Raw genomic sequence first — 72089 nt, 5'->3', positions numbered from 1 at the left:
TTGGTGCTGTTCTATATTGCTACAGTTTCGTTTACAATTTGAGGGGTTGAAATTGAGGTAAAACCCCAAAAACATCATATGGAATGGAGTTTTTGACATATGAAACATATTTGATGAAAAAAAATCACAACTCGTGCGAAAAATTTGATACACAGTTAGGTGTAGTTTTATAGTGCAATAGTTTCGTTTACAAGTTGAGGGGTCGAAATTGAGGTTAAACCCCGAAAACATCATATGGAATGGACTTTTAAGACTTATGCAACATATAGGATGAAAAAAATAACAACTCGTGCGAAAAATTTTGTTACACAGTTTGGTGCAGTTTTATATTGCTACAGTTTCGTTTACAATTTGAGGGGATGAAATTGAGGTAAAACCCCAAAAATATCATATGTAATGGAGTTTTTTTATATATGAAACATATTGGATAAAAAAAAAATCATAACTCGTGCGAAAAATTTGATACACAGTTAGGTGCAGTTTTATATTGCTACAGTTTCGTTTACAAGTTGAGGGGTCGAAATTGAGGTTAAACCCCGAAAACATCATATGGAATGGACTTTTAAGACATATGCAACATATAAGATGAAAAAAATAACAACTCCTGCGAAAAAGTTTGTTACACAGTTTGGTGCAGTTTTATATTGCTACAGTTTCGTTTACAATTTGAGGGGTTGAAATTGAGGTAAAACCCCAAAAACATCATATGGAATGGAGTTTTCTGACATATGAAACATATTGGATGAAAAAAAATCACAACTCGTGCGAAAAATTTGGTACTTAGTTTGATGCAGTTTTATATTGCTACTGTTTCGTTTACAAGTTAAAGGGTCGAAATTGAGGTTATACCCCGAAAACATCATATGGAATGGATTTTAAGACATATGCAACATATTGGCTGAAAAAAATCACAACTAGTGCGAAATTTTTTGGTGTTGTTTCATATTGCTACAGTTTCGTTTACAAGTTGAGGGGTCGAAATTGAGGTTAAACCCCGAAAACATCATATGGAATGGACTTTTAAGACATATGAAACATATAGGATGAAAAAAAATCACAACTCGTGCGAAAAATTTTGTTACACAGTTTGGTGCAGTTTTATATTGCTACAGTTTCGTTTACAATTTGAAGGGTTGATATTGATGTAAAACCCCAAAAACATCATATGGAATGGAGTTTTTGACATATGAAACATATTTGATGAAAAAAAATCACAACTCGTGCGAAAAATTTGATACACAGTTAGGTGCAGTTTTATAGTGCTACAGTTTCGTTTACAAGTTGAGGGGTCGAAATTGAGGTTAAACCCCGAAAACATCATATGGAATGGACTTTTAAGGCATATGCAACATATAGGATGAAAAAAATAACAACTCGTGCGAAAAAGTTTGTTACACAGTTTGGTGCAGTTCTATATTGCTACAGTTTCGTTTACAATTTGAGGGGTTGAAATTGAGGTAAAACCCCAAAAACATCATATGGAATGGAGTTTTTGACATATGAAACATATTTGATGAAAAAAAATCACAACTCGTGCGAAAAATTTGATACACAGTTAAGTGTAGTTTTATAGTGCAATAGTTTCGTTTACAAGTTGAGGGGTCGAAATTGAGGTTAAACCCCGAAAACATCATATGGAATGGACTTTTAAGACTTATGCAACATATAGGATGAAAAAAATAACAACTCGTGCGAAAAATTTTGTTACACAGTTTGGTGCAGTTTTATATTGCTACAGTTTCGTTTACAATTTGAGGGGATGAAATTGAGGTAAAACCCCAAAAATATCATATGTAATCGAGTTTTTTGCATATGAAACATATTGGATAAAAAAAAAAATCATAACTCGTGCGAAAAATTTGATACACAGTTAGGTGCAGTTTTATATTGCTACAGTTTCGTTTACAAGTTGAGGGGTCGAAATTGAGGTTAAACCCCGAAAACATCATATGGAATGGACTTTTAAGACATATGCAACATATAAGATGAAAAAAATAACAACTCCTGCAAAAAAGTTTGTTACACAGTTTGGTGCAGTTTTATATTGCTACAGTTTCGTTTACAATTTGAGGGGTTGAAATTGAGGTAAAACCCCAAAAACATCATATGGAATGGAGTTTTCTGACATATGAAACATATTGGATGAAAAAAAATCACAACTCGTGCGAAAAATTTGGTACTTAGTTTGATGCAGTTTTATATTGCTACTGTTTCGTTTACAAGTTAAAGGGTCGAAATTGAGGTTATACCCCGAAAACATCATATGGAATGGATTTTAAGACATATGCAACATATTGGCTGAAAAAAATCACAACTAGTGCGAAATTTTTTGGTGTTGTTTCATATTGCTACAGTTTCGTTTACAAGTTGAGGGGTCGAAATTGAGGATAAACCCCGAAAACATCATATGGAATGGACTTTTAAGACATATGAAACATATAGGATGAAAAAAAATCACAACTCGTGCGAAAAATTTTGTTACACAGTTTGGTGCAGTTTTATATTGCTACAGTTTCGTTTACAATTTGAAGGGTTGATATTGATGTAAAACCCCAAAAACATCATATGGAATGGAGTTTTTGACATATGAAACATATTTGATGAAAAAAAATCACAACTCGTGCGAAAAATTTGATACACAGTTAGGTGCAGTTTTATAGTGCTACAGTTTCGTTTACAAGTTGAGGGGTCGAAATTGAGGTTAAACCCCGAAAACATCATATGGAATGGACTTTTAAGGCATATGCAACATATAGGATGAAAAAAATAACAACTCGTGCGAAAAAGTTTGTTACACAGTTTGGTGCAGTTCTATATTGCTACAGTTTCGTTTACAATTTGAGGGGTTGAAATTGAGGTAAAACCCCAAAAACATCATATGGAATGGAGTTTTTGACATATGAAACATATTTGATGAAAAAAAATCACAACTCGTGCGAAAAATTTGATACATAGTTAGGTGTAGTTTTATAGTGCTATAGTTTCGTTTACAAGTTGAGGGGTCGAAATTGAGGTTAAACCCCGAAAACATCATATGGAATGGACTTTTAAGACTTATGCAACATATAGGATGAAAAAAATAACAACTCGTGCGAAAAAGTTTGTTACACAGTTTGGTGCAGTTTTATATTGCTACAGTTTCGGTTCCAATTAGAGGGGTTGAAATTGAGGTAAAACCCAAAAACATCATATATGGAATGGAGTTTTTTTGACATATGAAATATATTGGATGAAAAAAAATCACAACTCGTGCGAAAAATTTGTTACTTAGTTCGATTCAGGTTTATATTGCTACTGTTTCGTTTACAAGTTAAAGGGTCGAAATTGAGGTTATACTTAGAAAACATCATATGGAATGGATTTTTAAGACATATGCAACATATTGGCTTAAAAAAATCACAACTAGTGCGAAATTTTTTGGTGTTGTTTCATATTGCTACAGTTTCGTTTACAAGTTGAGGGGTCGAAATTGAGGTTAAATCCCGAAAACATCATATGGAATAGACTTTTAAGACATATGAAACATATAGGATGAAAAAATATCACAACTCGTGCGAAAAATTTTGTTACTCAGTTTGGTGCAGTTTTATATTGCTACAGTTTCGTTTACAATTTGAGGGGTTGAAATTGAGGTAAAACCCCAAAAACATCATATGGAATGGAGTTTTTGACATATGAAACATATTTGATGAAAAAAATCACAACTCGTGCGAAAAATTTGATACACAGTTAGGTGCAGTTTTATATTGCTATAGTTTCGTTTACAAGTTGAGGGGTCGAAATTGAGGTAAAACCCCGAAAACATCATATGGAATGGACTTTTAAGACATGCAACATATAGGATGAAAAAAAATAACAACTCGTTCGAAAAAGTTTGTTACACAGTTTGGTGCAGTTTTATATTGCTAAAGTTTTGTTTACAATTTGAGGGGTTGAAATTGAGGTAAAACCCCAAAAATATCATATGTAATGGAGTTTTTTGACATATGAAACATATTAGATAAAAAAAGTCACAACTCGTGCGAAAAATTTGGTACTTAGTTTGATGCAGTTTTATATTGCTACTGTTTCGTTTACAAGTTAAAGGGTCGAAATTGAGGTTATACCCCGAAAACATCATATGGAATGGATTTTTAAGACATATGCAACATATTGGCTGAAAAAAATCACAACTAGTGCGAAATTTTTTGGTGTTGTTTCATATTGTTACAAGTTGAGGGGTCGAAATTGAGGTTAAACCCCGAAAACATCATATGGAATGGACTTTTAAGACATATGAAACATATAGGATGAAAAAAAATCACAACTCGTGCGAAAAATTTTGTTACACAAGTTGGTTCAGTTTTATATTGCTACAGTTTCGTTTACAATTTGAGGGGTTGATATTGATGTAAAACCCCAAAAACATCATATGGAATGGAGTTTTTGACATATGAAACTTATTTGATGAAAAAAAATCACAACTCGTGCGAAAAATTTGATACACAGTTAGGTGCAGTTTTATAGTGCTACAGTTTCGTTTACAAGTTGAGGGGTCGAAATTGAGGTTAAACCCCGAAAACATCATATGGAATGGACTTTTAAGGCATATGCAACATATAGGATGAAAAAAATAACAACTCGTGCGAAAAAGTTTGTTACACAGTTTGGTGCAGTTCTATATTGCTACAGTTTCGTTTACAATTTGAGGGTTGAAATTGAGGTAAAACCCCAAAAACATCATATGGAATGGAGTTTTTGACATATGAAACATATTTGATGAAAAAAAATCACAACTCGTGCGAAAAATTTGATACACAGTTTGGTGCAGTTTTATAGTGCTATAGTATCGTTTACAAGTTGAGGGGTCGAAATTGAGGTTAAACCCCGAAAACATCATATGGAATGGACTTTTAAGACTTATGCAACATATAGGATGAAAAAAATAACAACTCGTGCGAAAAAGTTTGTTACACAGTTTGGTGCAGTTTTATATTGCTACAGTTTCGTTTATAATTTGAGGGGTTGAAATTGAGGTAAAACCCCAAAAATATCATATGTAATGGAGTTTTTTGACATATGAAAGATATTGGATAAAAAAAAAAATCATAACTCGTGCGAAAAATTTGATACACAGTTAGGTGCAGTTTTATATTGCTACAGTTTCGTTTACAATTTGAGGGGTTGAAATTGAGGTAAAACCCCAAAAACATCATATGGAATGGAGTTTTTGACATATGAAACATATTTGATGAAAAAAAATCACAACTCGTGCGAAAAATTTGATACAAAGTTAGGTGCAGTTTTATATTGCTACAGTTTCGTTTACAAGTTGAGGGGTCGAAATTGAGGTTAAACCCCGAAAACATCATATGGAATGGACTTTTAAGACATATGCAACATATAGGATGAAAAAAATAACAACTCGTGCGAAAAAGTTTGTTACACAGTTTGGTGCAGTTTTATATTGCTACAGTTTCGGTTCCAATTTGAGGGGTTGAAATTGAGGTAAACCCCAAAAACATCATATATGGAATGGAGTTTTTTTGACATATGAAATATATTGGATGAAAAAAAATCACAACTCGTGCGAAAAATTTGGTACTTAGTTCGATTCAGTTTTATATTGCTACTGTTTCGTTTACAAGTTAAAGGGTCGAAATTGAGGTTATACTTAGAAAACATCATATGGAATGGATTTTTAAGACATATGCAACATATTGGCTGAAAAAAATCACAACTAGTGCGAAATTTTTTGGTGTTGTTTCATATTGCTACAGTTTCGTTTACAAGTTGAGGGGTCGAAATTGAGGTTAAATCCCGGAAACATCATATGGAATAGACTTTTAAGACATATGAAACATATAGGATGAAAAAATATCAATACTCGTGCGAAAAATTTTGTTACACAGTTTGATGCAGTTTTATATTTGCTACAGTTTCGTTTACAATTTGAGGGGTTGAAATTGAGGTAAAACCCCAAAAACATCATATGGAATGGAGTTTTTGACATATGAAACATATTTGATGAAAAAAAATCACAACTCGTGCAAAAAATTTGATACACAGTTAGGTGCAGTTTTATATTGCTATAGTTTCGTTTACAAGTTGAGGGGTCGAAATTGAGGTAAAACCCCGAAAACATCATATGGAATGGACTTTTAAGACATATGCAACATATAGGATGAAAAAAAATAACAACTCGTGCGAAAAAGTTTGTTACACAGTTTGGTGCAGTTTTATATTGCTAAAGTTTCGTTTACAATTTGAGGGGTTGAAACTGAGGTAAAACCCCAAAAATATCATATGTAATGGAGTTTTTTGACATATGAAACATATTAGATAAAAAAAGTCACAACTCGTGCGAAAAATTTGGTACTTAGTTTGATGCAGTTTTATATTGCTACTGTTTCGTTTACAAGTTAAACGATCGAAATTGAGGTTATACCCCGAAAACATCATATGGAATGGATTTTTAAGACATATGCAACATATTGGCTGAAAAAAATCACAACTAGTGCGAAATTTTTTGATGTTGTTTCATATTGCTACAGTTTCGTTTACAAGTTGAGGGGTCGAAATTGAGGTTAAACCCCGAAAACATCATATGGAATGGACTTTTAAGACATATGAAACATATAGGATGAAAAAAAATCACAACTCGTGCGAAAAATTTTGTTACAAAAGTTGGTTTAGTTTTATATTGCTACAGTTTCGTTTACAATTTGAGGGGTTGATATTGATGTAAAACCCCAAAAACATCATATGGAATGGACTTTTAAGACATATGAAACATATAGGATGAAAAAAAATCACAACTCGTGCGAAAAATTTTGTTACACAGTTTGGTGCAGTTTTATATTGCTACAGTTTCGTTTACAATTTGAGGGGTTGAAATTGAGGTAAAACCCCAAAAACATCATATGGAATGGAGTTTTTGACATATGAAACATATTTGATGAAAAAAAATCACAACTCGTGCGAAAAATTTGATACATAGTTAGGTGTAGTTTTATAGTGCTATAGTTTCGTTTACAAGTTGAGGGGTCGAAATTGAGGTTAAACCCCGAAAACATCATATGGAATGGACTTTTAAGACTTATGCAACATATAGGATGAAAAAAATAACAACTCGTGCGAAAAATTTTGTTACACAGTTTGGTGCAGTTTTATATTGCTACAGTTTCGTTTACAATTTGAGGGGTTGAAATTGAGGTAAAACCCCAAAAATATCATATGTAATGGAGTTTTTTGCATATGAAACATATTGGATAAAAAAAAAATCATAACTCGTGCGAAAAATTTGATACACAGTTAGGTGCAGTTTTATATTGCTACAGTTTCGTTTACAAGTTGAGGGGTCGAAATTGAGGTTAAACCCCGAAAACATCATATGGAATGGACTTTTAAGACATATGCAACATATAAGATGAAAAATATAACAACTCCTGCGAAAAAGTTTGTTGCACAGTTTGGTGCAGTTTTATATTGCTACAGTTTCGTTTACAATTTGAGGGGTTGAAATTGAGGTAAAACCCCAAAAACATCATATGGAATGGAGTTTTTTTGACATATGAAATATATTGGATGAAAAAAAATCACAACTCGTGCGAAAAATTTGGTACTTAGTTCGATTCAGTTTTATATTGCTACTGTTTCGTTTACAAGTTAAAGGGTCGAAATTGAGGTTATACTTAGAAAACATCATATGGAATGGATTTTTAAGACATATGCAACATATTGGCTGAAAAAAATCACAACTAGTGCGAAAATTTTTGGTGTTGTTTCATATTGCTACAGTTTCGTTTACTAGTTGAGGGGTCGAAATTGAGGTTAAACCCCGAAAACATCATATGGAATGGACTTTTAAGACATATGAAACATATAGGATGAAAAAAAATCACAACTCGTGCGAAAAATTTTGTTACACAGTTTGGTGCAGTTTTATATTGCTACAGTTTCGTTTACAATTTGAGGGGTTGATATTGATGTAAAACCCCAAAAACATCATATGGAATGGAGTTTTTGACATATGAAACATATTTGATGAAAAAAAATCACAACTCGTGCGAAAAATTTGATACACAGTTAGGTGCAGTTTTATAATGCTACAGTTTCGTTTACAAGTTGAGGGGTCGAAATTGAGGTTAAACACCGAAAACATTATATGGAATGGACTTTTAAGGCATATGCAACATATTGGATGAAAAAAATAACAATCGTGCGAAAAAGTTTGTTACACAGTTTGGTGCAGTTCTATATTGCTACAGTTTCGTTTACAATTTGAGGGGTTGAAATTGAGGTAAAACCCCAAAAACATCATATGGAATGGAGTTTTTGACATATGAAACATATTTGATGAAAAAAAATCACAACTCGTGCGAAAAATTTGATACACAGTTAGGTGCAGTTTTATAGTGCTACAGTTTCGTTTACAAGTTGAGGGGTCGAAATTGAGGTTAAACCCCGAAAACATCATATGGAATGTACTTTTAAGACATATGCAACATATAGGATGAAAAAAATAACAACTCGTGCGAAAAAGTTTGTTACACAGTTTGGTGCAATTTTATATTGCTACAGTTTCGTTTACAATTTGAGGGGTTGAAATTGAGGTAAAACCCCAAAAACATCATATGGAATGGAGTTTTTGACATATGAAACACATTTGATGAAAAAAAATCACAACTCGTGCGAAAAATTTGATACACAGTTAGGTGCAGTTTTATATTGCTACAGTTTCGTTTTCATGTTGAGGGGTCGAAATTGAGGTTAAACCCCGAAAACATCATATGGAATGGACTTTTAAGACATATGCAACATATAGGATGAAAAAAATAACAACTCGTGCGAAAAAGTTTGTCACACAGTTTGGTGCAGTTTTATATTGCTACAGTTTTGGTTACAATTTGAGGGGTTGAAATTGAGGTAAACCCCAAAAACATCATATGGAATGGAGTTTTTTGACATATGAAATATATAAATGAAAAAAATCACAACTCGTGCGAAAAATTTGGTACTTAGTTTGATTCAGTTTTATATTGCTACTGTTTCGTTTACAAGTTAAAGGGTCGAAATTTAGGTTATGCTTAGAAAACATCATATGGAATGGATTTTTAAGACATTTGCAACATATTGGATGAAAAAAATCACAACTAGTGCGAAAAAATTTGGTGTTGTTTCATATTGCTACAGTTTCGTTTACAAGTTGAGGGGTTGAAATTGAAGTAAAACCCCTAAAACATCATATGGAATGGAGTTTTTGACATATGTAACATATTTGATGAAAAAAAATCACAACTCGTGCGAAAAATTTGATACACAGTTAGGTGCAGTTTTATATTGCTAAAGTTTCGTTTACAAGTTGAGGGGTCGAAATTGAGGTTAAACCCCGAAAACATCATATGGAATGGACTTTTAAGACATATGCAACATATAGGATGAAAAAAATAACAACTCATCGAAAAAGTATGTTACACAATTTGGTGCAGTTTTATATTGCTACAGTTTCGTTTACAATCTGAGGGGTTGAAATTGAGGTAAAACCCCAAAAATATCATATGTAATGGAGTTTTTTGACATATGAAACATATTGGATGAAAAAAATCACAACTCGTGCGAAAAATTTGGTACTTAGTTTGATGCAGTTTTATATTGCTACTGTTTCGTTTACAAGTTAAAGGGTCGAAATTGAGGTTATACCCCGAAAACATCATATGGAATGGATTTTTAAGATATATGCAACATATTGGCTGAAAAAAATCACAACTAGTGCGAAAAAATTTGGTGTTGTTTCAGATTGCTACAGTTTCGTTTACTAGTTGAGGGGTCGAAATTGAGGTTAAACCCCGAAAACATCATATAGAATGGACTTTTAAGACATATGTAACATATAGGATGAAAAAAATAACAACTCGTGCGAATAATTTTGTTACACCGTTTGGTGCAGTTTTATATTGCTACAGTTTCGTTTACAATTTGAGGGGTTGAAATTGAGGTAAAACCCCAAAACATCATATGGAATTAGGGGTGGCAATGGGTACCCGTTTACCCGAGAACCGAACCGACCCCGAGTCTTAATGGGTAGGTACTGGGTATAGGTTTTAGAACCATTAAGAAAATCGGGTCTTAAATGGGTATACCCGAAAGGACCCGACTAGGAGGCGGGTCCTTATCGGGTATATCCGCCGGGTACCCGACGGGTAATGGGTACCCGAGATAATACGAAAAAATACCCTAGATTATATAGTATTCTTGTATGTCAGGGTTTTTCTCACCAAGTTACCAACTCACCAAGTTATGAAATTTCTCAAATCCTCTTTTTCTTGGTTGAAAACTAATTTATAAAACACAAAAGTGAGCGAGTTAATATAACATAAAGGTTCATTTCTTCTTTCTTGATTCCCCTAATCTCTAATCTCTTATACTCATCAACTATTGTACCCGAGATATTTGCTTATTTAAGGATCTATGTCGTTTATGATATTTCTTTTCACTAGATTCATGCAAATTCTTCTACTTTAAGAAATATTTGATATACTTTTGTGAATACCCAATGGGTACCCGATACCCGATGGGTACCCGAGAATTTTAAAGGTTCCGGTTCTGGATCCTTTGATTGAGGTACCGGTACCGGAACCGTCAAGAACCGAAACCGTTACGATTTATAGGTTCCGGTTCTGGATAGTTAAATACCCGAACCGGAACCGACCCGTTGACACCCCTATATGGAATGGAGTTTTTGACATATGAAACATATTTGATGAAAAAAAATCACAACTCGTGCGAAAAATTTGATACACAGTTAGGTCCAGTTTTATATTACTATAGTTTCGTTTACAAGTTGAGGGGTCGAAATTGAGGTAAAACCCCGAAAACATCATATGGAATGGACTTTTAAGACATATGCAACATATAGGCTGAAAAAAATATCAACTCGTGCGAAAAAGTTTGTTACACAGTGTAACACCCTAAATCCAGATTTCCACGTCGACCGCCATGAAAACCTAAACTTAAAGCATTTCTTCGCAGAACAGTAAACATATACGATATACTCATCAAGGAGACAAATAGTATCGAACATGAAGCTCAAAAAATAACAATAAATCAACTACTGAAACTTTACCAAGTTTCTCAAAACTCATAGGATGTCTCTAAATCATCGACACAAATGTCGGACAAGATAAAACATAAATAAAACCAAGTGTTTAGGAGATACAACTCCAAATAACTACCTAAAGAAAGACCGAAAACCACTAAAGAAACTCCTCCAAGGCTAACTATGACTCAAGCAGGTGGCACTTCCCGATTTCCTTGTCCTGAAAAATAAAAGGTTGGGTCAGACCCCAACAAGTAGATTTCGTAACCTCTAATGCCTCAATAGACAGTTTCAAGAGCTACCAAAACAAATAGACAACCACATATCATGTAAAGATGTCCAAGCATAGTATCCGAGTTGTGCCCATTAGAAATAAAGTGTACCACATATGTAACAAACAACAAAAGCGACATGACGAGTTGGTGTCCACCTTATGTAAGAGTGTGGTCCACAAGGTCATCCATTGTGTTAGCGCCGACCCCATACGCTCCATACCTATATCACATCCGGTAGAGAGGGTCGAACCAACCACATAACTCTTACAACCCTTCACCAACTCCATCACGTCACACATACATAATATCACACCATTTGTAATAACAACCAAAAGCAATGTGACAAGTTGGTATCTACGTTGTATGAGAGTGTGGTCCACAAGGTCATCCATTGTGTTAGCGCCGACCCCATACGCTCCATACCAATATCACATCTGGTAGAGAGGGTCGAACCAACCACAAAACTCTCACAACTCTCCACCAACTCCATCACATCACACACATATAATAGCATCACACCACAACATACATAAATCAAAATCATATTCGATAGCATATTACGACATACGAGTTCCATATTTGTAATTTTGCAAGTAATGAATCCATGATGATAATAGCCTAAAATTCTCATATCATGTTGAGTTCTAGGGCATGTTCATGTATCTATATAAAGAGTATTGTCCAATAGTGAGAGAAATATAATTATAAGAGCTATATACTAAAATCATGGAAAATAAAGAGGTTTAGCCCCAAATATCCTTGTAATACATGAATCTAGCATGGAAATGTAAATGAAGGTTGTATGGTTCATCAAGTATGTCATTTTAGCAAATATCCTCAAAATCTAACACATAGATGAGATTCAAAGTGACCAAAAATGAGTTTGTACAAATATAGATCTACTACTTCTAGCATATTTATTTATGTCAAGAACCCTAATCTATGTTCAAGTAATACTAAAATCTAGAGTTTGTGGTGTTATCTAATTTGTCTAGGTTTTCTATAAAAATGGCTATTCAAGCCCTAGAGGAGTAGAAATCTACCTTAGATCCAAAGCAAGCCAATGAAGAAAACTCCCACACACCAAGAACAATAAACAAAAGATAAAGGAACTCCAAGCTCCAAGCCCCAAACCCTTCTTCTTTCTCCCCTTCCTCCACACTTTCTCTCACTAAAACCTAATACCCCATCCTTTTCTCCACTCACGGCTGTATGGGAAAGAAAGGGAATACCAAAAGTGTTGGCAGTAGGGTTATTATTAGGGAGGGTATAAAGGGTTGATGCTATAGGCACCTTCTAAAATAATAGGGGCACTACAATCTCCCCTCCTAAAAAGAAATTTCGTCCTCGAAATTGAACGCACCTGATGAGAGGAAAAGATGAGGATAACGAAGTCGCATATCATCCTTGCGCTCCCAAGTAACTTTTCTATCGTTGTAACTTTTCTATCGTTGTGATGATTCCACTGAACTTTGACCATGAGAATAGTCTTTCGGCGAAGCACATGCTCTCTACGATCCACGATGCGAGCTAGTTCCTCTTCATATGATGTATTTGGTTGGAGCTCAAAATCATGGTAGTCGACCACCGAATGTTGATCCTCATCTCTCACATGCTTCCGAAGCATCGATACATGAAATACGTTGTGCACTCCTACCAAACTTGCAGTCAAGTCAAGATGATAAGCCACTTTGCCTACCTTCTCCACTATTCTGAAAGGTCCAATGTATCTGGGAGCCAATTTTCCCTTCTTACCAAACCGCAAAACACCCTTCATAGGTCACACCTTCAATAGCACCTCTTCTCCAACGATAAACTCCAAATCCCTACGTCGTTTGTCAGCATAACTCTTCTGACGACTTTGAGCTGCTTTGAGCCTACTCCGAATTAATGCAATCTTTTCAGAAGTATCCCGAATCACCTCTGGTCCTTCTAGTTTAGCATCTCCTGCCTCTGTCCAACATAATGGTGATCGACAAGGCCTCCCATATAATGCCTCGAAAGGAGCCATACCAATGCTAGATTGGTAACTATTATTATATGCGAACTCTACCAAGGGCAAGTGATCTTGCCAACTACCACCAAGATCTAGTATCGAGCACCGTAACATATCCTCGAGTACTTTGTTGACTCTCTCTGTCTGCCCATCGGTCTGAGGGTGAAAGGCTGTACTAAAGTGTAATGATGTTCCAATAGAAGCTTGAAAGCTCTTCCAGAACTGAGAAGTAAAGGATGAATCTCTATCTGACACAATAGACACTGGAACTCCATGCAACCTGACAATCTCCTTAATGTAAAATTGTGTCAGTCGATCTCCACTATCTGTTGTCTTCACTAGTAAGAAGTGAGCCGACTTAGTCAGCCTATCAACTATCACCCAAATGGCATCAAAGCCTCGACTCGAACGCGGTAAACATGTGATGAAATCCATCGATATGTTCTCCCATTTCCACTCTGGAATAGGCAACGGTTCTAAAAGTCCCAATGGATGTCGATTTTCTGCTTTCACCATCTGACACACCTCACACTTCCTCACATGTTCAGCAACATCTTTCTTCATTCCGGACCACCAATATTGTCTCTTCAAGTCTTTGTACATCTTGTTACCACCAGGATGAACAGTGTACTTACTCCGATGTGCCTCGTCTAATATATCCCGTCTCAAGATTGGATCTGCCGGTACAATTAACCTCCCTTGGAATCTCAATCCTCCGTCCTGTCCTGTACTGAACTCAGTTTCAGTTTCTTGCATTAACAAAACCTGTTTCTGGCACCACTCATCGTTAACTTGTGCATCCACAATACGGTTCAGTAAGGATGGTCTAACAACCATACTACCCAGAAATAACGAGTCAACTCCTGACCCAACCATATCAATGTCATATGTTGCCACATCCTCCAACATCTTCCACTGATTCATCATCAATGCGGCTATGATACCCCTTGGTTGTCGACTTAATGCATCAGCTACTACATTAGCCTTACCCGGGTGGTATTGTAGCGAGAAGTCATAGTCTTTCATTAACTCTAACCATCGGCGTTGGCGCATGTTCAACTCCTTTTGCGAGAATAGATACTTGAGGCTCTTATGGTCGGTAAAGAGATCAAACTTTTCTCCGTACAAACAATGTCTCCAAATCTTCAAAGCAAACACTATAGCTGCCAACTCTAAGTCATGAGTTGGATAATTCCGCTCATGCGGTCTCAACTGCCTCGAAGCATAGGCAACCACCTTATCACTCTGCATAAGAACACAACCCAAACCCTGAATTGAAGCATCAGTGTAAATCACTAACCGAACACCACCCTCAGGAATGGTCAAAACTGGTGCAGTAGTCAATCTCGTCTTTAGTTCTTGAAATGCCAAGTCACACTCTGTAGACCATCGAAATGGAACTTCCTTCTTAGTTAGGTTCGTCAAAGGACCTGCAATACTCGAGAACCCCTTGATAAACCGCCTGTAATATCCAGCCAATCCAAGAAAACTACGAACCTCCGTCGCAGATGTGGGTTGCTTCCAATTAAGCACTGCCTCGACCTTAGAAGGGTCGACTGATACTCCGATGCTAGAAATAACATGACCCAAGAACTTTACTTCTTCTTGCCAAAATTCACACTTCTCGAACTTAGCATACAACTGATGTTCCATCAGTCTCTCTAGTACTTGTCGCAAGTGATCCTCATGATCTTCCTTAGTTCTAGAGTAGATAAGGATATCATCAATAAATACGATGACAAACTTATCTAAGAAATCTCGAAATACCCGATTCATCAAATCCATGAAAACTGCTGGAGCATTAGTCAAACCAAAAGGCATAACCAAAAACTCATAAGAACCATAACGTGTCACAAATGCAGTCTTAGGAATGTCTTCTTCTCTAACCCGTAACTGATGATACCCTGATCTCAAGTCAATCTTCGAAAACCACTTAGATCCTCTCAGTTGATCGAATAAGTCATCAATCCTTGGTAAAGGGTACTTATTCCTCACAGTAACCTTATTCAACTCCCTATAATCAATACACAATCTCATCGACCCGTCTTTCTTTTTAACAAAAAGAACAGGCGCACCCCACGGGGAGCTACTCTGGCGTATGAAACCCAAGTCAAGTAACTGTTGAATCTGGTCCTTGAGCTCACGTAGTTCAACTGGAGCCATTCGGTAATGAGTTTTAGCTATCGGTGCAGTACTCGGTTCCAACTCTATGCAGAAGTCAACCTCTCTACGTGGTGGCAACCCTGGTATATCGCTGAACACCCCATGGTACTCACATACCACATCAATCATCTCTAGCGTCTTACCCATCACCGGATGCTCTATCAGTTCCACGTTACCCAAGTGCATCTCCCTCATCTGTCTCGTAAGTCCAGACACAACCAACACCTCTTCACTCGGAAGAGAAAATGTGACCGTCTTGGCAAAACAGTCCACAAGTGCATGATATGAAGCAAGCCAATCCATGCCTAGGATGACATCATAGTAAACTAACTGAAGTACAAAGAGGTCTGAAGTAAACTCTCGTTCACCTAACTTAATAATGCACCCCCGACAAATGCGGTCTATCACTATAGACCCACCCCAAGGTGACGATACAACAAAAGGGCTCACACAACGATCTAACACAATAGGCAAAGTGCGTACAAAAGAAGTAGAAATAAATGTACCCATGGCACCAGGATCAAATAATACTCTTCCCAGATTACTATGAATAAGAAATGTACCTTCAACCACCTCAGCAGGTGCTCTAACATCCTTAGGAACTACGACATTCAGCTGCAGCTGCTGACCCCGTCCCTGCAACCTCCCTTGTTGATTATGATCATGTTGTCGCCCTTGATTACCAATTCGAGTCTCATTCTTCTTAGAACAATCAACTGCTCTATGACCCTGCCCATGACAAGTGTAACAAATTCCCTGGAAAGCTCTCTGTCTTCCCCAGTTGCCATTCAGTGGTTTTGGTTGTCCACCAGTTGCTACCACTGCTCTATCATCCCGATCTGTACGAGGCCTCTTGCCATCACGCTGTCCATGATAGCGGTCACTTCGATTCTTACCACCGTTCTTGTTGTTATTACCACTCCATTTCTGGTTATGTCCCATCTCTCCCTTGACACTTCTCTGCTTCCTCATCTCTTGAATGTAGTCATCTTGTGCCTTAGCACATGTCACCACTTTCTGATAAGTGTCAGAACTAGGTTGCCCAATGATTTGTCTCGCAATGTTAGGTAACAACCCATTCACAAACCTTTCAATCTTATATTGTTCAGTAGGGATCAAGTGAGTTGCAAACAATGACAGTCGATGAAACTCCTGCTCATACTCTAAGACTGTCTGATTCTCTCCCTGCTTCAAATTTTGAAATTCTCTTGATACTTTCTGTTGTGTTGAATATGGAAAGTAATTTGCCTTGAATACATCCTTAAACTGTGTCCATGTCATACCAATAGGATCTACTAACCGAGCATCTGTATCCCACCAAGAAGCGGCATTTCCTTCCAATTGAAACACTGCCATTATCTGCTTATACACATCTGAGCACTCGAGATTCTGCAAAATCTTATCCATCTCTGGTACCATGCATGTGCTCCTAAAGGTCCCGCGGTTCCATCAAATACAGGTGGCCCCATCTTCGTGAAATGGTGATAATGTTGCACCCAAGTCATCTCAGTCGGTGCTCTCTGATTCACCACCGGTACCACAAGACCTCCTGTTTCCCGTGTTGGAACCTGAACCCGATCTCGCTTCTGCATTTTAGCCTCCGCTGCAATGTTGATCAAATCTTGCAATGCAGTTGCGTCAATGGTCACCGTTGCCCCTCCATTCAGATTTTGAACTGGAGTTGCACTGCTCTCAGCCTGCGCCGTCGTACCCACAGTTCTTGTTGATCCTCTTTCCTCGGCAAGGACTCCTCGACCTATCGCCCTGCCTACACCTCGGCCTGTCCCCCTGCCTACACCTCGGCCTGTCCCCCTGCCTACACCTCGGCCTGTACCTCGGCCTCGGATGCGAGCACTACGACGTCCCCTACCAATAACTCCATCTCCGTCCATGAATCTAATCAAGAGAAGAATAAGGAGATAAACTAAATTAATGTCACGCACAAAAACCAAGGAAAGATTAAAGTGCCACTACTGCTTCTAACTGTCTAATAGCCCTAGACACAATCCCTAAGATTTATGAACCTAGAGCTCTGATACCACTTTGTAACACCCTAAATCCAGATTTCCACGTCGGCCGCCATGAAAACCTAAACTTAAAGCATTTCTTCGCAGAACAGTAAACATATACGATATACGCATCAAGGAGACAAATAGTATCGAACATGAAGCTCAAAAAATAACAATAAATCAACTACTGAAACTTTACCAAGTTTCTCAAAACTCATAGGATGTCTCTAAATCATCGACACAAATGTCGGACAAGATAAAACATAAATAACACCAAGTCTTTAGGAGATACAACTCCAAATAACTACCTAAAGAAAGACCGAAAACCACTAAAGAAACTCCTCCAAGGCTAACTATGACTCAAGCAGGTGGCACTTCCCGATTTCCTTGTCCTGAAAAATAAAAGGTTGGGTCAGACCCCAACAAGTAGATTTCGAAACCTCTAATGCCTCAATAGACAGTTTCAAGAGCTACCAAAACAAATAGACAACCACATATCATGTAAAGATGTCCAAGCATAGTATCCGAGTTGTGACCATTAGAAATAAAGTGTACCACATATGTAACAAACAACAAAAGCGACATGACGAGTTGGTGTCCACCTTATGTAAGAGTGTGGTCCACAAGGTCATCCATTGTGATAGCGCCGACCCCATACGCTCCATACCTATATCACATCCGGTAGAGAGGGTCGAACCAACCACATAACTCTTACAACCCTTCACCAACTCCATCACGTCACACATACATAATATCACACCATTTGTAATAACAACCAAAAGCAATGTGACAAGTTGGTATCTACGTTGTATGAGAGTGTGGTCCACGAGGTCATCCATTGTGTTAGCGCCGACCCCATACGCTCCATACCAATATCACTTCCGGTAGAGAGGGTCGAACCAACCACAAAACTCTCACAACTCTCCACCAACTCCATCACATCACACATATATAATATCATCACACCACAACATACATAAATCAAAATCATATTCGATAGCATATTACGACATACGAGTTCCATATTTATAATTTTGCAAGTAATGAATCAATGATGATAATAGCCTAAAATTCTCATATCATGTTGAGTTCTAGGGCATGTTCATGTATCTATATAAAGAGTATTGTCCAATAGTGAGAGACATATAATTATAAGAGCTATATACTAAAATCATGGCAAATAAAGAGGTTTAGCCCTAAATATCCTTGTAATACATGAATCTAGCATGGAAATGTAAATGAAGGTTGTATGGTTCATCAAGTATGTCATTTTATCAAATATCTTAAAATCTAACACATAGATGATATTCAAAGTGACCAAAAATGAGTTTGTACAAATATAGATCTACTAATTCTAGCATATATATTTATGTCAAGAACCCTAATCTATGTTCAAGTAATACTAAAATCTAGAGTTTGTGGTGTTATCTAATTTGTCTAGGTTTTCTATAAAAATGGCTATTCAAGCCCTAGAGGAGTAGAAATCTACCCTAGATCCAAAGCAAGCCAATGAAGAAAACTCCCACACACAAAGAACAATATTGGATAAAAAAAATCACAACTCGTGCGAAAAATTTGGTACTTAGTTTGATGCAATATTGGATACCAGCATTCACGCCGGTCATCACTGCAAAATTCCGAGCTTGAACCAACGGACCACTGCTCAGTGTCTTTTTTATTAAAAAAAAATCAAATCAAACATATCATTAAACCCAGGCATACATAAGAGAATTGAAACTTGAAAGATGTAAGATAAAGATACCTGAGCTTGCTTGAGGGAAGCCATGGATTGGAGGTTAAGGGAAGTAGGAGGAGGAGGAGGGGGGAATGCAGAGGAGGAGGCATCGTTGGTGAGAGTATCCATGAACCCATCTATGGCTGCGCCTTCGAGGGAGCTGGTGGCTGTCACGATGACTGCCTCCACGGGTAAGGATTGCTTTGACAGCCATACACGAAAATTGCTCTCCTACTCTTTGAACTTGGTTTGAAGCTGAGTTATGGGGTTCGAATTCAGAACAACACTAGCTTTCGACATCTCCATGACCGACCGACCAACCTTCCCCTATGCCCTAGCTCACAAGATAGAAACACAAAAGAACAGTAATTACCATCTTATAAGTAATGAAATTATGTGAGGATCAGCTTAAGTGCAATTAGAGACTTTATATTTAAGAACTAATATCATAAACAAATAGAGCCACAGATGGGTCTTAGAAATTGAGAACCAAAATTTTGGAAAACAATAACCCGATACTCTAAACACCCTCCTTAGATTTGACTACATCCATTCACATAAGAAAAAGATACAATTCTCACAAACCTCAATCAAAACCATTACCAATTTGCTTCATTTAGCAAGTTCAAAAAAATCATAACCTACAAGAACCCAACATAAAGAAAACCCTAATAAGATAATAAACTACAACCCTTTCATCTAAAACTCAAAAAAACTTTAATATATATCCCAAATCACTTTAACAACCACAAAATAAGAAACCACACAACACGCACTTCGTAAAAGAGAAATTCAATAGTATAAACTAGTATTCCTAAATTGTAATGTGACATTGATAAAATGGATAAACCCTAGTCTTTTAATAAAAGATCTCAATCCAAACCTTCCTAATAAACTTAATCTTTGATGCATAAATTTATGAACTATTGAAAATGTCAGGAAAAAGCGGTTGAAACACTTGACATTAAAACCCTAGATCTTGTCGGCACGATAACATGAATTGATCTCAAACAAGTCTGAAAATATAACCATTCTCAAACAGTGTGCACCTTAGATTTAAACTAGAGAGGGGGTACAGTTACCTGAATTGCTCTGTGGAAATACCACCAAGCTTAGAGCATCAAACACCTAATAGAGAACCTATATTTCCATGATCAATGAGAAACCAGGAGGAAATCACACCAACAACGAGACTAAACATTAACAGAAAGAAAACTTCTATTGAAATACAATGAGAATGGGAACTATGCATCCTCTCAGTTTCATAGCTTTGAAAGCATTTTCAGCATTAACTAAGACCTTTCATGGTTTTGAAAATTGTGGTATTTGATAAAATTGACAAACCCTAAGTCTTTTAATAAAACCTTAACAGTCATTCACCAGCTCTAAAACCTCAAGAACGAGAGAAAAAGAGATAGTAGAGAGAGGGAGATGTTATTGTAAACAAGAGAATCACAAGAACAAATCATAGGATTTTCCTTGAAGATTAATGAAAACAAATATATAAAAAATTGAGTACTTACATAGAACTGTTTTGGGCAATCGAGATGGAGAAGGAGGGCTGGAGATGGAGAAGAAGAGGGAGAGATGAAGCGATTGAGATGGAGAAGAAGAGGGAGAGATGGAGCGATTGAGATGGAGAAATTGAAGAAGAGAACGAGCGAGGGAGAGACGGCGTTGCAGCAATATGTGAAGAGAGATCGTGAAGGATTGTTTTGGGAATATTTTGTAATTTTGCAAATGGGAATTGATTAGGGCAAATTTGGAGAAACCGCGGGTTTTGTGAAATTTCCGCGGGCAATTGTTTTCCCACCATCGACGGAATTAATTTTCTCGAGCCGTCGGTATTAAGAAATAACGACGGTTTTTTAAACCGTCGCTAAGAGACAGACCAATTTTTTTGTTTTCTCGTGTGATTCCGTCGTTAACAGTCCTTTTCCCAGACGGATTATGGGTGAACAATTACGAAAAAGACTATCACCGACGGTTTAATTAAAAACCGTCAGTAACAGTGAGAAATGCCGACGGTTTTGCAAAAATCGCCGTTATTATGCCGTCGCTAAAAACCTATTTTTTTGTAGTGAATGGAATCACGAATTCCGATTCCAGCATCCTTGTTAACAAAGTTAAAAACAAGTATCGTAAAATTTCTTCATCAGGTATTTTATACCGGATGTACGGCTCGGTAAAGCTCAAGGAAATCACATACTTGACTAAAAGAAGTAAAGATCCAAGAGGGAGCAGAAGCAGTAATGCTAAGGATGCTGAAACGGATCAAAGTCTTCTTTTAGACACTGATCTAGCTTAGAACTTAATAGTGATTATTTTGTTCTTCTAGAAACGTCTGATGTTTTAAACCTGTGGTAAAATTAACTAAAGGTTAACATTGATAATGGCTAAAATCAAGAGATTCAAACTCATTAAACTTCAGCATTGTCAATTAGGTCTTAAGGACTAAATTGACAAAGTCACCCTTTTCAAAAGGCATAGAGACTAGTAATCTATTAGGACTCATACAGTGTTATGCAGACCTATAAGTTTACTTGCAGAAGCTAACGAGAGCTATCCCAATATGTACGCTGATAACTTCATGAAGTATGGAAACGTACAAATCATAAAGTATAAGTCAGAATGTTTGAAAGGTTCAAACAAAGTACAAACCGAAGTAAAGAATCACTTTGACAAGAGAGTTTAAGCCGCCCGATTAGATTAGAGTGGTGAAAACTTGAGTCAAACATTTGATAACCATCAAAGGAGTTGAGAAGCCGATTCCCAACTCGCTCCATGGAACACATCTATGGGATGGTGGATTCAGTGGGAGTAATCGAACATTGCTATGCATGATTCGATCAAAGATGGGTTTAAGCCAGTCTTCCGAATATTTTGGGATATAGTCTAGACACGATTGTTTTCACACTTAACCTATTCCGTCTAAAGCTAAAACTTGTAAAAACGTTACAAAACTAGCTAATATCTGACGCAATTTCTTTTAGAAGAAATTTGGGCTTCTTCCACAACCAATCAAGAGAACAAAGTGTTTGTTGCTCATGATAGTATTCTTCTAGTAATTAGCACACCTAGTAGTCTGGGAGAAAAGTACTAATTATTACAAGAATAAGTGGGAGAAAAGTACAAGTCGATTTAATTCGATCATGAGAAAAATCATGGAGGGTCATGAAGAACAATCATGAAACTTGTACAAGACGATTAAATTCGACCAAGAGCAACAAACTGCGGCTCCTCGGAAAAGGTAAGGTTAAAGATATGATCTTGTAAACCCACCGCACAAAAGCGAATGTCATTCGCAGGAGAACTCTCAAAGCGAGTGAAAGTGTCTCTAAAGGAATATCTCAAAGTAGTTGAGAAAATTCCAAATTGTTGTTCAAAAGCCCTGAAAGGTCAAAATAAAATCTTAAAGACACAGAAAATAAAGTTTATTTCTGAAGAGATAAAAGACCTGCGCAGAAACGGAAACTGACTCTAGATTTTGGCTAGAAGCCAAAATCATCGTGGAATCCATATCTCGTCAAGACATGAAGCTTGATAATTTAAGTCAACAGAAGACCTAAATTGGTTTTCCAAAGTAGAAAACTGAGAAGGATGGAAACATTCATGTTTCCCGAAACTAGACAAGAAGAATAAGATTCTTCCAATCAGGTTATGTCCATACGCATGCTTCAGAAATCTATCGACGGATTAAAAGCACGCAAGAGTTAGAATCTTCGATTCAAAAGGCAATCAAAGAAGTTTGATTCCTGAAGAATGAAGATAATCTTGAATCACGAGTTTCAAGAAGGTAAGTGGGAGAAACAAACCCCTCCGGGTCCGTATGCCGAGTACATACAAAAGATTGAGTACGACATAAGATGTTGTGTAACAGTGAACACACTGACTCAATAAAAGAACCACACACAAGGATGAAATGCCATTTTGGGCATCTGAAGATCTATAAGCATAGATCAAAAGGATGATAGGATTGGAGAGACTCATTACGCTGAGATGCTTGAGATCCGAAACAGAAAATCTAAGACTCGGAAAGTCTAAAAGAATTTCGACCCAAAACTCATGACTAAGAGCGTTGCTAAATCGGAGTTTGAAAAGACACCGATGTAGCAAACAAGCATGAGAGAGATTTATGTTCGAATACATAAAGTCAATCATATTGGATATGATTAGCATTTAAATATCCAAATTCGGGTTTGAAAACCGAAAAACTATTTAGAAACATCCTAGAAGGCTAAAGGATGAAGTAGTACAAAACAAAAAAATGAACATGTCATCGTAGCAAACTTCCAGACATGGAAGGAAAGTAGGCTAAAAGTGTTTTAAGCCGGGAACTGTTGCAAATACTACATAAAGAATTAAAAGCCTTAATTATAGTAATAGTTACTAGAAATTATCAAGGTTGAAGATAACGGTCTTCAAATTAATTGATAATTAGCAAAGTTTAAACGGATTACATCCATAGTCAAACTAAACTGTCACCTAAGACAAAGTATGAGAGTCATACACGAGTCTAAGGCGTGAGGTATAATTTTAAACCTCGACAAGTAAAACTGAGTGGGTAAAAAGAGTTTTACGGAAGAGGCTCAGATTTACAACTCTCGTTATCAGAAATAATAGAGTTATTTCACAAGTCGTCTAAATCTGGTTTAGTGTTTAAACGACAGTCCATTGATGATAAAACATTCCGAATAGGATTGTCAGACACGTGATCTGGTGAATGAAACTCTATTAAGTGAACTTGGAATATTTATTATCAAATCCCTGGTCCAGGACATTGCATGGACAACAATGACTCACGAAGACTAGCACGGGAGTCGATGGGATAGCGCAGTTTCATGGGCTATAGGAATAGTATATTATATTCGACTACGTGGGTGTGTAAAAGGTTTATACACTGGATAACCCTCAAATGAGAAGTACATCACTCGTGATGAACGTCAATACTTCTCATAAAGACAATTGGAGAGATTCTTCAAAACATGAGTGCTCCACTCATCTTATGTAAGGAATGTCCGACTTGGGTTCCGTCAAACGCCGCGCCGTAAAAGCAGGTTATAAAGACGGATACTGGGAAGGACATGATAGACATGAAGTTAAGTGGGAGCGCAAGAATGGATTGTGTCAACCTAATCACATTAGGTACAAAGTGTCTCAAGGCCACTTGATGAGTAGCAACTGATAATGTGTGGCCACGCTCAAACGGATTAGGAGTTAATCGTTTGTATTTTAAAGTTGTACTTGGATATCAAAAAAGTCTGAATGATGTGACGTATGATGGGATAATAAATTGACACGGGAATCGAGGCATTGCAATTGTTCTAAGTCCAAGTGGGAGTCTGAAGGAGTTGAAGGAGATGTCCTTCGACCAAGATGGCAATGCGAGCAATATGTCGGCTAGGACAATTGATGAAGAAGATCATCAAGTCCGATTGATTTAGGGGTCGTAGCGTTTAGCTAGAAACCAACTACGATCGTCGAATTACGAAGTAATTCGCGGCTAACTTCGATCGGATCCTACATCGGGTTACACATAAGAATGGGTATTTAATCGGATGATATGACTAGTGGGAGTGTGATATAACATTGGAAATGTCCCATAAACATATCTCACAGGCCTAAATAGAATTTGGGCAAAAGATAGCAAAAAGGCCCGAAATTAGGGTTTTGGGCCTAGGCCGATTCTGGCACTTTTAGGGCTCGGATTAGGCTGATTTTTGGAGGGACGTTTACATATGTTATGAAAATTAAATATGCCAATTTTTGCTGGGTTTGGACGTCATCTCCTTAGGTAATTGAGAAAATATCAACTAGTTGCTATTTTCGACTATTTCCCTAAATCTTATTCTAAAGGGTGTTTTAGGAAACCTAAAAGGAGGTGGATTCTTATTAGGGTTCTATATAAACACTCTTAGGGCAGAGAATAAGGTGTGGAATTTATCTCTAAGCTTTCTTACTCTACCACATCAAGTAGAGAGGAGAAAGTGAGCTAATTCCCAAGCTATCTTCTAGTCAAGCAAGAAGGTCTTCTTATTACAAACCACCATTGGAGTGCTAGCGAGCTTTCAAGGAGGGAGATTAAATACAATATTCGGTGTCCCAAGTAGAGGAGCCACGTTTGAAGCTCTTGGTCTTCTTTAATCAATTCAACTAGTTCGAGGGAAAAGCGATTAAGGTAATCTACTATCTCCATTAGTTTAATTACTAGTTTTGCATGATGATCTTGGGGATACTAGTGTTAGACATTAGATGTCGTTATCCGCTATAAACACTAGTATAAGGGTTTAATTCCCTACACAACGACCCTACGAATACAAGAATAAAAGGTGATCCAACAGAGTTGAAATCGGGTCAGGGCTGGATCCCAACGAACAAAACTCGACCGTCAAGAAAAAAGGCTTAGAGGAGCCAACTGGGGTCATGGGAAACATCAACACTATCTTAGGAGGACCAACTCTCGGCGGAGCTACCAAGGGAAAACAACGCAGATACGCCAACGAGGCAAAAAACCCACTAGTTCCTTTCATCAAACCCAATGTGGAGACGTGATGTGACACGAAAATGTCACATTTGGAGAGCCTAACTTAGACTAATTAGTCCTTTTCGAGTGTTATCAATAATATTTTATGTGTTTTTTCTTGTTAGGTATCATTTTTGGAGTTAAACATGTAATTTGGAATAAAGAGAACGAATTATCACTATCATTTCATGTGCCGAAAACGAGAGAAAAAGATTACAAACAAATCAAATGACAAGTGGAGTCAATGACGAGTCCGACGGTAAAAAACGGAAGTTGAATCGGAGTTCGGACGGAGAAATTATGGAAGCTGCAAGCTAAAGTCACCTTTTGAAATTAGTTTTGTAGACACCAAGTATGAAGGCACCTCATGATTTCTAAATCAAAACCAAGTTCAAGCCCAAAGCCCACAAAAGAAAAGAAGAAGAACAAGACAAGGAAGAATCTTGAAGGCACCCTCTTTATGGTTCAAAGTCAAGTCTGAGTCAAGGTCAAAGTCCAAGTCTTGACCTAGGGTTTTAGTAGTAAAGGGTTACTATTCATCATCTTCTTCATTGAACAACCAAGCAACCAAGAAAGGAGAGAGAGAAAGGGTGCTAGGGTTGGTGTTCTTCATCAACTTCTAGGGTTTTGAGAGTTTGAAGGATAAAGAGCAAAGAGGAGGAGCTGCAACAGCAGCTGGCCGAAACGGGAAGGATGCACGGGAGATGCTGCTGCAGCTTTCATGGACACACAGCAGCACGCGCGGGACAGTAAGGGAGCAGCCGCGATTTTGCTCGGAACGGACAGATCATGCACGGGAAGCTTGCTAAGGTCATGACTGCAGCTCGGAACGGCCTTGGGGACGCGACTTCCAGCAGTTCAAGGCCGGACAACACCTCATGTAGCCGGAAACTCCAATTTTTGGCCGGATTTGGAGCATCCTTTGGCCGGACTTTTATGAGTTCTCCGGCAACCTTCTTGATCCAAAACTTTAGGGTTTTTGTTCCCCTCATCCTTAGCTAGCTGCTTACCATGTGGTTTGATTTGATTTTGGTTGAAGATTGCTAGAGAGAGAAAACTAGGGTTTAGCTTTAATGGAGGTTGAGTTCTAAATGGAGAAGATGATGATGGTCGCTATGGGGAATCCAGAATTTGCTAAGGGGAGATCGACTGCACCTTAAAGACTCATATTTTCCGATGATCTTAGCCTCGAACCACATCGAAAAAGGGGGATTCTCTCATCATTTTCTTTTCATTTCTTATTCAATCACCATGTTTAGCTAACTTTAGTGTGTCGATTATATGAGATGAAATGTGATGAATTTGTGATTATGTTTAATAAGATTTGATTGATGTTCATTTATTTCGATTATCGTTTCGATCGTATTTTCATATGTCTTGTCAAGCACTTCGCATAGTTAATAGACGAAACGAAGTATTCGATATCGATCGTAGTCTAAGTCATAATTTCATGTGTCTTGGCATGCACTTCACATACTAAGGCGACTAGACAACACTTTCGTTTACTCGGGATAAAACGATTTACACGTTTGTTTGACTAAGTATGATCTCCGGATATACGTAGTACTTAGAGACATCTACTTTAAGAGTCGAACATCGATTATACTTTGAAACATTAGATCGGACTACACATAGTCGTAGGTTTATCATTATGGATTCCCGGACTTCGACACCTCTCTCACTTATTTATCTCCCGACTCTTGTTCCCCGACTTTTGTTCCTCCAAACTCTTCTCCCGAATCTCTCTCGCCCGTTTACTTTGATTATTTAGTTTAGCTTTAGTTGCTTTCTTCTCTTATTACTTATTCATATTAAATACCCATCATTTATCTTTGTGCCTTTTCGTTTTAGTCTAAGTTAGCTTTTAACACTTAGACTGGTGCACTAGATCATTCGATATCCGAGTTACCCTCCTATCCTTGGATCGACTCCGGTTTTACCGGTTACTACTCGATACCTCCGCTTGGGTGTGCAACCTTTTCTGGTGCATCAAGTTTTTGGCGTCGCTGTCGGGGATAGGTTTAGTAGTTAGGATAACGTTTGTTGTTTTGTTCATTAGTCACGTGTTATTTGCTTTCTTAGACGTTTTTTCTTTATTTGTTTTGTAGTTTCTTATCTTTTTACTTTTTTTAGGTACCGTGTCGAGAAAAGAGTCAAAAGTGACATAAAGGCGAAAGAAAAGGAAGGAATCGAGAAGCTTAAGAGGAAAGGCGAACGAAACCAGAGGAGCGCTCGATAGTATCGCATTATATATCTTCCTTTTTACTTGTGTGTGATTGTTTAGTTCTTTAAGTGTTAGTTCCCATTTTGTGATTGTGTGTTACTATCTTGAACATTGTGAGATCATGGCCAGGTTGTTATTTGATGAGAATGACCTTATGTTAATTCTTTCCAACACTAGTCGACCATCTACAAGTCATCAGGACTATTCGAACTTATATAGGAATGTTCCGACTAGTGATAGGAATAGGCGAGTTGAGCCTGACCGACCAAAGATGACCATGGGTGAATATCGACGGATGTATGGAGTTGGTCAGACTCGTGCTGAATATGGTCATAGGGATTATGAGCATGAGGGTAATCAACCACGTAAGAGTCTTCGAGACTATCGACAAGAATTTAGGATGACCACACCTTCATGTATGGATTTGTCATTTGATGATAACCCTAGTTCCATTAGTATTGATCGGCCACGTCGAAGTCTTCGTGACTATGGACAAGCATATATGAACGGTTCACTTAGGGATGACAATTCCCGACTCGATGATTTCACTTAAAGAGTCGAGTCTAGGTATCTACATGAAGGTAGTGAAGAAAGGACCATGGAGACCATTAGCCCGGTTTGTGCTATTTGTGGGAGCTTAGACCATTTGACCGAGTATTGTCCCATGATCCGTGTTCCGCGAGAGTCTTCGTCTAGTTAGACTCATGTGCCTTATTACGAGGAGATGTCTGAAGATACTCTCTAAGCATTTTTAGAGTATCAAACTAGAGTCAATCGAGATATAAAAGAGATCACGGAATGGATTCTCAATATTGTTGATAGAATTGAGTCGGAGCCTATCATCGACGAGGAAGGGGTTTGCGCACCCCAAACTCAAGAGGAGACTATGAATGATGGTGAGGGTAATACACCTGACTCTAATCTTAAGTTAAATGTCGAAGAAGCTCCTGATAGACCCTGTGAGATTGAATTGACTGATGACCCATGTTGCTCACTCCCTCGACCATTGTCACTTCACCATGATCAGACTACATTAGACTTTGATGTTCAGGATGGTAGCTCTACGAGCAAACTTGGGAATCACAAAATGTTGAACTTTCCAATCTTTAGCACATGTGATTATTTGGACGGGTTATGTAGAATGGAAGGTGTTATGCCTAACTTTGAGGCTCCCGATGCCTTTAAGGACGTCGATGACATAGTAGTTAGAGAGATAGCGGATAGCTTGTTGGGTTATTTACCTAAGGAAATTATGGACCTTGACTTGGTCCCCGAGCCTATTACCTTATCCTTAGAATCTAGTTCAACTTTCCATATGATCTCAGAATCGGTTGTTGACCCCTTTCGGGACACTTCGGACGTTTTCCCTAGCATGTCTAAGGACGTAGTGGATGTTTTATCCACTAAGCTTAAGTTTGACTTTTTACCTTCGACTGACTTCCTGACCCTTCATTTGTATGTCGATCCTTTTGACAACTGTTTAGTCGTCGCCCCTAGCATTTATACACACTTAGTGGACCGTGCATCCACTAAGTTTGGGGATGGCCTCTTTTCGCTTTTCGTCTCACGTGCACTTATTTGTATATAGCTTTCTTTGGGTTGGCCTCCAAATCTTTTGGCTTTTACTATATGATCGTTAGCCGATTAAGATGAGTCCTTGATGTTTGTGGGTATGATCTCTGGAAACCCTCCGCAAGACATAACTCGTGCTCTTATGTGAAAACAAGAGAATCAAAGGCTAATTGCATAGCTCAATGCAATCGGGTGATCCCGCGTGAGTGGTCATTTTATATGGTTGTGTCTTATATGTGCTTCACTCTCATGATATTTGTTGATATTTTAGTTAGGAGAATTTCTTATATGTTTTACTTCTAAGGCGTGGTTTGTTCCAAGTGTGGGGATGGCGTGAGCTTGGCATCAACTTGGAACCTCTTTATACATGAGTCTTAGTAGTATCATCTTTTATCTCCTTCGGTTATGGTAATAACTCTCCACTCTTCTCTTTAAATTGATGTGCCTCTTTATCTTTTGGTGAGTGTATGCTTAGAACATTGAGGACAATGTTAATTTTAAGTTTGGGGATGCAGGGATTTGACCATAACCAATGCATGACCATGGGTTTCAAAGACAAAAGGGTTCAAATTAGCCAAAATTTGAAATTTTTTGAACATTTTGAGTAGATTTGCATGTGATTGTAGTGATAGTTTTAAGCATGTTGATGCATATGTGTCGAGTTGATGAGTTTGGTGATTGCTAGTGGCCTTTGCATGAAAGTCGAGTCTTTTAGTGTTTGTGTTATACTATGGGAGTAACATCTTAGTGAAGAAGAAACATCTCTAAGAGACCTAGAGTAGTCATTAGTGCAGACTTTCTTAGCCACTAGGAGTGACATTAGGATAGCGAATTAACCTTTCCCTTGTAGTCCATGAAACCCGATAAGAGTGTCAACTAGCGGGAGGCGGATACTCCATCACCATCCATCATCTTATATCCCGAGAATGAAGACATGAGAAGAAAGAATGAAGAATGTCAAAAGCAAGTATGAAATGAAAAGTTGATTGCAAGAATAGAGTTATGTGTGTTGTATTTTGTTTTGGTTGATTGTATTTGTATTATGAAAAGAAAAGAGAAAAAGAAAAAAAAGTGACATGAAAAAAAAAGAAAAAAAAAAACAAGAATGGAATAATAGTGGTTTATGTGTATGTTTGAGCATGTGTTAGCTCTTTTGTGTGAGTGATGTGATTGTATATATGTGTGTTTGTGTGTATGTTCATGAATAAGTATTCGAAGCAAACGAATGTGGAAGTGCTTAAGAGGTTCTATCATGAAGAAGTCGACATTCTCGGGAATCCTCCATCGTCATCCCTCTCTAGTATCCGCTAAACTTTAGAAGGCATTTTTAGAGGGTAAAATGGGTGAGAAGGGTGAGTGAGCTTCTCCACTCTATTTAGTGGCTAACTCCTTTTCGAAGATCATTTGTTCCAAAATGTTGTCCTCACCCCTTTTTATGTGTTAAGTCCATGTTAGTGATCACACTCACACATGCGAGCGAACCACTCTTGAGTGATTTCATTTTTGGAGTGTATGTCCGTGAGGCCGAAGTCGAGGCGAAATGTACTAACTTAGGAATCAAAATTTTGTGACTTCGGAACATAGATGTGGCTCATTATGGTATGACACTTGCATTTTAGGGTAAGATCATTAGTGAAGAGGTCTTTAGCTTTTACTTGAACTTATTTACTTGATTCATTATGTGTTGACATGCTTAAACCCTTTACTATATGAACCATGCGTATATATGATTTATATTTTGGACCCTTGTGTCTCATGAGACTCGATGTTTGTGGGTATCATCTATGGAAAGCCTCACAAGACAACACTCGTCCTCTAGGGGTAACCTAGAGGTTTAAAGGCTTGTTGCATAAGCTAAATGCAACCGGGATACCTCCGAAAGTGAGTTAGGCTTTTATTTTGTTTTATTTGCTCAAGGACTAGCAAAGCTTAAGTTTGGCGATCTTGATGTGACACGAAAATGCCACATTTGGAGAGCCTAACTTAGACTAATTAGTCCTTTTCGAGTGTTATCAATAATATGTAATGTGTTTTTTCTTGTTAGGTATCATTTTTGGAGTTAAACATGTAATTTAGAATAAAGAGAATGAATTATCACTATCATTTCATGTGCCAAAAACGAGAGAAAAAGATTTCAAGCAAATTAAATGACAAGTGGAGTCAATGACGAGTCCGACGGTAAAAAACGGAAGTTCAATCGGAGTTCGGACGGAGAAATTATGGAAGATGCAAGCCAAAGTCACCTCTTGAAATTAGATTTGTAGACACCATGTATGAAGGCACCTCATGATTTCTAAATCAAAACCAAGTTCAAGCCCAAAGCCCACAAAAGAAAAGAAGAAAAACAAGACAAGGAAGAATCTTGAAGGCACCCTCTTTATGGTTCAAAGTCAATTTTGAGTCAAGGTCAAAGTCAAAGTCTTCACCTAGGGTTTTAGTAGTAAAGGGTTACTATTCATCATCTTCTTCATTGAACAACCAAGCAACCAAGAAAGGAGAGAGAGAAAGGGTGCTAGGGTTGGTGTTCTTCATTAACTTCCAGGGTTTTGAGAATTTGAAGGAGAGAGCGCAAAGAGAAGGAGAAGTGCGGACCAAAGCAAGGCCGGCCAAGCTTAGCCGGCAGCAGCTCGGGAGAGCTGTAACAGCAGTTGGCCGGCACGGGAAGGATGCACGGGAGCTGCTGCTGCAGCTATCATGGACGCACAGCAGCACGCGCGGGACAGCAAGGGAGCAGCCGCGATTTTGCTCGGAACAGACAGATCATGCACTGGAAGCTGGCTAAGGTCGCGACTGCAGCTCGGAACGGCCTTGGGGATGCGACTTCCAACAGCTCAAGGCCGGACAGCACCTCATGTAGCCGGAAACTCCATTTTTTTGCCGGATTTTTATGAGTTCTTCGGCAACCTTCTTGATCTGAAAGTTTAGGGCTTTTGTTCCCCTCATCCTTGGCTAGCTTCCCATGTGGTTTGATTTGATTTTGGTTGAAGATTGCGAGAGAGAGAAAACTAGGGTTTAGCTTTAATGGAGGTTGAGTTCTAAATGGAGAAGATGATGATGGTCGCTATGGGGAACCCCGAATTTGCTAAGGGGAGATCGGCTGCATCTTAAAGACTCATATTTTTCGACGATCTTAGCCTCGAACCACATCGAAAAAGGGAGATTCTCTCATCATTTTCTTTCCATTTCTTATTCAATCACCATGTTTAGCTAACTTTAGTGTGTCGATTATATGAGATGAAATGTGATGAATTCGTGACTATGTTTAATATGATTTGATGTTTTGATTACAAATTGATGTTCATTTATTTCAATTATCGTTTCGATCGTATTTTCATGTGTTTTGTCAAACACTTCGCATAGTTAATAGACGAAACGAAGTATTCGATATCGATCGTTGTCTAAGTCATAATTTCATGTGTCTAGTCATGAACTTCACATAGTTAGGCGACTAGACAACACTTTCGTTGACTCGGGATAAACCAATTTAGACGTTTGTTTGACTAAGTATGATCTCCGGATATACGTAGTACTTAGAGACATCTACTTTAGGAGTCGAACATTGATTATACTTTGAAACATTAGATCGGACTACACATAGTCGTAGGTTTATCATTATGGATTCCCGGACTTCGACACCTCTCTCACTTATTTGTCTCTCGACTCTTGTTCCCCGACTCTTGTTCCTCCGAACTCTTCTCTCGAATCTCTCTCGCCCGTTTAGTTTGATTATTTAGTTTAGCTTAACTTGCTTTCTTCTCTTATTACTTAATCATATTAAATACCCATCATTTATCTTTGTGCCTTTCCGTTTTAGTCTAAGTAAGCTTTTGACACCTAGACCGGTGCACTAGATCATTCGATATCCGAGTTACCCTCCTATCCTTGGATCGACTCCAGTTTTACCGGTTACCACTTGATACCTCCGCTTGGGTGTGCAACCTTTTCGGGTGCATCAAGACGCCACCCATCGTCTTCACCGACGATGATCTAGTGGGAGTAATAACCCCATACGCGGACCCACTGGTGATAACGGCAGTAGTAGCCAACTGGAGGGTAGGCTACTATTTAATTGCTTATTTTAATAAATCAAATTGAGTTCCAACTCATTCATTTCATTAATATCCTATTTAATTGCTTATTTTAATGAATTCTCTTGATCTTGTTGTTTTTTGTTGAAATCTTGATCATCAATACAAATCATATTGAGTTTTATTTTTAGTAAAGAAGTTTTTGGTATTTATATCTTATTTTTTTTACAAGCTCTTCTCAACTTAATTTTAAAAAATTGTTATACCAATCGAACTAAAGAAATGTAATGATATCTCGTTTTTTATTAGAAACAAAGTGGTAACTAAGATATATAATTTCTATAAGTGTTTGAAATTAACATGCCTTGCTTATTAAAATTGACACCAAATTAATTTTCATATTGAATAAAACATTGTTTTTAAGTTGTTCGAATTTTTTTACAAAAATTTGTTCATGCATCCGAACAATGTAACCTAAAAATAAGTATACCATATTAATAGGAATAAGGTAACAAAATTATGTACGATTTTCTTTTCAATTCTTTAGAAGGCCTCACTTTCAACGCTCGCTTTAAGCCCACCACGACCTAGAGCCGGCCCTGAATGGGTTGATCATAACCGGCCAAAAGGAGAGAGTGGGTCAGACATACTAAGCCCATTAAGGGGATAATCTGGCCGGTCACACCATTAAGAGGAACCCTAATGGGAAACCCAAGGTCTCCCATTCAGATGGGACTCTGGAGTTTATCTTTTCCGGGACTCTTATTGAAACCTAATTAGACAAAAGTTCTAGTTAGGGTTTCTCTATATAAGGGTCATTAGACAACCAGAAAAGGTGTGGAATTTTCTCAAGAGAAAATCAACTATATCACACATCTTAGAGAGAGAAGATTTTAGAGAAAAAACTCCCAATTCTTTCTAACTAGTCAAGAAGAAGGAGTTCTTCGTCTCAACCTTCAAGGTCCTAGCTAACTTAAAGGGAGGGGGTTCAAGTCAACCTACTCAGTGTCTCAAGTAGATGAGCTACTACTTTGAAGCTCTTGATCATCCGCAAAGGCGTTGGAATCGAATTCGAGGAAAGCGAATAAGGTATTCTTCTTTCCATGATTAACTCATTACTAGTTCATGCATGCGATCCTGAAAACCTAGTGTTAAACATATAGATGTTTGAGATTCCGCTAACAGCATTCGGTAGTCTTAGAGACATACAAAACCTAACATATCAAGCATGCATGTACAAGATTACAGGCTGGTCTGGCCCCAACATCCCTCCTTTAGCGACCATGGGTAAATAGTTCATTGAACATAATGAGCTCTAAGGGAACTCTAACCCACATCCTTGTGATACAAGATGATATCATGATACACATTGAAAACCCACAAAAAACTAGTTTCATAACAGTGATACACTAAAGCAGGGAGTTTCATGGAGTTGTAATGAAACAAAAAGTTACGACTTCAGAAGAAGAAAAATGATAAATCATGAAATTACAACATGAAAAATTCCGATTTCACGCTATTGAATTCAGTTCACTAGAGAGTGATCTAAATTGCATTAATTCAAGTTAGAATCAAAGAGAAAAATGTTTTTTGTGTACAACATAGTTATCTCACATAACAAACTAGGTTAACTATTGAAAAACAATCCAATCAAAATTAAGACTCTTGACATGTGAACAGTTCTTCTTGAACTCACTAATTAGCTCTCATTTGAGTCAAATTAACTGAGAATCAAGAAAGTCATCTCTAGAGTAAACCAGACATATATCACTAAGCTCATGTTAAAACCTAACTTTTTTAACTGTATATTGAAATTCAAATCTTCAAATTAAATAAGTTCAAAGAATCACATGTAGTAAAACTGTAAAAGTATCTAGTTAGTTAGATCAATCACGCATCAATAATATTAAGGACTTAGGTTAATCCGTTAGAGTTCTCAAGATTCAAAAACTAAAGTTATTAATTCATCTCACATAGATCTTAAGAACTACGGAATCACATAAACTCGAGATCTAACTTATCAATGTATCACCAGTATAACTCTTCAAAAGCAAATTTAAACATAAGAAAATCAAACTGATTCATAAGATCTGAATCATTTGAACTAATTCTAATCAGATCGGATATTTAGTCGATTATATGATTTAGTTTCTAACTAGATTAAGATTAGTTTCTTTGAGATCTAACTGAAATCATGTTGTAAGAAATAAATATCGGATTTGAATGATTTGATGAGGACAGAACCTGCGGCTCTAGTAACGAGAACGCAAACTGGTTCCTTCGCCATTGATGAAGAAATGAGAGAGAAAAGATAAGTAGTGGTGGATTGGATAAAAGAAAAAAATGGTAGATGAAATTGAAACTAAGGTCAATAGTTGATGAACAACTTATGAAACGAATACAAAACTTCGTCTTCTCAGCTGCAAAAATCAAAATCGAGAGCCCTAGGGTTTCCTTCGATTCCAGTCGACTAAGGTAGAGAGAGAGCTAAAAATAGCAGAAGGGTATTATTGGAATAATTCTAAATTATTTTTTAAGTTTTGACCTGATTAATAATTAACCAAATTATTTTAAACTTAAACTCTAATTAGCCCTAATATTTTATTAGAAAATAACTAATAGTAAAAGTTTGGGGCTTTTTTAGTTACTAGGGTATAACCCGTCCCTTCAGCACAGACAAATTTGTTAAGCACTATATGATGCAAATTTGACAGTAAGTACTAAGCACGTTTGTTGTATTTTGCTGAAATCTTGATCATCAATACAAATCAAATTGAGTTCCAACTCATTCATTTCATTAATATCCTATTTAATTGCTTATTTTGATAAATTCTCTTGATCTTGTTGTTTTTTGTTGGAATCTTGATCATCAATACAAATCAAATTGAGTCCCAACTCATTCATTTCATTAATATCCTATTTAATTTCTTATTTTAATAAATTCTCTTGATCTTGTTGTTTTTTGTTGAAATCTTGATCATCAATACAAATCAAATTTCGTTTTTTATTAGATACAAAGTGGTATGTAAGATATATAATTTCTATAAGTATTTGAAATTAACATGCATTCCTTATTAAAATTGACACCAAATTAATATTCGTATTGAATAAAACATTGTTTTTAAGTTGTTCGAATTTTTTTACAAAAAATTGTTCATGCATCCGAACAATGTAACCTAAAAATAAGTATACCATATTAATAGGAATAAGGTAACAAAATTATGTACAATTTTTTTTTCAATTCTTTAGAAGGCCTCACTTTCAACGCTCGCTTTAAGACCACCACGACCTAAGGCCGACCCTGAATGGGTTGATCATAACCGGCCAAAAAGAGGGAGTGGGTCAGACATACTAAGCCCATTAAGGGGCTAGTCTGGCCGGTCACACCATTAAGGGGAACCCTGATGGGACTCCTAGGGTTTCTCAGGAATGGTGGCAGATAGTAGTTGTAAAGTATTGTTTGTCTGTACCAATCAACAATCCGCCAATACAGTACTTATGAAAACTGTACTTGTAAAACAGGAAGAGAAAAAAGAAGTATCCAAAATACTTCCGAAATGAAAAAGTTCGACAAAAAAAATTCACCAATTTTATTTTCCGTTACCTCTTAGGTGTTCCAGAAAGAATCGACCCTTTCACCATAGTACCATGCTTACCCGTTGCTGGAATGCTGAGTGAACGTTTTCTGTATCTAGTATTCATATTCGGCAATTTCATGCTAGCATACTTCTTCTCCAATGACGACTTAAATGAAGGAATTCTACTGTTTTTAGTGAAATGGTTCAGGTTCTCTTTATATTTTTCACCACCACCCATATCTTCATTATTCTAATCGGCAAGCAATAAGTCCTCTCCAAGCACAGGTAAAACCTCTTTGTTAAATTCCCTCTCATCATCTGACCAACATCCATTTTACTGCCCATCCCTCATTGCAAGATCATCGTACTCCTCATCGGACTTTGTCGACTCTTCATCTACCGACCCTTCCATCTGTTGTTCATACGCTGAATTGGGTTAATAAATGAGGTAACATTGACACAGATATATTGATAAATCGTTCAGCGAGACAACTCAAGCTAGAAGCATGAAACTCATTCTTACCTCTTTGTCATTATTTTCATTATCTGCATCACTAAGATCGTCATCTTTATGTGCTTCAGAAGGGTCATCAGGCTCTTCTTATCTGTCAGATACCGACTGTCTTTCTTTCAGCTGGAAACAAACATAAGAACTCTTAAAACCAGAACAATTAATAAGGCAATGGAAGTAGGATTGGTTGAAGAATAAGAAGATCACATTAAGTTCTGATCAAGGATTACAGGCTTATGTTACTTCTATCTTCTATATTAAAATCCTATATCAGGAAAGTTGCTACAGATAGATATATAGTGTACTTGTTATACCTCCTTAGCAGCCACATCTGACGTTATTCTTGCCGAGCTGCAGCAGGAAAAGTATCTGCTACCAGAGGCAGTCCCATCACCCCTTGATTCATCCATACTTCTAGCATACCTCGCTCCTCCGGTATCATTAGGAAATGAGCTGATTCCAAAGTTTCCAAAATGGAGATTGACTGGCTCTGCCTTACTGATCTGCAATGGTCCATACATTGGATTCCCAATGCCCCTTTCACTACCATGCCCTGAGATGGGTTTTCCAGTATCATTTCACTCGAAGGGCCATTAGATGCCTCGGAGATCCATTCCTCTGAATCAGTTGAAACATTCCCTTTGAGCTTCATGAATCAGTAGCACACTGGTGCCTAAATTCCTTGTCTATTACGGAAACTGTATAGGTTTAATGGAGTAAAGAAACAACAAATTGATTGAACAGTATAACTAATACACTCCAAACACTACAAAGTAAAATGTATAAAAGACTAAAAATCTAAAACATTCAAACCACTAAGCAGTTATTATTTCAAGACCATATAGAATCAAAAAAATTAATCAAATACTCCTTTGTTGGGAGAGGTTTTCCGTATAGACACTCAAACCAATTGAAATAGTGTTATGATCCTCCATTTTCTTATATCTTCATAAAAATAAAATTCTTCTATTTTAGTATTAGTCTTGATCTTTTCATTTTGAATCATAATCACCACTTCCTATCTCTCGACGTGGTATAAAACTCTCCAAATTCCAATTTTGTCAATAATAATCTTTTCCCTGTTACAAAAAGTATAAGTCGTTATGATAATTATAATATAATCACTTAATACATTTATATAAATCTAAGCTAAAACACAATAAAGTATATCATAATCATAAATCAAATCTTTTTAGTAAACACAAGTAAATAAAACCCAAGTGAGTATTATACTTGGAATTGAATATTAATCTTTTTAGTATATTTGTCTGAGTTCTTAGTTGGATATTGCACTTGAGGAAAAGGATGTAGGAAGTCGGATCAAACGATAGAGATTTAGGATTATGTTTTCTGTGATGATCCTTCTGTAATTCAGCAAAAACTTCTGAATCCGTCCTAAGCAAGATGAAACATGAATTTTCTGGTCTCTAGTAAAGAGGGAGAGTTTAATATTTAATAGATTTAATTCCTATTTGGACCCCTACTTTGTGACCAGCTTCCTTTATGGCCCCCTGTTTTTCGTAAATTCAAATATGGCCCCCCTTTTTAATGTAAATGTCATAACTACCCTTCCTATAAATATTTTTTCAAAATAAAATTAAATAGAAAACATGACTTCCACCTCACCTCCCTCTCCCCCTCAGTTGAGGCCCGTGCATCTACCAAAAACTCTTGGAATAAATTACATCCCCTTAATATAGTTGAATATTCATCAGGACGCTAGAATAGACGATGGTTGTAGAATTGCATTTGAGTGAGGCGTTTTCTGCTTACTCGGTTTAATTTTGTACCCTATTGTTTTAGTTCTGGCTCCCATCCTAACTCATCGTATGAAAATAGCAAAACATAATGCAACGGCAAATAAGCAGGATGGCAGTCAGATATTCTCATCAATTCAGTACCACCATTCAAGTGTAAGATTATATCACGGGTGAAGTTACTTCAGTGCCATCTCCAGGGATTATTATAGCAATTTCTACAATTGCAGGTAGATTATAGCGGCATCTGTCGGTTGACGGCTATAGTGTAGACTAACTGGTATATCTTTGTCTAGGCAATTCAACTGCATTTAAATTTCGTGAGCCTGACCATAAATTGGTAAAAAAACATTATATTCCTTCAAAGTTTCCTGGATAATGCGATGAATTGAAACATCTAAGTCGTCATTTCTTCGACTACGAATGTCTAAAGCAATGGATGGATCATAAATATAAAGTTGCGCATTAGATGGAGTTGTTTCTGGCTCTAGTATGAGGCACCCGGTTCTGTGACGCAATTCACCATGTATAGTGAATGAGATAGGACCTTGTCCACTGAAAATTCTGCTTTCTAAATTGCATCCAAGACTTGTGAAAGCATTTGACGCGTTGTAGCGTCTAATATTACATCGGAATGCTACTGATTTAGCGTCAGTACCATCATAAATATCTATTATGGATATTCTCAAATGGTAATGGAAAGCGACTTTTATGAAAACAATATGTAATTGTTTTCATACCAAAATCTAAGAAAACTAAATTAAATGCACTATTGATTAAGTTTCAGTGTACTTTTACATATTATTTATCGTGGATGCATTCTAAATTAAAATGCAAAAAATTTATAATTTTAACAGGAGTAATATTTAATTGACATACCTGAGACTGATTTGCTACCGCTCCTCCATTTCGTAAAAAAACCAACTGTTAGATTGATGAAAATGTAGTAAGACTAAAAATTGACACACATTAGTTTATTTATAAGGATATTAGGCAAATTGTCGTTTTAATGTTGATATGCGAAGTTAAGTGAGGATAACAATTATCTATTTTCATGGTTAAATGCACAATGTATTAACTGCGAAGGTAAAAATTTAACTACAATAGATATGTTGCACGAATTGAAAGCTGCACAGTCTTAAATTATGAAAAGGATAATTCAACCGAAGGTAAATTTTAGAGTCGAACATCAATTACCCAAATTTACAGATGCCTTTGATATATATAAATAAAAAAATTGTGAACAAAAGACACGAAGTTCATAATAATAAATTGCAAATTTCTATAATAACGTAAACTACTAATATGGATTAACTTCATTCTGAAGATTTTTAATCTGCAACGATAGCATCCATTGCATCAAGAAGAAACTTGGACTCCTTAGCATAATTTATTTTCGCCGCTTTCACAACTACTACCTTTAAATGCTTATTATAAATGTAAGTTTCTTCTTTCATTTAGAGATTGAAGATGTAATGTTTTGAAATAACACTATTGATAGTGTCATTGAATTTTTCTTCATCATCATCTTTCAAATTATACAAAGCTTCTGCTGATATACCCATAATCTCCTCACCAGCTTCCTGAAATGCAGTTGCGTATGTAGCACCAGAAATATCCTGTAGATTTAACTGTAGGATGTACCTGTAGTTGCAACCAGCAAATGTTTTATCACATCTGGGGCAATGCCACTGACAGTCGTCGTTCATAATTACCTTCTTGTTGCACTAGCGCCCCCCGTTCATCAAGGGGCAAGCATTATAGCCAAAATTGTCAGTTTTGATGGATGAAATTGTGGCACTCACTGTGATGAAGTCGGGTTTATTAGAGGTTCCAAGTTGACCGTCTTCAATTTTGGATATATGGGTACGACGTGAATTCAATGTCCCTGCGAAATACTTAGATATTGAGATCAAAGTCGTACTGTTTCCTGTTGCGACAACCCAATTTTGTAATTCGTGCGCCTCTGGGAGATCTGGGCCTACAAACAACTAAGTTGATGGGAGCATTCCCACTGATTTTCTATTGAAATCGCAAATTCTTCCCGACTTCACAGACAGTACATGAAACACTCCAGAATCAACAATTTGGTTGATCTTCTGGCCTTCCTCCTCGCAGCTATTACCCCAAAGGGTGAGTTCTACATTATAGCCAGATTTATCTTTTAACCATATAGCCCTTTTTTGTATCTGAGAACCATCCTTCTTCGCTACAGGTTTAGTCGCATTTCTAGATGAAACAACCCCAATTATATCAACAAATGAATTAGGTGGAAGAGTTTCAATCTCACTAATGCGTATGAACTTGAAATGATGTCTAGGCATAGATGCATCATCCTCTCGACACTTTTGAACCCTCAAGCACTTTTCTAGGTGTAACTCTTAATTGTTTCAAAGGTGACTAAAAGTCTTCGAAGCAGGTTTCGACGCCCCATTAGATATCAAATACACGCTGTCAACTTCTATATCAGTGTAGAACTTATCGGCCACGTCGTTAAAACACGTAACATGTAGTTCTCTACATTCGAAATCAAGCACATCGAACGAAAATAATTTCCCTGTTCCCCGAGCATTTGCGTAGGTTCTGATCGGACCTTTCGTTGTACCTCTAACTTTCATTGTCCACTTTTTCAGGTAAGGAATCAAGTCCTTGATCTATAACTCTTTCGAAGGAGTTCCTTTCTTAACAGAATCTCAATCTTAGTTATGATCCGAAACATATTTCCTCTTCATTGTCTACATAACATTTGCTATGATTAATTATAAAATTTAAGCAGGGGTAATGTCACTCAAAACCCTAGTGTGCTAAATCTATCAAAGAACATAAAATCCCATAATCGTTCTGACTAAGTGAAAATTGGGGTTGTTGTAACCGAGCTAATGAGTAGTTTTTTTCGTTATAAACCAACATGGAAAGCGATGAACATTTCAAATTATAGTATTAATTCTATATTAGTCACAACAATGTAAGTGAATATTAGGGTTATTGTGAAAGAGTAAATAAATAGTTGTTGTTCGTTCAGAAAGCTAAATGGGAGGGACGAACATTTCAAATGATAGTAATAAATCATCTAACATATTTCACCCAATATATTCATATATAGATTATCTATAACATGCATGATGAAAAAGAAAATCAGTCATACCTCAACCTTTGTAAAAGGTAGTTACTAAGAAGGTCAACTTTGTTTATTCTACACAAAACATTAAGTAAATAAATAACATAAAGTTTGTGATTCGTACATGAGTAGCTGACACAATATCTCGGAAGGGGAATATAATAATAACAAAGCATTGGTAGGTGATTGTATTTTCAATGTAATAGATGACCATAAAAAGGTTTAAAAAGGGAAACAAATAATAATATAATTGAAAAGCAAGGGCATAAACGTAACAGAAATTTTAGATGACAATAATATTTTATTTAAAAAATACAAACACAGAAGGTTATTATTTCATTTATTGAGAAAAACATCATAACTAATTTGAAGGCAATAGTGGTTTAGTAGAGTAGCTAAGTTATGAGTCTTCACATTCCGACTTATTATGGTGTATTTCTTTTGACATTTTTTGCAACATATCACCATGTACGTCATACTAACCCCTTTGAAGCTTCAGATATCATGACTAGATGTAAGACGTTTGGGGCAAGGCGGCCATCGAAAGTAGTCATAGATTGGAGGTGGATGCAGACATTGTGGTGGAGTCATAGTACATAGTGGAGATGAAGGTCGGTTAACTGATGATGAAGATGAAGACAACAATGCAGGGAATGGCGGCCTAATAGATTGCGATGAAGCAACCGATGTCAATTGTGAGGATGACCAATTAACAGACGGTAAAGACGCGACTTGTGTCTCAAACTCACCTGTTTTCCTCTTTCCATGGGATCTGTTGCTTTCTTTAGCAATACAGGGTCGCATGTCCGAAATGCTTTGGTTGGAGGAAAAAAAGCAATCGGGCATGCAAAGTACAAAATAAGACAACTTATGTTTGGTTGTGAATAATTTTCCCCGAGCCATTTAGTAGACAACTAAGGACTACACTAAATCACTCATGGGCTCTATCTCTCTATCTATGTGTTTTATACTATGCTGATTCAGATAAGTAATATGAGCCCATGGCACGCAATAATCCCCGACATAGTAACCCTGAACTAACAATTAGAATAAGCCATCCAAAAAGCATGAACCAACAACTGATTAATTTGAGCTAAAAAGTTTAGGCAGAGATAACTGCAAAACGTTACAAGAAGAAGATGATTTTGAGATGTACAAAAATAATACACAATAAACCATATCAGCACTCTATTCATGAAAATAACGTAGAAGAACTATGAAATCACACGTGAAGAGGATAAGTCATCACTTGCCATTTGGTCGAAAAAGTCAAAAACAAAAGCATGAACCCAAAATTCATAATTTTGAACTCAAAACTGTAGACACAGATAAGTGCAACACTTCAAAAAAGAAGCTGATTTTGAGTTGTTAAAAAATAATACACATTCTACCATATTACCATTATATTCATGAAAATAACATAGAACAACTATAAAATCACACGTGAAGACGATAAGACTTACTTCCCATTTAGTTAGAAAAGTCGATAAATTTGTTTATATGCATAACTTTCATGTTATCTCGTTATTCTTGCTTAATCGTGGCCCAACATGTAACTAAACCATAAAATTTTCTGTTGTATGTCATAATACTATAAGAAGTTCATACAAAACGTAACTAAACCATCCCAAAAAAATAACATAGAAGAACTATAAAATCACACATGAAGACGATATGACATCACTTACTATTTGGTTGAAAAAGTGTAAAAATTTGTTTATGCATAGCTTTCATGTTATCTCGTTATTCTTCCCTTAATTGTGGCCTACCATGTGTATATGAGAACACAAAACTTCGTTTCCTGATTCAGTTAGATTCTCTCATAAACGATTAACTATACTCTCTGACCTATCGAGTTTATATTTGCGAGTTTCAGCATTTAACTGTCTATGTCTTTGTGTATATAAAATTTCAGGATGAGTACTGTATTAGGAAAAAGAATAGCAATAAGATCAGCTGGTAGTTAAGGAGGTTCTTGGAGAACATAAGTAGAGCATAGAAGAAGCTCCCAGTTACTAAACTAATCAGAATCAGTAACCAAAACTTCGTGAGACATTTAATCAAACAAAAACAACAACAACATAAACCAAGACAAAAATTGGATTCTGAAGTGTTTCAGGAGCATTTAGTTACCTTACTTTACAATCGACTTGGTACCCTTATCCTATCTTACTGAGGCAAACTATAAATTTCTTTCTAATCCCCTGTTTTTTCCAACGTAATCTTGGTGCCCCTATCCTATCCTACTAAAAGTAAAATTTTACTCTCTAAATAAAATGAAATTTTCCGGTATAAGCATTGGTAAAAATGTAGTTGAAAATACCTGGTATTTGCTTGCTTCAAGATCAGACAAAACTTCCTTAATGACCTCAGCAAAGAAACACCCTTAAATGTTTTTTTGCAAAACACAATCACATCGCAGTAGTGCGAAAGCAAAATCTAGTATAAACTTCATTTTAGATGCGTGAAAAAACTTCATTTTAGATGCGTGAAAAAAAAGACAAAGAAATACTCTTAACAACGATTATTTTTGTCTAAGTGCTCCACCGAACTACACATGAAGTGTGAAATCTAATGATAAGGAAAAAAAAAACTAATTTTCACAATTGTGATCCTTAGATTTTCCTGTTTAACACTCACCTAAATATGAAGCAAGTAATGAAGATTACTGTTTGTAGTGATTGGTCGGAACCGCTAAGTAGTAGAATCTGTGGAGTACGACCAAGAAGGAAACTACAAACCGTACTTTCATCAAAGACGCACCCCATTGCTGAACTACTAACTAATAGAATTTGTGATCTTCTACATGCTTATGCGAAAGAATTTACGCTTTTACTAACTAACAGACAACATGAATCAAGGTTTCAAGTTCCCGAATTGTCATTTGGCAGTATAAGAGTTCTATAATCTTTACAAATGTAAACACTAAAGAAATTGAAAGGAAACCTTTATGAATTTCAATGTCAAATGTAAATCATGTTACCACTAACTTCAAACTGTAATGGAAACCACAAAATACAATCCATAATCCGAAAAAATCCACACAGACATTTCACCAAACATGTAGTGTGCAGAAAATTCACATAGACAATCCACTAACTTCTTCCAATTTCTTTTTGAATTCGATTACTATGATTTCAGTCTCAGTTGGTAATCTAACAAAACCAAATAATCACATAAACATTGCTACAAACACGAGAAAATCACTAACTCCGCAATTTCTCGAAAAAAAAAACTACATCAACACAGTAAAAAAGATGAAACAAACTACATCAACATAATCCATATACAATTTTCGTACATTAAAGGTGATGAATTCGTATTAACATAAACTCAAATAAAGAGAAGCATCTGTTACAAAATGAAACCCTAATCTAATCAAATATAATCAATGATTTTTCAACGATGCAAACAACAAAAAATGTAGTGATAAGAAAGAAAAACTAACCTTGTCGGCGTCGACTGAATCACGAAGAAGCACAAACAGATCTGGAGAAGAGATCGACTGAATCTCCAAACGAAGAAGCATAAAAATCAGAAAACCGAAAAACAAATTGAAAGAAGAGAACAATGGTTGATACAAAAACTGACCTTGCCTGCGTGTAATATCAAATTCTGGAGCCTATCGATTTTTGGGAGAAATGAGAACAGGCACAGGGTTTTTATGGAGAGAAATGAGAAGAGGCACGAAGAAGGGATGTGTCCGTCCGTCATGAATTGAGATGCCGAAAAGATGCACGGCGCAAGAATGTGTCTGTGGATGAGTCACTCAATCCAGTGGGATGAGTCACTCAATCTGGTGGGATGTGTCACTCAATCCGGTGGGATGTGTCACTCAATCCGGTGGGATGAGTCACTCAATCCGGTGGTGGATGAGAGTGCTGACATGGATGGGACGGCTGGATTTATCCAAAGGTTTGTCCCGGTCAGCACCCACCCACCTATTTTATTATATAGAAGAATGGTATTATTGGAATAATTCTAAATTATTTTTTAAGTTTTGACTTGATTAATATTAACCAAATTATTTTAAACTTAAACTCTAATTAGCCCTATAATTTTAATAGAAAATAACTAATAGTAAAAGTTTGGGGCTTTTTTAGTTGTTAGGGTATAACCCGTGCCTTCAGCACAGATAAATTTGTTAAGCACTAAATGATGCAAATTTGACAGTAAGTACTAAGCACGTTTGTGTTAGTTGCCTCTCCGCCAAACATATTTGACATAATTTGTAAGCCCATGTTCAAATCCATAACAGAGAAGCTAATGTGAGTAAGCATCTTCAAGCACCATGACACCAGGAATGGTGGCAGATAGTACTTGTAAAGTATTGTTTGTCTGTACCAATCAACAATCCGCCAATACAGTACTTATGAAAACTGTACTTGTAAAACAGGAAGAAAAAAAAGAAGTATCCAAAATACTTCCGAAATGAAAAAGTTCGACAAAAAAAGTTCACAAATTTTATTTTCCGTTACCTCTCAGGTGTTCCAGAAAGAATCGACCTTTTCACCATAGTTCTATGCTTACCCGTTGCTGGAATGCTGAGTGAACGTTTTCTGAATCTAGTATTCATATATATTCGGCAATTTCATGCTAGCATACTTCTTCTCCAACGACGACTTAAATGACGGATTTCTACTGTTTTTAGTGAAATGGTTCAGGTTCTCTTTGTATTTTTCACCATTACCCATATCTTCACTATTCTAATCGGCAAGCAATAAGTCCTCTCCAAGCACAGGTAACACCTCTTTGTTAAATTCCCTCTCATCATCTGACCAACATCCATTTTCTTGCCCATCCCTCATTGCAAGATCATCGTACTCCTCATCGGACTTTGTCGACTCTTCATCTATCGACCCTACCATCTGTTGTTCATACGCTGAATTGGGTTAATAAATGAGGTAACATTGACACAGATATATTGATAAATCTTTCAGCGAGACAATTCAAGCTAGAAGCATGAAACTCATTCTTACCTCTTTGTCATTATTTTCATTATCTGCATCACTAAGATCGTCATCTTTATATGCTTCAGAAGGGTCATCAGGCTCTTCTTCGCTGTCAGATACCGATTGTCTCTCTTTCAACTGGAAACAAACATAAGAACTCGTAAAACCAGAACAATTAATAAGGCAATGGAAGTAGGATTGGTTGAAGAATAAGAAGATCAGATTAAGTTATGATCAACGATTATAGGCTTATGTTACTTCTATCTTCTATATTAAAATCCTATATCAGGAAAGTTGCTACAGATAGATATATAGTGTACTTGTTATACCTCCTTAGCAGCCACATCTGACGTTATTCTGGGCGAGCTGCAGTAGGAAAAGTATCTGCTACTAGAGTCAGTCCTATCATCCCTTGATTCATCCACACTTTTAGCATAACTCGTTCCTCCGGTATCATGAGGAAATGAGCTGATTCCAAAGTTTCCAAATTGGAGATTGACTGCCTGTGCCTTACTGATCTGCAATGGTCCATACATTGGATCCCCAATGCCCCTTTCACTATCATGCCCTGAGATGGGTTTTCCATTATCATTTGACTCGAAGGGCCATTAGATGCCTTGGAGATCCATTCCTGCGAATCAGTTGAAACATTCCCTTTGAGCTTCATGAATCAGCAGCACACTGGTGCCTAAATTCCTTGTCTGTTACGGAAATTGTATAAGTTTAATGGAGTAAAGAAACAACAAATTGATTGAACAGTATAACTAAGACACTCCAAACACTACAAGTGAAATGTATAAAAGACTAGAAATTTAAAACATTCAAACCACTAAGCAGTTATTATTTCAGGACCATGTAGAAACAAAAAATAAATCAAATACTGGGACTCTGGGAGAGGTTTATCATATAGGCACTCAAATCAATTGATATCGTGTTAAGATCCTCCACCTGCTTATCTTCATAAAAATAAAATTCTTCTATTTTAGTATTAGTCTTGATCTTTTCATCTTGAATCATAATCACCACTACCTATCTCTCGACCTGGTATAAGACTCTCCAAATTGCAATATTGTCAATAAGAATCTTTTCCCTGTTACAAAAAGTATAAGTCGTTATGAAAATTATAATATAATCACTTAATACATTTATATAAATCTAAGCTAAAACACAATAAAGTATATCATAATCATAAATCAAATCTTTTTAGTAGACACAAGTAAATAAAACCCAAGTGAGTATTATACCTGGAATTGAATATTAATCTTTTTAGTATATTTGTCTGAGTTCTTAGTTGGATATTGCACTTGAGGAAAAGGATGTAGGAAGTCTGATCAGACGATAGAGGTTTGGGATTATGTTTTCTGTGATGATCCTTCTGTAATTCAGCAAAAACTTCTGAATCCGTTCTAAGCAAGATGAAACATGAATTTTTTGTTCTCTAGTAAAGAGGGAGAGTTTAATATTTAATATTATTACCGAATGATGTTAAAGGTGAAGTAAAGAATTATTTTATAATACATAGTATAATTATAATAAAACTTCATAGTAAATATCATTAGTTGTACTAAAGAAAGGAGATTGTTCAGGCAATAATATATGAACCCTCTTGCTGTTAGTGCACCTAGATAGAGCTACGTATAACTGTCCGTGACTAAAACCTGGAAACCGTGGATCAATTCCCACATGTGTAACTGACTGGCCTTGAGACTTGTTTATTGTCATTGCATAAGCTAATCGAAAAGGAAACTGGCGAGAAAGAGATTCTAGGAATAAATACTGTGTTATCACGTTTATCGCCAGTTAGGATTTTAGCTTCAAGAACTCGCGTTGCACAGTTGACAACCATCAATCTAGTCCCATTGCATAGTCCATCTTTAGGAGAAAGATTCCTTAGCAACATAATTGGATAACCGACTTTTATTTGCAACTTGAATAGCGGCAATCCTGAAGGATTAAGCGAGTTGAGTAACTCGGTTGGGTAGCTAGCATTAAAAGAGTAGTTGTTATCTTCAGTTTCATCCAATTTGTCAGCAGCTAGGTAAGTGATCATTTCACCTGGAGTTATGCTTAAAGCTGTTATATTTATAGATGAGACATCTTCGTTCCATGCAAACAAAATGGTTCGTTCTGTAAGATAATCGACCGTAAGATTTTGAACCATATTTAACTCAGGATAAATTTCATTTATGAGTTCTAGAGTACGACATCTATGTAGGTAAGAAGGTAACTGAAAGTTGTCTGACTCATTTGTTCTTGCCTACATAAGAAAGTACAATATGCGTTATATAAAATTCTACTTGCATGTAAACATACGTAAAATTATAAAAGAAATGGCAACAAACACATTATGAAAATGAGGTAAAGAACATACTTGTTGAAGGAAAGTTCGAAACATGTGATTGTCGGCGTCATCCGAATTGAGACGCATGTTTTGTGATAGAGTGGACACCTTAATGTTGATCCAAAGATATGATCTCCTTCATGAGGCTCTTACTATCTACTCGCGGACTCCTTTTGGTATAACGGGAAGTATTTGACGGAAGTCACCACCAAGTACAACAGTCAATCCACCAAAGGGCTTATTGTTATTACGAATATCTTGGAGGGAACGATCAACCGCATCAACGCAATATTTATGTTGCATTGGGACCTCGTCTCATATAATCAATTTTGAAGTTCGGAATAAATCAATAAGTGATGTTTGCTTACCAATGTTGCAAACACAGTCGTCATGCACATCTAGAGGAATTCGAAAAGTTGAATGAGTTGTTCTCCCTCCAATATTGTTATTTTTTCGACATGTTGTTGCAATTTTATTGTATAAAAAGGTTTTTCTTGTTCCAGCACCACCGTTGAGAAAAAATAGTAAACCTTCATTGTTACTTACAGATTGAATAATAGACTGCAAAGCGTGTCTTTGTTCATTATTGAGAAGGTTAACTCTTAAAGTCAATTATATTTCATTGATTGATGTTTGTAGTTTCATGTGCTCCCAGATAAAACGGTTGCAAGAAATTCGATGCCATTGTAGATGCGGTTGAGGCATAGATGGGAAATCGTCTTTTAGAGTTTTACATACTCTAATAGGATTTCGTTAAGGAGGTGAAATCCAAAATCTCGTATTGAGAGTTTGTCGGTTCTATAATACCTCGTGTAGTACGAAGTTGATGTGCAAGATCATCACAAATGTTAAGTGCGAACTTATCCCATAAAGAAGATGGATTTAGCGGCGTACATTCTAACAAAATGATTGAAAACAGTCTCCGTAATTGATAACCTGTATTTATATTCGCTTCTTAGACACATAATACCCATTCACCATCATCTTCTAAAATTCTACGAGCAACACATGCTGATTTGAATGTGTCATACAACATCCCATTTAAAGTATGCAATGATTCAAATGACACCGGGCCTTTCACAATAAGTAACAATAAACATAAATAAAATCTTTCCCCCTCGTTTGGATTAACAAAATACATTCTTTCTATTGAAAAAAAAAATTCCGTCCAACCCACAACTTAGATTGTTTGTCCCACGCATAGTGTTGTGGAAATTCTTTATAATTGTAATTTCTTGCAATCGGATCCATCTCACACCGGAAGAAAAAAACCATTAAGGTAGAAATTTCGTTAGCAGTTTTATATTGAATGACATCTAGATTGTCCAGAGGTTGGAAAACCACATGATGCATGTCAGGTAAATGCACAGCCAACCTCACAACAGATGGATATTCTTCATGTAGTAAATAACCGAATAATCTCCATGCCGCCTCCGGAGGCGCAATAAATCGAGAGTCTAGATATTGTTGAATTTCATCTGCTGCACCTACAACTATTGTAGCACGATCACCTCCTTTGAAAATATATTTGTTAATATATTTAACACACCATACACTTGCACAAACTTCCACATTAATGTGGCGATCAAATAACTTAGAAAGGTGAGGATTATAAGGAACAACATCCCTATTATCAACAAAATGACCCCTGACGAATAAAGCACGACCATCATTGCGACAACGATATAATGGGTATCCATCTTCCCCTATATTTGTTTTGTCCACATACGCACGGGGGTAACTTTTAGAGCATTTCTCGTTTATCATACACGGTGATGTAGGACGCCGTAGACCATATGGACCGTGTACCATATAATTTTTGAGTTAATTCCTATTTGGCCCCCTACTTTGTGACCAGCTTCCTTTATGGCCCCTTATTTTCTGTAAATTCAAATATAACCCCCTTTTTTTATGTAAATGTCCTAACTATCCTTCCTTTAAATATTTTTTCAAAATAAAATAAAAAAACAAACATAATTCCACCTCACTTCCCTCTCCACCACTTATCTTTCTCCACCTCACCTCTCTTCCCAACTCATTTCTCTCTCTCTCCAACTCACCTCTTTCTCTCTCCACTTCACCTCTCTCTCTCTCTCCACCTTACTCTGTCTTCTCCGATGAAGGTCGCCGGCCGGCAAATTTTTCCGGCCGGCGACCTTGAAATTTTTTTTTTTATTCTCTCATCTCTCTCTCTCTTTATAAACCAACTACTTCTTCTTCCTACTCTGTACCCACTTCAAGTCTCACTACTTTCTCTCTCTAGAAAAAAACCCTCTTTGAGTTTTTAGGGTTTTGAACATTTAAACACAGAGGTAACTTAAAAATGCTTATGAGAAGTTCTTCAGCTCCTATTTTCGATTCATGGGTTCCTCATATTCATACAAAGGAATCTTCTCCAGAACCATAATTGATCCCTCAAATTCCTAATATTCCAAGATCAAAATCAATTTCTAAAACATCTTCAAGAAATTTGATTTCACCAAGTAAAGATTCAGTGAAAAAGATGAATAGGGCTTTATCAGAAACTGATTTGAGAAAATCTTCTGTTCCACCCAAGAGGAGGAACTCATTAGATATGGGTAGTTTTAGGTTTTCTTCTGTAGATATAGAAGAAAAGGAAGAACAAGATTTAGAAATTAAATCTTCTCTTAATCGATTGTTTAGTAGTTCTGGGTTAGATGAATTAGTAGATGAGGGTTTTACTGGTTCTGGGTTGGTTCCAGTTTTTGGTGGTGGTGCAAATGGAAGTGATGGTGGTAAGATTTGTGGTGGTGGTCTGAGAGGAGGAGGAGGAGGAGGAGGAGGAAGATCTCATGATGGAGATAATGATGAAGATTTTGGTTCTTCAGATTATAATAATGGCGGAAATAAAGGAGTTGAATCTTATTACAAGAATATGATTGAATCTAATCCTGGAAATTCTCTTCTTCTTGCAAATTATGCCAAGTACTTGAAAGATGTATGAAATTCTCTCTCTAAAAATCTCCATTTTTCTCTCTTTGTTAAAATGTATGTTGTGATTAACCTAATTGTTGTTTTTTATGGAAACAGATTGGTGATGTAGTTGGAGCTGAAGAATATTATGGAAGAGCAATTCTAGCAAACCCTAATGATGGAAATGTTTTATCACTCTATGCAGATCTAATTTGGCAAACACATAAAGATGCTTCTTGTGCCCATGCTTACTTTGATCAAGCTGTTCAAGCTGCTCCTGATGACTGGTAATTTCCAATCTCAAATTTTGAATTGATTTTGATAGGATTGAATTGAAACACTGGGTTTCTTTCAAAATCAACAAATAAATAATTCCCAGACTTAATAATCTTTCCTTTTTTTTTGTAAGAGTAATTGATTTTAGTTAATCTGGATGATTTAAGATATGGGTTCTATTCTGATGTTACAAAATTATTAAATTTAGCTAAATTTTTGTAATTGGAATTGCAGTTTTGTTTTTGCTTCATATGCTAAGTTACTGTGGGATGCTGAAGAGGAAGAAGATGAAGATGAAACATAGCATAATAATAGTAATCATCATTCTCTGCAAACAAGTTTCTTAAATGGAGCTTCTCATGTGGCGGGTCCAACCAAGAGAGAGAGAGATGAGAGAATAAATAAAAAAAAAAAAAAAAAATTGAAGGTAGAGTGAGGTGGAGAGAGAGAGAGATAGGTGAGGTGGAGAGAGAGAGAGAGAGGTGAGGTGGAGAGAGAAAGAGGTGAGTTGGAGAGAGAGAGAGAAAGAGATGAGTTGGGAAAAGAGGTGAGGTGGAGAGAGATAAATAGTGGAGAGGGAAGTGAGGTGGAATTATGTTTGTTTTTCTTTTTTTTTTTGAAAACATATTTAAAGGAAGGGTAGTTAGGACATTTACATAAAAAAAAGGGGGTTATATTTGAATTTACAGAAAATAGGGGGCCATAAAGGAAGCTGGTCACAAAGTAGGGGGCCAAATAGGAATTAACTCATAATTTTTTACTGTATCAAAAAGTTGAGGATCGTTATCTGGATCCGGAAATTCTGTAAAAATAAATTTATCAACCTGAGCAGGTGTGTTAATTTTGTCTTGTTGTTGAAGGAAGATGAGAGCGTGCATATGAGGCAATCCACGTTTCTGAAACTTTATTGTATAAACATGAGCGACTGCTTTTTCGAATAAACCATCCTTATTAATTACACCCATAAAGTTTTTGCACTTTAACTCAAACACACGAGCAACTAAATCAGGTCGATCAATAACTGTTTGATTTGATAATAATGCCGCTGTTATCTTTGGCCATTTGGGATTTGCCGTCATAGTTAAGAATATATCTGTATGACTATGATAACGTGAGATTTCCATAGAGTCCTGATATATCTCAAACAAATGTCTACTACTACCTGTGAAGGAGGATGGCAAGATAAATCTACGACCTATTTGATCGGGACGTAACCCAGCACTTCCAATATCTGCCAGACCACTACATAGTTCTGAACACAGCTGACTTTGATGAAGTCTAATATAATTTAAGCGGTTCTGCTCAGTTGAGGCCCATGCCTCTACCAAAAACACTTGGACTAAATTACATCCCCTTAATATACTTGAATATTCATCAGGACGCTAGAATAGACGATGGTTGTAGAATTGCAGGTGAGTAAGGCGTTTTCTGCTCACTCGGTCTAATTTAGTATCCCACTGTTTTAGTTCCGGCTCCCATCCCAACTCACCATATGGAAATAGCAAAACATAATGCAACGATAAATAAGCAGGATGACAGTCAGATATTCTCATCAATTTAGTACCACCATTCAAGTGTAAGATTATATCACGGGATGAAGTTACTTCGGTGCCATCTCCTGGGATTATTACAGCAATTTCTTCAGTTGCATGTAGATTATAGCGGCGTCTGTCGATTGCCGGGCTATAGTGTAGACTAACTAGTATATCTTTGTTTGGGCCATTCAACTGCATTAAAATTTCGTGAACCTGACCATAAATTGGTAAAAAGCAATACGTTCCTTCAAAGTTTCCTGGATAATGCGAAGAATTGAAACATCTAAGTCGTCATTTCTTCGATTACGAATGTTTTAAGCAATGCATGGATCATAAATATAAAGTTGCGCATAAGATGGAGTTGTTCCTTGCTCTGGTATGAGGCACCCGGTTCTATTACGCAATTCACCATGTATAGTGAATAGATAGGACCTTGTCCACTGAAAATTCTGCGTTCTAAATTGCATCCAAGACTTGTGAAAGCAATTGACGCGTTGTAGGGTCTAATATTACATCGGAATGCTACAGATTTAGCGTCAATACCATCATATAAGGCTTTTAACGACAAAGGGGGTTCGCGCAGTTGCGGTAGTGATGGGTCATGAAAATGTCCCATCTAAGTCGTTTAATTTAGCCAAGTTAGTCGATTTCGAGTCTTTATTATAGTAAAATGGTTGGTTTTCTTGATTAGGTGTCTTTTGCGGAGTTAGATGTGAAAAACGGTTAAAAACGAGGAAAAGATGCATGAAGGGTATTTTGGTCATTTGGAGTCAAGGACAATCTGGTAATTTGGCCAAGGTCAGTGCGTGGTTGAAAAGTAGAGGTCGAGACGAGTCCGTAGGAGAAAACGGAAGTCAAATCGGAGTCCGGATGAGTGAACTAGGCAAAGTCAAAGTTGGGTCAAATGCTGTTGACTTGGTGGGATACTCTCGGTAGAATTCGGGCATACGGTATTGTGCCGGACACGTGGCGAAGTCTGGAGGCCATTGCATCTAAGTTGTGTATACCCGGGGAACAGCGAAGTGTGGCCATCGAGTACGATCCAGTGTAGCGCGTTTCAATTTAATCCACTAGTCCCTTGCTCGCGTTTTAATCGCAGTCGTTCCCTGCCGCGTCATCAAGATCCAACGGTTACTGAGCGTCCTTCTCAATCTAATGCTTCCGTGTAAACCGTAGCAACTTAATCCGGTAGTCCCGTGGCCACGTTTTAATCGTGACCGTTGCCTTCCGTGTTTTGTAGATCGCACGGCTGCTGTAAGTCCCAGCCTTTATTGCTAATCCCGTGCACCCGAAGCTGCTTAGCTTCTGTGCTCCCAACCACGTGGCTTTGTGTCGTCCATCCAGATCCGTGCATTAATAATCCGACGGCTGCTGCTCCTAGCACAAGATAACATGGTGAATTCGGCTACACTGTAGCTTCCGAATTAAAGCCCAACGGACAGGCGACGCGTGGCTCTGTCTTTTCTACTTTAATACCCCCGAAATTACCTAATAGCCACCTGGTTTGTCCTTTTAACCCATTAAATCCCAAAAGTAACCCTTCCTTTTAATTCTTTTTACCATTTAACCCAACCAAAACCCTAACCCATCTATAAATAGCACCTTTCTCCTCCATTAGAACCCAGACTTGCAAACCCTCTCATATCTTCATCTCCTTCTCCTCTTTCTGTCCCTCTTCTTACCTAATACTCCTTCTTCTCATCTACCTCTTCTACCATTAATAAACCTCTTCTTACTCAATCCCTCTTCTATGAAATCCATCTTTTTCTATCTTCTTCTCTACCACTATTCTTTCTTCCATTAATAGTCTTCTTCTTCTCCCTTCCATATTCTTCTATCATCTTTACCCTCTTCATCTCTTCTTTCCAACTTTCTAGATCTAATTTCTTCTTTCCCTTTCTTTTTCTTATTTGGGTTGCAATAAAATAGCTATTACTTGGATTTCTTGGAGTACAATTCTTGAACATAAATGGAGCAAATCTTGGACATCAAAATGGAGATACATGGGAATATGGAATTTGAGCATTCTTGGTGATTTCTTTCCATTACTTTCTTAGTATTTTCATTAATTTTACAATGTCAATGAATGTTATTCTAGATTCCATGTATAGTTAATTTAGCAATCTAAGGTTGTAAATGAAACCCATTTTGGATCTTTATAATACTTGTTCTTGATTAATTAAATCCTTTGATGTGCCTTAATGCCTATTGATTGTCATTTCATGTTGATTCTATAACCTTATTGTCATTCATGTATTATAATTAGATATTTCATGCTTTTATTGATTTATTAGATGAGATATGCCTTTTAGATCTTGAATGATAGTGTAGGAAATTAGTTTTATATGGTAGTCAATCATACATTCTTAATTATAAAATTGTTTTATCTAAAATATCATCCGGAATCCAAATAGTTCATTATATTGGATCCCGAGTAAATACAAAAGAGATTTAAGTAATTAAGTGCTTGTTTTATAAAGTGAAATTATGTGGTGGATTTTATAACCTTAGATATCCTCTTCTCTCACCTCTCACTTAGATAGTTTATTTACTTTTATTTGTTTTCTTATTTCTCATATATCAATCTACAATTTTATGTGGGGTGTGTGTGTAGTCTAAGTTAGCTATTGACATTTTGATTATTGGGCTAAACTCGCCGTCAATGTCTAAAGTTACCTACCTATCTCTTGGGACGATACTCGATCTTATTTTCAATACTATAACTTGACCCCGTATACTTGCGGGAATAGACCTATTTTTAGGCCCATCAAGTTTTTGGCGCCGCTGCCGGGGATAGGTTTAGTAGTTAGGATATTGTTTGCTTGTTTTGTTCATTAGTTTAGTGTTATTTGTTAACTTAGACGTTTTTCTTTCTTTATTTTCGTAGTTTCTTATCTTTTCTTTTTTTTTCAGGTACCACTTAATGAGAAAAGCCAAAAAAAAACGAGAACATAGGAGCGAAGGGGAACAAAAGAATCAGAAAGGAATCGGAAGGAAGAACGAAAAGAGAGGAGCATCCGCTAATATCGTATTCTATCTCTTTCTTTCTTACTTGTGTGTGATTGGTTGGATGAGTTTTGATTTGCATTGATAGCTTGTTTGTTAGTTCCTTGAGCATTGTGAGATCATGGCCCGTTCTTATAACGGTTGGCCATTTGATGATGATGATGAGCTTATTTCGAGGATTCCCCGCACTAACCGACCTGATATGACCTTAGGTGAATACCAAAGGATGTGTAGAGATGCTTCGATTAGTGAGGGGAATAGACCATTTGAGTCTGACCGGTCTCGTATGACCCTAGGAGAATACCGACATATATATAGAGATGGTCAAATTAGTGATGGATATGGTCCGATAGTAAATATGTATGAGAGACCTTATAGTCCACACTATTCTGAGACCAATGATTTTAGGGGCAGGTACGATCCTAGTATGTACGGTGGGAGTTATTATCAAGAGTCTTCATCTCGTTACACTTGTGAGCCTTATCATGAAGAGACTCTTGAAGATAGTTCTCAATTAGAGTTTATGAGTCGTCTGACTGAAATGATGTTACAACTTAAAGAGACACAAGACCGATTTGAACATATGCAAACTCAAATGCAGCAAGAGTTACAACAAACGCAGACTCAACTGCAACAAGAGTTACATCAGAGGTTTGAGTCTCTAAATCATCAATTAGAATCTCTAAATCGTCCATTAGAGATGATGATATCACAGTTATTAGCCGACGAGGAAGGGGTTTTACCACCCCAAACTCAAGAGGGTATTAGGTCCGATGGCGAGGGTAATACGTCTAACCCTAGTACTAAGTTAAATGTCGACGAATCAACTGAGAGGACCCAAGAGCTTGAACAAGTTGATAACCTTGTTGTCTCATTTCCTCGACATATGTCATCTCATCATGATAGGTTAGACGTTGATGTTCAGGGTGATGGCTCTACGAGCAAGTTTGAGGATGACTGATGTGACACGAAAATGTCACATTTAAGGAGCCTAACATAGACTAATTAGTCCTTTTCGAGTGTTATCAATAACATTTTATGTGTTTTTCTTGTTTAGGTACCATATTTGGAATAAAGAACTTAATTCGGAATAAAGGGAGCGAATTATCACTATCAATTCATGTACCCAAAACGAGAGAAAAAGACTTCAAACAAATCAAATGAGAAGAGGAGTCAAAGACGAGTCCAACGGTGAAAACGGAAGTCAATTCCGAGTTCGGACGGGGAAGTTGTGAAAGAAAGAAGTCGAGGTTCGGTCTTAAAACAAAGATGCTATGAAGGCACCCTCCTTTGGTTATAATTCTAGAAGACACCCTCTTGATTTCCAAGTGAAGATTAAAACCCAAGTCTAAAACCCAAGCCCAAAGAAGATGAAAGAAGGAAGAGATTTTGGAGGCACCCAATGGACTCAAGTTTGAGTCAAAGTCAAGGTTGACTAAGTCTAGGGTTTGAGTCAAATACACTATTCATCTTCTTCTTGAATCATTCAACAACCAAGAGAAGTAAGAGAAAAAGAGAGAGAAAGGGTGGCTAGGGTTGGTGTTCTTGGTTGCTAGAGTCTAGAGAGAGAGAGCTTGAAAGAGAGGGTTTGAAGAGAAAGACAAGAGAGAGGAAGAAGGAGGATCCGGCCAAAGCTAGGGCCGGCCAGCACACTAGGCCGGCCTAGCTTTGGCCGGCCGAGCAGCAGCTCGGGCTGCAGCACCAGCAGCTGCTCGGGAGCTGCTCGGGTAGCACGGACAGCAGCAGCAACAGCACGGCACCAGCAACAGTTGCTCGGCACAGCAGCAGCAGCAGCTACACGGGAGCAGCAGCAGCAGCTCCGGGACGCAAGGACAGCAGCTCCGACCGGACACAAGGACGCAAGGAAGCTTGCTCAGCTGCTCGGATGTGCACGGCTGCAGCTCGGGACGTACGGGAGTGCAAGGGACGGCCGCGACTTGCTCGGATCTGGCCGGACTTTCTTGGACAGCCACTTCCTTCAACTTGGCCGGATTTTTTCTATGGTTTCCGGCCACCTTCTTGGCCGGAAAACTTAGGGCTTTTACTCCCCATGTCTTGATCTAGCTTCCCATGTGGTTTGATTTGATTTTGGGTGAAAAATCTCTAGAGAGAGAAAGCTTGATGAAGCTTTAATGGTGGATGTTCTTGAGATGGAGAAGATGATGATGAGTGCTATGGGGAAATCTGATTTTTACTCGGGGACACCCAAATTGCATTTTTAAAGGGAAATCCAGAAAATCGCTAGGGGGAGATCGACTACACTTAGAGATTCATTTTTCTCGACGAACCTAGCCTCGAGCCACATCGAAAAAGGGGGATTTCTCTTATCATTTCTTTTCATTTATTACTTATTCACCATGTTAGCTAAATCAAGTGTGTCGATTATATGAGATGAAATGTGATGAATTTGTGATTATGTTTAATATGATTTGATATTTTGATTATGAATTGATGTTCATTTGATTCGATTATCGTTTTGATCGTATTTTCATGTGTCTTGTCAAGCACTTCGCATAGTTAATAGACGAAACGAGGTATTCAATATCGATAGTAGTCTAAGTCATAATTTCATGTGTCTTGTCATGCACTTCACATAGTTAGGCGACTAGACAACACTTTCGTTGACTCGGGATTAACCGATTATGACGTTTGTTTGACTAAGTGTGATCTCCGGATATACGTAGTGCTTATAGACATCACATTAGGAGTCGAACATCGATTATACTTTGAAACATTAGATCGGACTACACATAGTCGTAGATTTATCATTATGGATTCCCGGACTTCGACACCTCTCTTACTTATTTGTTGCCCGAATCGAGTCTTACCGTCTCCCGACTCTTGTTCCTCCGAATAACTCTTCTCTCGAATCTCTCTCGCCCATTTACTTTGTTGTTTAATTTAGTTTTACTTGTTTTATTCTCTTCTTGTTGCTTACTCGATCATAAACCTCCCACTTTTATCTTGTTCTTTCCTTTTTAGTCTAAGTTAGTGAGTGACTCGTAGACCGGTGGGCTAGACTCTCCCGATAACCGGACTACCAACCTATCCTTGGATCGACTCCGGTTTTACCGGTTACTACTTGATACCTCCGCTTGGGTGTACAACCTTTTCGGGTGCATCAATGACACGATTCCGAACTATCCAATTTTTGACACTTGTAAGGAGTCAGTCTTAGATGCAATGCTAGGAAGGCCTGATATTATAACTGACTGCGAGGCCCCAGATGTCTTTGAGGATATTGATGACGTAGTAGCTAGAGACATGTTGGATAGTTTGTCAGACTATTTACCTAAGGAAACCATGGACCTTGACTTGGTCCCCGAGCATACTGCCTTACCCTTAGAGTCTAGTTCGACTTTCCACATGATCTCAAACTCGGTTGTTGATCCCTTTTGGGACATTTCAGACGTCTTTCCAAAGACGTCTATGGACATAGTGGATATTCTGTCAACTAAGCTTCCAGATGATTTTTTGCCTTCGACTGATATTTTGACTATTCACATGTATGTCGATCCTTTTGATGATTTCTTTGTTGTCGTTCCTTCTATTTATACCTACTTAGTGGACTGTGCACCCACTAAGTTTGGGGATGGCTTGTTTTCTTTTATCGTCTCATGTGCACTTCATATTCTTTATTTTTTTTTGAGACGATTAGCACCTGCATATAGCTTTCTTTGGGTTGACCCCCAAATTTTTCGTCTTTTGCTTTATGATCGTTAGGCCGATTAATGGGTCTTGATGTTTGTGGGTATCATCTCTGGAAACCCTCCACGAGACATAACTCGTGTTCTTGTGTGAAATCAAGAGAACTAAAGGCTAATTGCATAGCTCAATGCAATCGTGTATACCCGCGTTAGTGGTAGGTTTTATATGGTCATATGTTTTATGTGCTTCATTCTCATGATATTTGTTGATATTTTAGGAGCATTTCTTATATGTTTTACTTCCGAGGCGTGGTTTCTTCCAAGTTTGGGGATGGCGCGAGCTTGGCATCAACTTGGAACCTCTTTATACATGAGCCTTGGTAGTATCATCTTTTATCTCCTTCGGTTATGGTAATATCTCTCCACTCTTCTCTTTAGATTGACGAGCCTCTTTATCTTTTGGTGAGTATATGCTTAGAACATTGAGGACAATGTTAGTTTTAAGTTTGGGGATGCGGGATATGACCATAACCAATGCATGACCATGGGTTTCAAAGACAAAAGGGTTCAAATTAGCCAAAATTTGAAAATTTTGAACATATTGAGTAGATTTGCATGTGATTCTACTGATAGTTTTAAGAATTTTGATGCATATGTGTCGAGTTGATGAGTTTTGTGATTGCTAATGGCCTTTGCATGAAAGTCGAGTCTTTTAGTGTTTGTGTTGTGCCATGTGAGTGACATCTTAGTGAAGAAGAAACATCTCTAAGATACCTAAAGTAGTCATTAGTGGAGACTTAACCCATGTGAGAGCTCAAAGCCTAAATTGCCATTCGAGTGTACTCTTCCGCGCTAACTCCGAGTAGAATGAAAAGCTACTCAACCTCGTAACTTATAAAGAGCTCATTTGATCTCGTGTGCTCAATTTCCTTAGCCACTAGGAGTGACATTAGGATAGCGAATTAACCTTACCCTTGTAGTCCATGAAACCCAATGAGAATGTCAACTAGAGGAAAGCGGATACTCCATCACCATCCATCATCTTATATCCCGAGAATGAAGACATGAGATAAAAGAATGAAGAATGTCAAAAGCAAGTATGAAATGAAAAGTTGATTGCAAGAATAGAGTTGTGTGTGTTGTATTTTGTTTTGGTTGTTTGTATTTGTGTTATGAAAAGAAAAAGAAAAAGAAAAGAAAAGAAGAAGAGAATGAAAAAAAAATATGAAAAAAAAGTGATATAAAAAAAAAAAAAAAAGAAGAAAGAAAAACAAGTGAAATAAAGTGATTTTAGTGTATGTTTGAGCATGTGTTAGCTCTTTTGTGTGAGTGATGTGATTGTATATATGTGTTGGTGTTTTTGTTCATGAATAAGTATTCGAAGCAAGAAACAAATGTTGAGATGCTTAAGAGGTTCTACCATAATGAAGAGGTCAAAATTCTCGGGAATCCACCACCATCACATCATCTATTGTATCCGCTAACCTTTAGAAGGCATTTTTAGAGGGTAGAATGGGTGAGAAGGGCAAGTAAGCTTCCCCACTCTATATAGTGGCTAATTCCTTTTCGAAGATCATTCGTTTCAAAATGTTGTCCTCGCCCCTTTTTATGTGTTGAGTCTATAGTCGTGATCACACTCACACATACGAGCGAACCATTCTTGAGTGATTTCATTTTTGGAGTGTATGTCCGTGAGGCCGAAGTCGAGGCGAAATGTACTAACTTGGGAATCAAGGTTTTGTGACTTCGGAACATAGATGTGCTTATTATGGTATGACACTTGCATTTTAGGGTAAGATCATTAGTGAAGAGATCTTTAGCTTTCGCTTGAACTTGTTTACTTGATTCATTATGTGTTGACATGCTTAAACCCTTTACTATATCAATCATGCTTATCTATGATTTGGATTTTGGACCCTAGTGTATTTGAAACCATGATGTTTGTGGGTGTCATCTATGGAAACCCTCACGAGACCACACTCGTCCACTAGGGCAACCTAGGGGTTTAACGGCATGTTGCATATGCTAAATGCAACCGGGATGCCTCCGAAAGTGAGTTAGGTTTTTCTTTTATTTTGTTTTGCTCGAGGACTAGCAAAATCTAAGTTTGAGGATGTTTGATGGGTCATGAAAATGTCCCATCTAAGTCGTTTAATTTAGCCAAGTTAGTCGATTTCGAGTCTTTATTATAATAAAATGGTTGGTTTTCTTGATTAGGTGTCTTTTGCGGAGTTAGATGTGAAAAACGGTTAAAAACGAGGAAAAGATGCATGAAGGGTATTTTGGTCATTTGGAGTCAAGGACAATCTGGTAATTTGGCCAAGGTCAGTGCGTGGTTGAAAAGTAGAGGTCGAGACGAGTCCGTAGGAGAAAACGGAAGTCAAATCGGAGTCCGGATGAGTGAACTAGGCAAAGTCAAAGTTGGGTCAAATGTTGTTGACTTGGTGGGATACTCTCGGTAGAATTCGGGCATACGGTATTGCGCCGGACACGTGGCAAAGTCTGGAGGCCATTGCATCTAAGTTGTGTATACCCGGGGAACAGCGAAGTGTGGCCATCGAGTACGATCTAGTGTAGCGCGTTTCAATTTAATCCACTAGTCCCTTGCTCGCGTTTTAATCGCAGCTGTTCCCTGCCGCGTCATCAAGATCCAACGGTTACTGAGCGTCCTTCTCAATCTAATGCTTCCGTGTAAACCGTAGCAACTTAATCCGGTAGTCCCGTGGCCACGTTTTAATCGTGACCGTTGCCTTCCGTGTTTTGTAGATCGCACGGCTGCTGTGAGTCCCAGCCTTTATTGCTAATCCCGTGCACCCGAAGCTGCTTAGCTTCTGTGCTCCCAACCACGTGGCTTTGTGTCGTCCATCCAGATCCGTGCATTGATAATCCGACGGCTGCTGCTCCTAGCACAAGATAACATGGTGAATTATATCAAAAGGATAATTCAGACGAAGGTAAATTTTAGAGTCGAACATCAATTACCCAAATTAGCAGATGCCTTTGATATATATGAATAAAAAAATTTGTGAACAAAAGATACGATGTTCATAATAATAAATTGCAAATTTCTATAATAACGTAAACTACTAATACGGATTAACTTCATTCTGTAGATTTTTAATCTGCAACGATAGCATCCATTGCATTAAGAAGAAACTTGGACTCCGTAGCATAATTTATTTTCGCCGCTTTCACAACTACTACCTTTAAATGTTTATTATAATTGTGAGTTTCTTCTTTCACTTTGAGATTGAAGATGTAATGTTTTGAAATGACACTATTAATAGTGTCATTGAACTTTTCTTCATCATCATCTTTCAAATTATACAAAGCTTCCGCTGATATACCCATAATCTCCTCACCAGCTTCCTGAGATGCAGTTGCGTATGTAGCACCAGAAATATCCTGTAGATTTAACTGTAGGATGTACCTGTAGTTGCAATCAGCAAATGTTTTATCACATTTGGGGCAATGTCACCGACAGTCGTCGTTCATAATGACCTTCTTGTTGCACTGGCGGCCCCCATCCATCAAGGGGCAAGCATTATAGTCAAAATTGTCAGTTTTGATGGATGAAATTGTGGCACTCACTGTGATGAAGTCAGGTTTATCAGAGGTTCCAAGTTGACCGTCTTCAATTTTGGATATATGGGTACGACGTGAACTCAATGTCCCTGAGAAATACTTAGATATTGAGATCGAAGTCGCACTGTTTCCTGTCGCGGCAACCCAATTTTGTAATTCGTGCGCCTCTGGAAGATCTGGGCCTACAAACAACTGAGTTGATGGGAACACTCCCACTGATTTTCTATTGAAATCGCAAATTCTTTCCGACTTCACAGACAGAACAGGAAACACTCCAGAATCAACCATTTGATTGATCTTCTGGACTTCCTCCTCGCACCTATTACCCCAAAGGGTAAGTTCTACATTATAGCCAGACTTATCTTTTAACCATATAGCCTTTTTTTGCGTTTGAGAACCATCCTTCTTCGCTACAGGTTTAGTCGCATTTATGGATGAAACAACCCTAATTATATCAACAAATGAATTAGGTGGTAGAGTTTCAATCTCACTAATGGGTATGAACTTGAAATGATGTCTAGGTATAGACGCATCATCCTCTTGACACTTTTGAACCCTCTAAGTACTTTTCTAGGTGTAACTCGTAATTGTTTCGAAGGTGATTAAAATTCTTTGAAGCGGGTTTCAACACCCCATTAGATATCAAATACACGCTGTCAACTTCTATATCAGTGTAGAACTTATCGGCCACGTCGTTAAAACACGTAACATGTAAATCTCCACATTCGGAATCAAGCACATCGAACAAAAATAATTTCCCTGTTCTCCGAGCATTTGCGTTGGTTCTGATCGGACCTTTCGTTGTCACTCTAACTTTCACTGTCCACCTTTTCAGGTAAGGAATCAAGTCCTTGATCTATAACTCTTTTGAAGGAGTTCCTTTCTTAAAAGAATCCAAATCTTGGTTGTGATCCGAAACATATTTCCTCTTCATTGTCCACATAACATTGGCTATGATTAATTATAAAATATAAGCAAGGGTAATGTCACTCAAAACCCTAGTGTGCTAAATCTATCAAAGAACATAAAACCCCATAATCGTTCTGACTAAGTGAAATTGGGGTTGTTGTAACCGAGCTAATAGAGTAGTTTTTGTTCGTTATAAACCAACATGGAAAGCGATGAACATTTGAAATTATAGTATTAATTCTATATTAGTCACAACAATGTAAGTTAATATTAGGGTTATTGTGAAAGAGTAAATAAATAGTTGTTGTTCGTTCAGAAAGCTACATGGAAGGGACGAACATTTCAAATGATAGTAATAAATCATCTAACATAATTCACCTAATATATTCATATATAGATTATCTATAACATGCATGATGAAAAAGAGAATCAGTCATACCTCAGCCTTTGTAAAAGGTAGTTACTAAGAATATCAACTTTGTTTATTCTACAGAAACAATAAGTAAATAAATAACATAAAGTTAGTGATTCGTACATGAGTAGCTGACACAATATCTAGGAAGGGGAATATAATAATAACAATGTTATTGGGTTTTCAAACGTAAATTTGTTTTCCAGGTTTGATGATTGTGATTGTCAACAATCTCATACGACATATTCCGGGAGAAAACAATGACAAAGCATTGGTAGGTGATTGTATTATCAATGTAATAGATGGCCATAAAAAGGTTTTAAAAGGAGAACAAATAATAATATAATTGAAAAGCAAGGGCATAAACGTAACAGAAATTTTAGATGACAATAATATTTTATTTAAAAAATACAAACACAGAAGGTTATTATTTCATTTTTTGAGAAAAACATCATAACTAATTTGAAGGCAATAGTGGTTTAGTAGAGTAGCTAAGTTATGAGTCTTCACATTCCGACTTATTATGGTGTATTTCTTTTGACATTTTTTGCAACATATCACCATGTACGTCATACTAACCCCTTTGAAGCTTCGATATCATGACAAGATGTAAGACATTTGGGGCAAGGCGGCCATCGAAAGTAGTCATAGGTTGGAGGTGGATGCAGACATTGTGGTGGAGTCATAGTACATAGTGGAGATGAAGGTCGGTTAACTGATGATGAAGATGAAGACGACAATGTAGGGAATGGCGGCCTAATAGATTGCGATGAAGCAACCGATGTCAAATGTGAGGATGACCAATTAACAGACGGTAAAGACGCGACTTGTGTCTCAAACTCACCTGCTTTCCTCTTTCTATTACGTGTTGCTTTCTTTAGCAATACAGGTTGCATGTCTGAAATGCTTTTTTGTTCTTTTGAAATCATTGTGGACGTGCCAAAAAAATTTGTTGTCGGAGACCCCCAAGGTACCAATACCTCTACATCGAACACAAAGAGGTTTTGTAAAAACTCGATGGGCCACTTTGCGGGATAAGAAGTACGAAACACCTCTATGGTCTGGAAAGGTACGGTTTGGACAATAGGTTGGTGTAGCATGTATATTTAATAGGAGAAAAAACATTCACTACATCAATGCAAATAATGGGGAAGAAAAGGTAGAGACAACGAACTCACCAACTGGAGTTGAAATGAAACAACTAAGATTCCAAAAGCTGATGGACACATAGATTAGTGCAAGAATAAATAATTAATTAACCCAAAGTTACTTTCAAATAAGTCTTACTTTAAGTTTGCTTAAGTCAACTATTTAGACTATTTATACATATGACATATCAAGACTGTGGAAAATCATTTTTTTCTAATGCGAGAGCTGATGTTATTTTATCTAAACTCTCTGGCATTCTTCTGATTATGCTACACTATTTATACAGGGGTGTGAACTTGAAAAGAGAATGTGGGTTATCATTTCCACAAAGTCAAATCGAAAAACAAATATTTCTGAAAGCAAATGCACACAAGTTGCATCAAAACAGTATCAGTTTGCGTGGTTGCAGGTCAAAAAGCAATCGCGCATGCAAAGTACAAAGTAAGACAACTTATGTTTGGTTGTGAATAATTTTCCCCGAGCCATTTAGTAGACAACTAAGGACTACACTAAATCACTCATGGGCTCTCTCTCTCTCTCTCTCTCTCTCTCTCTCTCTCTCTATCTATGTGTTTTGTACTATGTTGATTCAGATAAGTAATATAACCCCATGACACGCAATAATCCCCGACATAGTAACCATGAACTAACAATTAGAATGAGCCATCCAAAAAGCATGAACCAACAACTGATTAATTTGAGCTAAAAAGTTTAGGCAGAGATAACTGCAAAACGTTACAAAAAGAAGATGATTTTGAGATGTACAAAAATAATACACAATCAACCATGTCAACACTCTATTCATGAAAATAACGTAGAAGAACTATGAAATCACACTTGAAGAGGATAAGTCATCACTTGCCATTTGGTCGAAAAAGTAAAAAACAAAAGCATGAACCCAAAATTCATAATTTTGAACTCAAAACTGTAGACACAGATAAGTGCAACACTTAAAAAAAACAAGCTCATTTTGAGTTGTTAAAAAATAATACACATTCTACCATATTACCATTATATTCATGAAAATAACATAGAAGAACTATAAAATCACACGTGAAGACGATAAGACTTACTTCCCATTTGGTTAGAAAAGTCGATAAATTTGTTTATATGCATAGCTATCATGTTATCTTGTTATTCTTGCCTTAATCCTGGCCCAATATGTAACTAAACCATAAAAAATTTTGTTGTATTTCATAATACTATAAGAAGTTAATGCAAAACGTAACTAAACCATCCCAAAAAAATAACATAGAACTATAAAATCACACATGAAGACGATAAGACATCACTTACTATTTGGTTGAAAAAGTGTAAAAATTTGTATATATACATAGCTTTCATGTTATCTTGTTATTCTTCCCTTAATTTTGTGGCCTATACCATGTGTATATGAGAACACAAAACTTCGTTTTCTAATTCAGTTAGGTTCTCTCATAAACGATTAACTATACTCTCTGACCTATCGAGTTTATATTTACGAGTTCCAACACTTAACTGTCTATGCCATTGTGTATACAAAATTTCAAGATGAGTACAGTATTAGGAAAAAAAAAACAGCAATAAGATCAGCTGGTAGTTAAGGAGGTTCTTGGAGCAAATAAGTAGAGCATAGAAGAAGATCCCAGTTACTAAACTAATCAGAACCAATAACCAAAACTTCGTGAGGCGTTTAATCAAACCAAAACAACAGCAACATAAACCAAGACAAAATTGGATTCTGAAGTGTTTCAGGAGCATTTAGTTACCTTACTTTTACAAATCGACTTGGTATCCTTATCCTATCCTACGGAGGAACACTATAAAGTTTTTTCTAATCCCCTGTTTTTTTCAACGTAATCTTGGTACCCCTATCCTATCCTACTGAGAGTAAAATTTTACTCTCTAAATGAAACGAGATTTTCCGGTATAAGCATTGGTAAAAATGTTGTTGAAAATACCTGGTATTTGCTTGCTTCAAGATCAGACAAAACTTCCTTAGTGACCTCAGCAAGGAAACGCCCTGAAATGTTTGGTTGCAAAATACAATCACATCGTAGTCGTGCGAAAGCAAAATCCAGTATAAACTTCATTTTAGATGCGTGAAAAAACTTCATTTTAGATGCGTGAAAAAAAAAGACAAAGAAATACTCTTAACAACGATTATTTTTGTCTAAGTACTCCACCGTGCTGCATATGAAGTGTGAAATCTAATGATAAGGGAAAAAACTAATTTTCACAATTGTGATCCTTAGATTTTCCTGTTTAACACTCACCAAAATATGAAGCAAGTAATGAAGATTACTGTTTGTAGTGATTGGTCGGAACCGCTAAGTAGTAGAATCTGTGGAGTACGACCAAGAAGGAAACTACAAACCGTACTTTCATCAAAGACGCACCCCCATTGCTGAACTACTAACTAATAGAATTTGTGATCTTCTACATGCTTATGCGAAAGTATTTACGCATTTACTAACTAACAGACAACATGAATCAAGGTTTCAAGTTCCCGAATTGTCATTTGGCAGTATAAGAGTTCTATAATCTTCACAAATGTAAACACTAAAGGAATTGAAAGGAAACCTTTATGAATTTCAGTGTCAAATGTAAATCATGTTACCACTAACTTCAAACTATAATGGAAACCACAAAATATAATCCATAATCCGAAAAAATCCAAACAGACATTTCACCGAACATGTAGTGTGCAGAAAATTCACATAGACAATCCACTAACTTCTTCCAATTGTTTTTGAATCCGATTACTGTAATTTCAGTCTCAGTTGGTAATTTAACAAAACCAAATAATCACATAAACATTGCTACAAACACGAGAAAATCACTAACTCCGCAATTTCTCGAAAAAAAACCCTAGTTTCTTCCAACACAGTAAAAAAGATGAAACAAACTCATTAACACAATCCATATACAATTTCCGTACATCAAAGGTGATGAAATCGTATTAACATAAAATCAAATAAAGAGAGCATCTGTTACAAAATGAAACCCTAATCTAATTTTACTACTTAGGTTGCTAATTTTACTACTTAGGTCTTTTGACCCTAATGATTTGTGCAATTATTTAGTTGTTGTATCTTTAGTCAATCTCACAATAACCCATGAGAGTGGAAACACTAAAATGTCACATTTGGAGAGCCTAACTTAGACTAATTATTCCTTTTCGAGTGTTATCAATAATATTTTATGTGTTTTTCATGTTAGGTACCTATTTTGGAGTTAGACATGAAAATCGGAATAAAGGGAACGAATTGTCACTATCATTTCATGTGCCGAAAACGAGAGAAGAAGACTTCAAGCAAATCAAAGGACAAGAGGAGTTAATGACGAGCCCGACGGTGAAAACGGAATTCAATTCGGAGTTCAGACGAAGAAATTGTGAAGGATAGAAGCCAAGGTCTTTTCTTGAAGGCACCCCCCTTTGGTTCTAATTGTTGAAGTTAGATTAAGGCACTCCCTTGGTCTCTAAGTCAAGCCCAAAGACAAGCCAAAAGCCATAAAGAAAAAGAAGAAGAAAGAAAGATGTAGAGATTTTATGGGCACCCTTCTTTATGGTCCAAGTCAAAATAGCCTTAAGGGTTTGACTAAGTCAAGGGACCCTAAGGTTTGAGTAGTAAACACAAGTTGGAGTTTACTATTCATCATCTTCTATAAGGGGGGAGAGAGAAAGAGCTAGGGTTTGGTATTCTTCATCAACTTCAAGAGTTTAGAGAGTTAAGGAGCTTGAGAGAGGGAAAAAGAGAGAAGGGGAGGTCCGGTGAAGCTTGGCCGGCCTAGCTAGGCTGGCCTAAGCTTGGCCGGAACAGTTGCAGCTCGGGTGTCTTGGGAGCAGTAGCTGCTGCTCGGGCTGTAGCTTCCTCCCGACCGGAACGAGCAAGGATCAACACGGACAACAGCAAGTAGCGCACGGGATGGCCGTCAGGGGACGCGTCCTCAGCAGTTCCGAGCTCCAGCGAACGCGACCTGCAGCATGGCCGGAACAGCAGAGCTCGGGCGCAACCAGCAGCTTCCGTCTCAAGCTCGGACTGCAGCTGCAAGGCACGGACAGAGGCTGCTCTCACGGGACGCAGCTGCAAGGCTCGAGACAGCATCCTTTGGCCGGATCTAGGGATTTGGCCGAATTTCTTCACTCTTTGACCGGATTTTTATGAGTTTTCCGGCAACCTTCTTGATCCGAAACCATGGGACTTTTACTTCTCATGTCCTTGGCTAGCTTCCCATGTGGTTTGATTTGGTTTTTGGTTAGAAATTTCTAGAGAGAGAAAGCTAGGGTTAGCTTTAATGGAGGTTGTGTTCTAAATGGAGAAGATGATGGTGGTCGCTATGGGGAACCCAAAAAATTGCTAGGGGGAGATCGGCTGCAACTAAAAACTCATATTTTCCGACGATCTTAGCCTCGAACCACATTGAAAAAGGGGGATTCTCTCACCATTTCCTTTCCATTTCTTATTCAATCACCATGTTTAGCTAACTTTAGTTTGTCGATTATATGAGATGAAATGTGATGAATTCGTGACTATGTTTAATATGATTTGATGTTTTGATTATAAATTGATGTTCATTTATTTCGATTATCGTTTTGATCGTATTTTCATGTGTCTTGTCAAGCACTTCGCATAGTTAATAGGCGAAACGAAGTATTCGATATCGATCGTAGTCTAAGTCATAATTTCATGTGTCTTGTCATGCACTTCACATAGTTAAGCGACTAGACGACACTTTCGATGACTCGGGATTAACCGATTTAGACGTTTGTTTGACTAAGTATGATCTCCGGATA

General features: G+C 37.2%; 2 long non-coding RNA genes and 1 pseudogene across 3 annotated transcripts; 1 reads left to right on the top strand and 2 right to left on the bottom strand.

The window, feature by feature from the left end:
* Positions 1-38005: 38005 nt before the first annotated feature.
* Positions 38006-46363, bottom strand: LOC147549151 (uncharacterized). The gene is made up of 4 exons (XR_015238908.1): positions 46158-46363; positions 46015-46071; positions 40328-40372; positions 38006-38770 (listed from the first exon to the last, which is right to left on the bottom strand). It is a non-coding gene; the product is annotated as an uncharacterized LOC147549151 (long non-coding RNA).
* A 5746-nt stretch (positions 46364-52109) lies between these two features.
* Positions 52110-53438, top strand: LOC147549150 (uncharacterized; annotated as a pseudogene). Its single transcript, XR_015238132.1, has 3 exons — positions 52110-52818; positions 52911-53080; positions 53304-53438. The product of XR_015238132.1 is annotated as an uncharacterized LOC147549150 (transcript).
* A 2782-nt stretch (positions 53439-56220) lies between these two features.
* On the bottom strand, positions 56221-62533 carry LOC147549149 (uncharacterized). Its single transcript, XR_015238216.1, has 3 exons — positions 60740-62533; positions 56294-58567; positions 56221-56249 (listed from the first exon to the last, which is right to left on the bottom strand). It is a non-coding gene; the product is annotated as an uncharacterized LOC147549149 (long non-coding RNA).
* Positions 62534-72089: the final 9556 nt, after the last annotated feature.

The sequence above is a fragment of the Eschscholzia californica genome, unplaced genomic scaffold, assembly GCF_041429995.1.
Source record: "Eschscholzia californica isolate CP2 unplaced genomic scaffold, dmEscCali1.0.p SCAF_3, whole genome shotgun sequence".
Lineage (NCBI taxonomy): Eukaryota > Viridiplantae > Streptophyta > Magnoliopsida > Ranunculales > Papaveraceae > Eschscholzia > Eschscholzia californica.
The sequence above is the reverse complement of the archived record's forward strand: the minus strand, read 5'-3'. Positions and strand labels throughout refer to the sequence as shown.